The sequence below is a fragment of the Ranitomeya imitator genome, chromosome 6, assembly GCF_032444005.1.
Source record: "Ranitomeya imitator isolate aRanImi1 chromosome 6, aRanImi1.pri, whole genome shotgun sequence".
Lineage (NCBI taxonomy): Eukaryota > Metazoa > Chordata > Amphibia > Anura > Dendrobatidae > Ranitomeya > Ranitomeya imitator.
Window position 1 is genome coordinate 468,661,933 of NC_091287.1, and position 72,089 is coordinate 468,734,021.

General features: G+C 42.3%; 1 long non-coding RNA gene across 2 annotated transcripts; it reads left to right on the forward strand.

The window, feature by feature from the left end:
• The first annotated feature begins 28,403 nt into the window (after positions 1–28,403).
• Positions 28,404–51,596, forward strand: LOC138642908 (uncharacterized). Of its 2 annotated transcripts, XR_011314113.1 has the most exons (4): positions 28,404–28,549; positions 46,071–46,207; positions 47,369–47,433; positions 51,359–51,596. It is a non-coding gene; the product is annotated as an uncharacterized lncRNA (long non-coding RNA). The 2 variants fall into 2 exon arrangements; XR_011314112.1 differs by lacking the exon at positions 47,369–47,433.
• The last annotated feature ends 20,493 nt before the right edge of the window (positions 51,597–72,089 follow it).

Sequence of the window (72,089 nt, forward strand, 5' to 3'; positions counted from 1 at the left end):
CAGGGATTTCTTCTGAATCACATAATTTGGAGATTTAGATAGAAACTCTGATGTAAGTGCTCAATGTAGAGCGCAGGATAAATGTGAACTAAAATGTTATGTAAAATGTTCCCAATATAAACTTCAGCTCAATCCACAAAAAAGCAAATCCTCCCTTAGGCCCATCATCTGTCAATGGAAATAAAGGGGCCTTCCATGTTACAGGAAGCACAAAGGCTCTGGAAAAGCAAAATGTTCCCTGACCCCCCAAAGAAATCCAGCAAATGCTGCACTCCCAAATTCAAATTAAACGCTTGGGGCTAAAGCAACCTTCTACTGGTAAAAATGTCAATTTTCTACTTACACAGCCCAATGTTCTGTGTATCTGTGAATTCTGTGAATCGCCTGAGTTTTAAAAATGCTCACTACACACAGAGCAATTTCTCAAGAAATGTAATTTCCAAAATGCCCAAAGTACATTTTTTCTTCCAAAAGTAAATTTGTGCTTCTTCTTTTCCAAGCCTTGCAATGTGCCTATAAAGTTGTTTTCTACCACATATTGGGTATCGTCGTACACAGAAGAAATTGCACAACAAATTACATGGTCTAATTTCACCTGTTAACCTTGCAAAAATGTCAAATTTTGGGTTTAAGCACATTTTTTGTGAGAAAAAGTTGTTAGGAGTTGAGTTTCCTCTGCTGCACAGGGGGAATCTCGATCCGTGTCTGCTGCGGTCTCCCATTCTGCTTCGGCCGCAGTGGGCTCTGCTCAGCGGAGGCGCCGATCCCAGCATCTTGCTGGGACTGATTCTGTGCATGGGGTTACTGCTGCCTTTTCTGGCTCTCCTGTTGTACCCTGCACTGATCTGCGGCGAGCGGGCTTCTCTGGGACTAAGTCCTTATTTGCACACACTGAGCATGCCCAGGGCAAGATCTCCCGTTGGAGATCGAGGGTCACATGCTCAGGCACTGCAGCACATCCCATTGGTCCTCTTGGCAGGTCCTGAAAGGGCAAAACTTCTGTAGCTGCTTCCTGTGCTGCAACTATATAAACTGCGCATGACCGCACGGCCATGCGCTAGTATTGTCTTGATAATGTGTGTGTGTAGATGGATGTATGTCGATGGATGAAAGCTCCTAAGTATCCCTCCCTAGTGTTGTTGACTGCTCGCAGATGATGGTAGCTAACTAGCGCCCGACTAGCCATCTGCACGTAACACACATCACAGCGTCCAGTTGCTGTGTCCGCCAGTACGGCGCCGTGCGCTTCCTCTGCGCTTTCCTTGCCCAAGCCTGGGAGGTTAGTGGCGTCCGTCAGTGCGGCACCGCACGCACTCTCGTGCCTTTGTATTATATTTATTAGTTTCCTTACACACCCAGTTGCGGTGTTGTGCCAGCAAGTGTCTAATCGGACTTCAATCCTGAGTAGGGGTTGAGTTCGCTGACTTCTTGCTCGCGCTCTATGTGCGGTACTGCGGTCCTGTGACGCAACAGGATCGCTTCCTTCACGCAGGGTGAAGTTAACCCATGTGTGTATACTTAGTACCGCCATATAGTCCGTCTTACTAGCAGCAGGGTCTTTACCTGCACAGTGGACCTCGGACTGCGAACGCACCTAGTTTCATATCATCTATACTTGGTGCATTCCGCCGGTCCTTAACAAAAGTTAAATTTTAATTTTTTCCTTCCAAATTTCTTTAATTACTTTGAAACACCTGAATGGTTAATAAACTTCTTGAATGCGTTTTTGAGTTCTTTGAGGGGTGCAATTTTTCAAACGGTGTCAATTTTGGATATTTTCTATTACATACATCTTCTAAGCCACTTCAAATCGAATCTGATCCCTAAAAAAATGGTTTTGGAAATTTCTGATAAAATTTTAATTCTTCTAATTTCCTGACAAAAAACAAATTATGTTTAAAAATTGATGCTGATGTAAAGTTGACTATTAACTATGAACTATTTTGCCTAATATAGCTATCTGGTTTAAAGGGCATAATAAATAAAAGTTTAACCCTTTTCTGCCAGCTGACGGAATAGTACGTCAGCTGGCAGATCCCCTGCTTTGAGGTGGGCTCCGGCAGTGAGTCCACCTCAAAGCCGCGACATGTCAGCTGTTTTGTACAGCTGACATGTGCACGCAATGACCATTAACTAGTTAAATGCCGCTGTCAAGCGCTGACAGTGGCATTTAACTAGCGCTCCCGGCCGCGCGGCCGGCGGTGCTCGCACCGCTGACCCCCGTCACATGATCGGGGGTCAGCGGTGCATTGCCATAACAAACAGAGGTCTCCTTGAGACCTCTATGGTTGTTGATGGCCAATTGCTTTGAGTGCCACCCTGTGGTCGGCGTTCAAAGTACACCTGCATTTCTGCTACATAGAGGTGATCTGTACTTCACCTCTATGTAGCAGAGGCGATCGTGTAGTGCATGCTTCTAGCCTCCTATGGAGGCTACTGAAGCATGCCAAAATTTTAAAAAAAGTGTTTAAAAATATAAAAAAATAAAAAACATATAAAAGTTCAAATCACCCCCCTTTTTCCCCAAACAAAATAAAACAATTAAAAAAAATCAAACATACACATATTTGGTATCGCCACGTTCAGAATCGCCCGATCTATCAATAAAAACAAAGGATTAACCTGACCGCTAAATAGCGTAGCGATAAAAAACATCAAAACGCCAAAATTACGTTTTTTTTTGTTCGCCGCAACATTGCATTAAAATGCAATAACGGACGATCAAAAGAACTTATCTACACCAAAATGGTATCACTAAAAACGTCAGCTCGGCACGCAAAAAATAAGCCCTCAGCTGACCCCAGATCACGAAAATTGGAGACGCTACGGGTATCGGAAAATTGTGCAATTTTTTTTTTTAGCAAACTTTGGAATTTTTTTTCACCACTTAGATAAAAAATAACCTAGACATGTTAGGTGTCTATGAACTCGTAATGACCTGGAGAATCATAATGGCAGATTAGTTTTAGCATTTGGTGAACCTACCAAAAAAGCCAAGCAAAAAACAAGTGTGAGATTGCACTTTTTTTGCAATTTCATCACACTTGGAATTTTTTTCCTGTTTTCTGTTACATGGCATGGTAAAACCAATGGTATCGTTCAAAAGTACATCTCGTCCCACAAAAAATAAGCCCTAACATGGCCATATTGATGGAAAAATATAAAAGTTATGGCTCTGGGAAGGAGGGGAGCGAAAAACAAAAATGAAAAAACGGAAAAAGCTTTGTGGGTGAAGGGGTTAAAAAGTTGCCCTAGGCTAATTCTGATATTTTCAAAAATAAATGCAAAAAAATTGACCTAAATTTACAACTAAAATAAAGTACAATGTGTCATGAAAAAATAGTCTCAGAACAACAGATGAGGTCTTATCTCATTATATAATTTTTATATTGCTTTTTTTTCTTGCTGATATTGGAGGGAAAATGTAGAACATAATAAAAGAAGAATAAAATACAATTTGAGCCTATTTTTCACTTTTTTTATGGGACCACAAAGGAGCAATAAAAACTTTTTAAATAGATTTCTGCTTTCCTAAAATTTACCTATATACAGTTAGGTCGAGAAATATTTGGACTGTGGCCAAATCTTCATGATATGGCCTCTGCATGCCACTATTTTTAATTTACAATTAAATTACTGAGATCCAATTGAAGTTTAGACTTTCAGGTTTAATTAAAGGGGTTGAACAAAAATATCCTGTGAAACATTTAGGAATTGCAAAACATTTTCTGCAAAGCTTCCTCATTTCAGAGGCTCAAAAGTAATAGGAAAAATTAATAGGGATGAGCGAACCTGAACGGTAAAGAGTCCGTTACTGAACCTCGAATACAGACTTCTTACGTACTTCAGGTTTACTATTCAAGTTTGCCAGTCTAATAAAGCTAGTTGAAAAGCTGCAGGGATACTTCAGGCATGGCTGTGATAGACTAATGCAGTACATGATCCGGTCAGTGTGAAGTCTGGGTTACGAGTGATGCCACCATTATGCTCTCATTAGTGTAGGGATAGGATGCAGTTGAAGTGAGGGACAGCATCAGACTGTGCACTCAGCAAAAAAGCAGCTGTGTGTACTCTGCACCCTTATCTGAGGGTGTACTGTGCTAAAGGCTGCTATGTGTGTACTCTGTAACCTATATCTGTGAGAGTTCTGTGCCTTTAAGCCACTGTGTGTGTTCTTTAATCCTTGCCTGTGGGAGTACTGTGCCTTTAAACCACTGTGCGCACTCTGCTACCCCTTGCCTGTGGGAGTACTGTTCTTTTAAGCCTCCGTGTGTTCTCTGTCCCCTCCATCTGTGGGAGTACTGTGAATTTAATTTGCTGTATGTCCTCTGCCCCCTCCCCCACCTGTGGGAGAACTGTGCCTTTAAGCCACTGTGTGCACTCTGCTCTCTTGCCTGTAGGGAGTGCTGTGCCTTTAAGCCGCTGTGTGTTTTCTAGTAGTCTGGAAAATAAATAATTGGCATTAGCCGTCTCATTGCCATTTGTATGCCAAATTTTTTTTTTCGTAAACCGGTGTGTGTTTCTTAGAGATCTGGGAAATAAATAATTGGCATCCGCCGTCTTGCTGCCTTTTCTAGGCCAAATAAATAATTTTCCTAAACCAGTGTGCACTTTCTAGTAGTGTTGCAATTGCAGTAAATAATTGGCATCAGCCATTTCATTGCCATTTACAGGACAATAAAATAATTTTCCTAAACCGGTATGTGTTTTTTAGTAGTCTGGGAGATAAATAATTGGTATAAGCCTTCTTGTTGCCATTTATAAGCCAAAATAAAAAATAAAAAAATGGACTGCTGTGTTCTATTAGTGTTGCAAACAAATAATTAATAATTTTAATCAGCCATCTCGTTGCCATTTATAGACCAAATAAATATTTTTTCTGTACAGGTGACTTTTCTAGTAGTGTGGCACATAAATAATTGTCATGGCCATCTTGTTGCCATTAGGCCAAATAAATAATTTTTATTAACCCCTTTACCCCCAAGGGTGGTTTGCACGTTAATGACAGGCCAATTTTTACAATTCTGACCACTGTCCCTTTATGAGGTTATAACTCTGGAACGCTTCAACGGATCCCAGTGATTCTGACATTGTTTTCTCGTGACATATTGTACTTCATGATAGTGGTAAAAATTCTTTAATATTACCTGCGTTTATTTGTGAAAAAAACGGAAATTTGGCGAAAATTATGAAAATTTCACAATTTTCCAACTTTGAATTTTTATGCAATTAAATCACAGAGATATGTCACACAAAATACTTAATAAGTAACATTTCCCACATGTCTACTTTACATCAGCACAATTTTGGAACCAAAATTTTTTTTTGTTAGGGAGTTATAAGGGTTAAAATTGACCAGCAATTTCTCATTTTTACAACACCATTTTTTTTTAGGGACCACATGTCATTTGAAGTCATTTTGAGGGGTCTATATGATAGAAAATACCCAAGTGTGACACCATTCTAAAAACTGCACTCCTCATAGTGCTCAAAACCATATTCAAGAAGTTTATTAACCCTTCTGGTGCTTCACAGGAATTTTTGGAATGTTTAAATAAAAATGAACATTTAACTTTTTTTCACAAAAAATTTACTTCAGCTCCAATTTGTTTTATTTTACCAAGGATAAGAGAAAAAATTGGACCCCAAAAGTTGTTGTACAATTTGTCCTGAGTATGCTGATACCCAATATGTGGGGGTAAACCACTGTTTGGGCGCATGGGAGAGCTCGGAAGGGAAGGAGCGCCGTTTGACTTTTCAATGCAAAATTGACAGGAATTGAGATGGGACGCCATGTTGCGTTTAGAGAGCCACTGATGTGCCTAAACATTGAAACCCCCCACAAGTGACACCATTTTGGAAAGTAGACCCCCTAAGGAACTTATCTAGATGTGTTTTGAGCATGTTGACCCACCAAGGGCTTCACAGAAGTTTATAATGCAGAGCCGTAAACATAAAACAAAAATTTGTTCCCACAAAAATTATTTTTTTAGCCCCCAGTTTTGTATTTTCCCGAGAATAACAGGAGAAATTGGACCCCAAAATTTGTTGCCCAATTTGTCCTGAGTGCGATTATACACAATATGTGTGGGGAACCACTGTTTGGGCGCATGGGAGGGCTCAGAAGGGAAGGAGCGCCATTTGGAATGCAGACTTAGATGGAATGGTCTGCAGGTGTCACATTGCGTTTGCAGAGCCCCTAATGTACCTAAACAGTAGAAACCCCCCACAAGTGACATCATTTTGGAAAGAAGACCCCCTAAGGAACTTATCTAGATGTGTGTTGAGTGCTTTGACCTACCAAGGGCTTCACAAAAGTTTATAATGCAGAGCCGTAAAAATAAAACAAATTTTTTCCCACAAAAATTATTTTTTAGCCCCCAGTTTTGTATTTTTCCGAGGGTAACAGGAGAAATTGGACCCCAAAATTTGTTGTCCAATTTGTCCTGAGTGCGCTGATACCCCATAAGCGGGGGGAATCACTGTTTGGGCACATGGGAGGGCTCGGAAGGGAAGGAGCTCCATTTGGAATGCAGACTTAGATGGAATGGTCTGCAGGTGTCACATTGCGTTTGCAGAGCCCCTAATGTACCTAAACAGTAGAAACCCCCCAGAAGTGACCCCATATTGGAAACTAGACCCACCAGTGAACTCATCTAGATGTGTTGTGAGAACTTTGAACTCCCAAGTGTTTCACTACAGTTTATAACGCAGAGCCGTGAAAATAAAAAATCTTTTTTTCCCACAAAAATTATTTTTTAGCCCCCAGTTTTGTATTTTCCCAAAGGTAACAGGAGAAATTGGACGCCAAAAGTTGTTGTCCTATTTGTCCTGAGTACGCTGATACCCCATATGTTGGGGTAAACCCCTGTTTGGGCACACGGGAGAGCTCGGAAGGGAAGTAACACTGTTTTACTTTTTCAACGCAGAATTGGCTGGAATTGAGATCGGACGCCATGTCGTGTTTGGAGAGCCCCTGATGTGCCTAGAACAGTGGAAACCCCCCAATTATAAGTGAAACCCTAATCCAAACACACCCCTAACCCTAATTCCAAGAGTAACCCTAACTACACCTCTAACCCTGACACACCCCTAACCCTAATCCCAACCCTATTCCCAACTGTAAATGTAATCTAAACCCTAACCCTAACTTTAGCCCCAACCCTAACTGTAGCCCCTAACCCTAGCCCTAGCCCTAACCCTAGCCCTAGCCCTAACCCTAGCCCTAACCCTAGCCCTAACCCTAGCCCTAATGGGAAAATGGAAATAAATACATTTTTTTAATTTTTCCCTAACTAAGGGGGTGGTGAAGGGGGGTTTGATTTACTTTTATAGCGAGTTTTTTAGTGGATTTTTATGATTGGCAGCCGTCACACACTGAAAGACGCTTTTTATTATTATTATTATTATTATTATTTATTGTTATAGCGCCATTTATTCCATGGCGCTTTACATGTGAGGAGGGGTTTTTATTGCAAAAAATATTTTTTGCGTTACCACATTTTGAGAGCTATAATTTTTCCATATTTTGGTCCACAGAGTCATGTGAGGTCTTGTTTTTTGCGGGACGAGTTGACATTTTTATTGGTAACATTTGACTTGTAGTATTGCTACTTCCAATAGGTGGCACTAGAGTTCTAGTTCTCTTCCTCTCTGAAGAGACAATTTGCATAATTACTAATATGATTAGCATTGATAACTCCATTAGGAGCATTACAATACCACTTACAAGTGCTTCTCATTAAATTAGAAAATCATCAAAAAGTTAATTTATTTAAGTTCTTCAATGCAAAAAAATTAAACTCATATATTATAGTCATTACAAACAGAGTGATATATTTCAAGTGTTTATTTCTGGTAATGTTGATGAATATGGCTTTCAGCCAATGAAAACTCAAAAGTCATTATCTCAGTAAATTAGAAAAATTGGCAAAACACACCTGCAAAGGGTCCTAAGTGTTTAAAAAGGTCCCTTGGTCTGTTTCAATAGACTCCACAATCACGGGGAAGACTGCTAACTTAACAGATGTCCAGAAGGCAGTAATTAACCCCTTCACGACATGCGCCGTACTAGTACAGCGCATGCCGTGAATCCCCCTTTGATGTGGGCTCCGGCGGTGAGCCCACATCAAAGTCGCGACATGTCAGCTGTTTTGTACAGCTGACATGTGCGCGCAATAGCGGCGGGTGAAATCGCTATTCACCCGCCGCTATTAACCTGTTAAATGCCGCTGTCAAACAGAGACAGTGGCATTTAACTACCGCATCCGGCCGGGCGGCCGGATATGACGTCATCGCCGACCCCCGTCACATGATCGGGGGTCGGCAATGCATCAGGAAGGTAACCATAGAGGTCCTTGAGACCTCTATGGTTACTGATGCAGGCCTGCTGTGAGCGCCCCCCTGTGGTCGGCGCTCACAGCACACCTGCATTTCAGCTACATAGCAGCGATCTGATAATCGCTGCTATGTAGCAGAGCCGATCAGGCTATGCCAGCTTCTAGCCTTCCATGGAGGCTATTGAAGCATGGCACAAGTAAAAAAAAAATGTTTTTAAAAATATGAAAAAAATATAAAAAATATAAAAGTTTAAATCACCCCCCTTTCGCCCCATCCTAAATAAAACAATAAAAAAAATCAAACATACACATATTTGGTATCGCCGTGTTCAGAATCGCCCGATCTATCAATTAAAAAAAAGCATTAACCTGATCGCTAAACGGCGTAGCGAGAAAAAAATCCAAAACGCCAGAATTACGTTTTTTTTTATCGCCGCGACATTGCATTAAAATGCAATAACGGGCGATCAAAAGAACGTATCTGCGCAAAAATGGAGACGCTACGGGTATCTGAAAATGGCACTTTTTTTTTTTTTTTTAGCAAAGTTTGGAATTTTTTTTCACCACTTAGATAAAAAATAACCTAGTCATGTTAGGTGTCTATGAACTCGTAATGACCTAGAGAATCATAATGGCAGGTTAGTTTTAGCATTTAATTCAAAAGTACAACTTGTCCCGCAAAAAATAAGCCCTCACATGACCATATTGACGGAAAAATAAAAAAGTTATGGCTCAGGGAAGGAAGGAAGTGAAAAACGAAAACGCAAAAATGAAAAAGGGCCGCGACTTGAAGGGGTTAACACACTCCACAAGTAGGGTAAGCCACAAAAAGTCATTGCTAAAGAAGATAGCTGTTCACAGAGTGCTGTATCCAAGCATATTAATGAAAAGTTGAGTAGAAGGAAAAGTGTGGTGGAAAAAGGTGCACAAGCAACCGCGATAACTGCAGCCTTGAGAGCATTGTTAGGAAAGTGCAATGACTGCCGAGTTGCCGGCATTGTTACCAGTGCAGATTACTGAGTGACCACCCTGCTGGACAACATACTGTCATAACTTCCGTCATTGGTGCGGAAGCACCAAATGTGTAAATATAAGTCCACGCATGTAGATAAACTGCTGTTGGCTTTCACAACTGACAGCATAGGCTCAGAGGAAGATCAAGGCAAATGCGGAGGAGGAAGTTGCCAATGCAGCTGGGCTACCATCAGCACCTCTGAGTGCAGGGTTAGCATGGCCGAAATGTGACAATATTTTATGAGCACACCTTACCTTAGCTCCTGAATCAGCCCTCAGTCTGTACTCTTACCCCATCCAGGGAAAAGGACAGTAATAGTTTACCATAATACACCAACCAGACTAAAAAGGTAATACGAACAGGGATAAAGGAAAATACCAATCATACAAATATACACACATAAACAACAGAGGTAAACACCAGGGAGTGGAGGATGGGGTTAAACCAAAGTAGTAGAAGAAAGGGAGTTATCACACACTCAAAACCTAGCACCATTCACAGATAAATCCACCAAACGCCTTCTCCAATAACAACCACCAACAACCTCAAGCCATGTAGCATAAGCAATTCTGACAATGAACGCTAGCCAGGGCCCAGTTTATATAGGAGATGGCAGTGGCTATCAGTGCACAGCTGAAAGCCTTACAGGAAAGCTTCCAGGAGTTCTCAAAAGAGCCGTTTCACCCCTGTGCTGCTAAAAGAAATTTACACCATTTAATATAAAGGTGAAGTGCTTCTAATCAGTGAAGGAGTAGGAGAAATCAGACGCTGTGGTCTTCTGGCTCCTCTCTGTCGCAGTAAACCCGTGAATTACACACTGAACGGGAAACCACTGGGTAAATCTGACAGGGAGAAGGACTTGGGGATCCTAGTTAATGATAAACTTACCTGGAGCAGCCAGTGCCAGGCAGCAGCTGCCAAGGCAAACAGGATCATGGGGTGCATTAAAAGAGGTCTGGATACACATGATGAGAGCATTATACTGCCTCTGTACAAATCCCTAGTTAGACCGCACATGGAGTACTGTGTCCAGTTTTGGGCACCGGTGCTCAGGAAGGATATAATGGAACTAGAGAGAGTACAAAGGAGGGCAACAAAATTAATAAAGGGGATGGGAGAACTACAATACCCAGATAGATTAGCGAAATTAGGATTATTTAGTCTAGAAAAAAGACGACTGAGGGGCGATCTAATAACCATGTATAAGTATATAAGGGGACAATACAAATATCTCGCTGAGGATCTGTTTATACCAAGGAAGGTGACGGGCACAAGGGGGCATTCTTTGCGTCTGGAGGAGAGAAGGTTTTTCCACCAACATAGAAGAGGATTCTTTACTGTTAGGGCAGTGAGAATCTGGAATTGCTTGCCTGAGGAGGTGGTGATGGCGAACTCAGTCGAGGGGTTCAAGAGAGGCCTGGATGTCTTCCTGGAGCAGAACAATATTGTATCATACAATTATTAGGTTCTGTAGAAGGACGTAGATCTGGGTATTTATTATGATGGAATATAGGCTGAACTGGATGGACAAATGTCTTTTTTCGGCCTTACTAACTATGTTACTATGTTACTATGTTACTATGACACCATCTCCATAATTTCTTCTTCCCATCATTCTGATATAAAGTAGATTAATCTTACTTTTATGGGTCCAAAGAATGCTTTTCTAAAACTGGGCTGGCTGCTTTAGATTTTTTTTGCAAAGTCTAATTTAGCCTTTTAATTTTTAATGCTGATTAATGATTTGCACGATCTGCATTTTCTCTTATGAAGTTTTCTCTTTATGGTCGATTTAGATACTGAAACACCTACTTACTGGAGAGTGCTCTTCACTTATGTGGATATTGTGAAAGAGTTTTCTTCACCATGGAAAGGATTCTGCGATCATCCACCACTTTTGTCTTCTATGGACATCCAGGTCTTTTTGAATTTCCGAGGTCATCAGTGGGCTCTTTTTTTTGCAGAATGTACCAAACTATTTGCTTGGCCACTCCTAACATTTCTGCTATCTCTCTGATGGATTTCTACTTTTTCTTCAGCCTAACGATGGTCTGTTTCGAATCCATTGAGAGCTCTTTTGACCGCATGTTGTGAGTCCACAGCAACAGCTTACAAATGAAATGCCACGCCTGAAATCAGCTGCAGACCTTTTACCTGCTTAATTGATTATGGATTAACACCAGAATCTTTCATTAAAGAGATTTTGGGATAATGTTTCCAATTACTTTTGGCCTCCTTAAGAAGAGGCAGCTACATATTAAAGAGTTGTAATTCTTAAACAATTACTCCAATTAGAATGTGAATACCCTTGGCCTCAAGGGAAAGCTGAGAGTCTCATCTTATTGATTATTTTATAATTATATCTTGAATATGATATGGTAACAGCTAAATGTCAAAACTTGTGTGACTCTCTAAATATTTCTGGACCTAACTGCATATTGGAAATATGTTTTCATGTTACAATGAAGGCGCAAGAAACAGTGATTTGGACTGACAATGCGATTTTCTTTTTTAAAACATTTATTTATTTTTTCTTACTTTTGTTTAATACCTTTTTTCATGTTTTTTTACAACGTGTGCCCTACATAGAGTGATAAAATTGATCCTTTCAACACTTAAAAAAAGTTATATTGCTAATTTCATCTTTATCTGGGGCTGGTATATTATCTCCATCTACAGAGAAAAATCAGCCTCCTGCTTGAAAAGCAGACCTGATCTGACAGAGCTGATCTTCTATACTGTATTCACAGCACATGTTCATATTGTGTCTATAGCATTCAGGAAGACAGAGATGGTACAGAAACATCTCTACCTTCTCCATGGGGTGTCCGGCTGTGTCTGGCAGCCTTCTCCCCGCTCCAGCATCGGCCTGATCTCATGAAGTAGTAAAAAAATCCATCACCAAGAGGTTGCACTCCAATAAGCTTTATTCCAAAATCTTCATATAAAAGCATAGACGACCGACAATAGAAAAAATGGCAGAAATAGCAGGGGTCCCAGAGACCGGTTTAAGCCTTTCAGGGCCAAATATGCCCCTTAGTCATAACCTAGTGTTATACCAGTGAGTCAGGGTTTTATATTGACCAAGTTATAAAAAAAAACCACCCTCTATCACATTGTTCAGTTTTGTCACACCCACAACATTAAAAATCTTTTACCAGTACAAAAATACAAACTGAAAACCAACAATATCATGCTGTCATGCTGTCATTAAACACAGTCAAAAGGTCAGTGAACAATATAATAAAAAAATATTATATCTGTGTGCTTATTTAAACTGGTGAAATGGGCGGTCTCCATTATCAGGATCCAATGGGTTTCTCGGCTAAGATGTTTTTGTTGTCAAGCTCCGCCCCTTCTGGGCTTACTGACCCTTTCCATTCCCAAAAATTGGAAACTGCTCAAATCAAGCAGAGATGCAAGGAAGAGAAGATAGAGACTAGCCATCATGGTGGAGAAGGGAAGTGATGGCAGTAGGGAACTTTGGCACACTTTTTCTACCACTGCCTTTCCCATGACACTTGCGGTACATTCAGCTTGGCCAAAACAAGAGTACTGGTTGTTCACCCTTCTAGACCCACACTAAAAGGAAAACCTTGCATCTCTGCTTCCTGAGGTGTAGAGGTATTTTAAAATGGTGCTATACCAGAAGGCCATTGTGGAAAATATGTTGAAAATTTTTTTATTGGAAAATGTTAGCGGTAGGGGTCTGTGTGGTAGTTTTGATTTTTTTATTGTTTTATTTTGGATGGGGTGAAAGGGGGGTGATTTACACTTTTAGATATTTTTTATTTTTTTCATATTTTTAAAAACATTTTTTTTTACTTTTGCCATGCTTCAATAGCCTCCATGGGAGGCTAGAAGCTGGCATAGCCTGATCGCCTCTGCTACATAGCAGCGATCATTAGATCGCTGCTATGTAGCTGAAATCCAGGCTTACTATGAGCGCCGACCACAGGGGGCGCTCACAGCAGGCTGGCATCAGTAACCATAGAGGTCTTAAGGACCTCTATGGTTATGATCCTGATGCATTGCCGACCCCCGATCATGTGACGGGGATCAGCGATGAGGTCTTTTCCGGCCGCGCGGCCGGAAGTGCCGGTTAAATGCCGCTGTCAGCGTTTGACAGCGGCATTTAACAGGTTGATAGCGGTGAGTGAATCGCGATTTCACCCGCCACTATTGCGCGCACATGTCAGCTGTAGAAAACAGCTGACATGTCGCGACTTTGATGTGGGCTCACCGCCGGATCCCACATCAAAGCAGGGGACCCGACATGCCCCATACTAGTACGGGGCATGTCGGGAAGGAGTTAATCTTCAATATTTGAATGAGACCCATCAGTTGTTGCCTTGAAGGGTCTGTGGATGACTGGATGACCCTCCTTATTATTTTTTTTTCTGGCTTTACATGGTGTGCAAAACCTTTATGAATGTAGAAGTGCCAAATCTACACTATCTTAATTATTTTTAAAGATGTACGCCAGTTGGTGCGTTGAAGCGTGTATGGATGACCCTGCTTGTAAGTGTTGGCATGCTTTGCACTATGCATAGAGTCTTTATGAGTGTAGAAGTGTCACAACTACACTTTCATATTATTTGAATGAGGTACTACAGTTGGTGACTTGAAGAGTGTTGTCAGGACTGTGTTGTCGGGTGTCCCAGGACCGGGGGCTACTTCCCTGTCCCTAATGTGTTATGGACCTGGTGGTTAGGAGCACCCGGCACGACCTAATAGTTAAACTGACACAGGACAAGCTCTGGGATGTGGGAGCTCTGCTGGCCGCAACCCCTAATCCTATGACAACAACTAGAAATAGCCGTGGAGCGTTCCTGACTCTCCCTAGACGCCTCTTCACAGCCTAAGAGCTAGCTAGCCCTAGATAAAGAAAATAAAGCCTACCTTGCCTCAGAGAATTCCCCAAAGGTAAAGGAAGCCCCCCACATATATTGACTCTGAGTTAAGATGAAGTCACAAACACAGAAATGAAACAGATTTTAGCAAAGGGAGGCCAGACTTACTAAACAGACAGAGAATCGGAAAGGTATCTTTGCGGTCAGCACAAAAACTACAAAAGACCACGCAGAGTGTGCAAAAAGACATCCGCACCGACTAACGGTGCGGAGATGCCACTCTGCATCCCAGAGCTTCCAGCTAGCAAAGCAAAATCATGATATCCAGTTGGACAAGAAAACAATGAACAAATAATAACTATCAGGGACTTAGCTTCTGCTGGAGCAGACAGGTCACCAGAAAGATCCAAGAGTGAACTGAACCAATGCAGGAACATTGACAGCTGGCATGGAGTAACGATCTGAGTGGAGTTAAATAGAGCAGCCAACCAAAGGATAAACCACGTCACCTGTGTAAGGAACCTCAGAAGCAGCAGCTCCACTCACAGCCACCAGAGGGAGTCCATAGACAGAACTCGCCGAAGTACCATTCACGACCACAGGAGGGAGTTCGACAACAGAATTCACAACACTAATGCTAGGGGGGCCCTAGCTCACTCAGTCCCCCAGCTTACTTCTGATGGTGAAGATGCTGGGGACATGTACCTTGCCTTAGCTCCTGAATCAGCCCTCAGTCTACACCATTCCTCCGCCCAGGGAAAAGGGGAGTAGTAGTGTACTGTAATACACCAACCAGCCTAACAAGTTAATATGAACAGGGATAAAGGAAAAAAACAATCATACAAAAATACACGCATAAACAGCAGAGGTAAACACTAGGGAGTGAAGGATGGAGTTAAAGCAAAGTACGAGAAGAAAGGGAATTATCATACACTCAAAACCTAGCAATAGTCACAGATAAATCCAAAAAACGCCTTCTCCAATAGCAAACACCACCAGCCATGCAGCAAAAGCTTGCTCTGCAATGAGCGCTAGCCAGGACCTAGTTTATATAGGAGATGGGAGTGGCTATCAGTGCAATGCTGAGAGCTTTAAGGCAGGGAAGCTTCCAGGAGCTCTTAACTGAGCAGATTAACCCCTGCACTTCTAAAAGAAACTTACACCATTTAATATGAGTTCAAAGTGCTTCTAATCAGTGCAGGAGTAGAAGAAATCACTGTGGTCTTCCGGCTCCTCTCTGTATCTGTAAACCCATGACAGGTATATGCATGAACCTGCTTGTACATTTTGGCAGGCTTTGCACTGTGTGCAGAGCTTTTATGAATGTAGAAGTACCACAACCACCACACTTTGTTCACAATATTTAAATGAGTGACTACATTTTTTGCTTTCAAGGGTACATGGATGATTCTGCTTGTAATTTTTGGCATTCTTTTCACTTGGTGCAGACCCTTTATGAGTCTAGAAGTAGCATTACATGACAATTTGAACAGAATATGTATGATTACATTTTGGAGGGGACTTGTACAGACAATAAAAGACATTACAGAATAACCAAAATCATATAAATCAACCGAGAGGAGTGAGGGCCCTGCTCTTAAGCTTACAATCTATAACAAAATAGGGGAGACAAGAAAGGTGTATGGTAAAATTTGCTTGCATTGTACGGTCCAGCTATCAATATAGCAAATAGGGTGTTCACCTAATGCTGCATGAACTGGTAACCAACCAGTATGTGTACAGACAAAGAGAACTATTAAGTGAATTTTGGGTGCGTGAACAGAGAATATGAGGGTCTTGGTTTTGAAGAGAAATTTGTATGTGCAAAACAGGGATAGTTAGATAAGTATGTTGATGCGATGGGCCAGTCTTCATATCTAATACAGGGTGTATCTAAGTCCCTCTGAGTCCCTCATTTTTGGCAAATGAAAATTACAATGAAATTACCAATGTTTAATAAAAAAAAATAATTTTGGTTCACTTAAATTACTATTTTTAAAATTCTTTTTAAGTGTTGCCTTATATACAAGTCAGTATACAGGAAAAAAAAGTTTCTTGACATTCTTTTTTTTCTGTAAACTTCAAGTTATCTTATATTTTGAATGTTTTATAGTCAGTCCTTAAAGTGGAGTAAAAGTCTGACAACATTGTACTCAGCAGTGACCTGGGAGTCAGGGATGCTTTCAGGGGTCTTCCCCATCCTGTCTCCTTCCATTCAGCACTTTTTCCAACCATTTCCACCTTTTCACTGCCCCCAGACCTTCTTTTAGGGTCTGCCAGAAAAATGCTTGGATTTTCCATTGATTCCCATTATACTCTTTATTCTAAACGAGCACCCGAAAATTAAGAATGCCGTGATAAATAGAGATGCTGTGATTACTTTTCACATCCACGGCTCGCCTCTGCAGACTTCCCTCTTCTCCGCTTTTGTGCAACACATCTCAACAGGATACCCTTAAAAATAGCAGTGTGATTATAATGCTCCTTAATGAAAATATCTAGCCTACGCTGTGTCCCTGAATAGCTGCCTCTCACTATGTTCCCGCACAAAATATGACTCCCACTCTAACTCTCTTATGGTACATGGACTCCACACTTTTCTCTCCTTTCCATAATGCCCTCACATACATTTCTACCACCAGATTGTCCCCTCACATTATTCTTCTCCAATTCTGCCCTTTCACAGTTTTTTCCTTCCATACTGTTTCCGTGTACTTTTATCCCCCCATACTGTCCCCTCTCAATTTTCTTCTCCCCCATACCTTTCTTCCCCATACTGTTTATTCATAATTAACCCCATATTGTCCACTTTCAACTTTCTACCTCCATACCTTTTCCTTATACTGTTTTCCTTTCATGCTGTCCCCTAACACGTCACCCCATAACTATTCCCTTACACATTTCATCCCCCATGTCCCCTCATACATTTATCACCCCTACTTACACCCACACTTTTCACCACCCTACTGTCACCCTACACATTTTTACCTATATATTGTCCCCTCTCACTGCCTCATAACACTCCTGTTTCTTTAGCTCCACTGAAGCGCTTAGTCACCTTGTCACCTTGTCACTGTCCACCTCCTCTGGAGCACAGGAGTGACTCAGCAGCATAATTAGCTGACCTTATTACGAGGCTGATGTTGCCCTGACATGGAAGAGTCAGCCATCAGATCTTCAATTTTACTGATGCCTGGAAGATGTGAGTTCAATTGAATTCAAGGTGCTGGCGTCGTACATGTTCACTAAGCTGGCTGTATGTTTGACAACCGCTTCAGTGAATAACTGAAGCCCACTTCTGTGGGGCTGCAAGATGCCACTGCCTGGGAGAAACCTTGGACAGCTGCATTAGGTCACCCGACAGTGCCCACTGCTGACTGAGCCTGGTGAAAATGTCCCACTTGCCTCTCTTAGATATGCTGCTAGTACCTACATATCTACAATTCTCCCATATTACAGTACACACTGTACCCACAATTCTACAACTTTTCTGTATTACAGTATACACTGCACCAAACATATCTACATATCCCCTGTATTACAGAATACACTATACTCACATACAGTTGTACTCAAAAGTTTACATATCCCGGCAGAAGTTTCGCTCCCTTGGCCTTTTTTTCAGAGAATATGAATGATAATAGCACCAAAACTTTTTCTCCATTCATAGTTAGTGAAGCCATTTATTGTCAAACTACTGTGTTTTCTCTTTTTAAAATCATAATGACAACCCAAACCATCCAAGTCACCCTGATCAAGAGTTCACATACCCCATTTCCAAATACCGTGTATTGCCCCCTCAAATATCAATGACAGCTTGAAGTCTTTTGTGGTAGTTGTGGATGAGGTTCTTTAATTTCTAAGATGGTAAAGCTGCCCAGTGCCCACTCTTCCTGACAAAAAAGCCTCCAGTTCCTGTAAATTCCTGGGCTGTCTAGCATGAACTGCTTGAGATCTCCCCAGAGTGGTTCAATGATATTGAGGTCAGGAGACTGAGATGGCCACTCCAGAACATTCACTTTGTTTTGTTGCAGCCAATGACAGGTCGACTTGCCCTTTTGTTTTGGATCATCGTCTTGTTGGAACATGCAAGTACAGTGGGGCAAAAAAGTATTTAGTCAGTCAGCAATAGTGCAAGTTCCACCACTTAAAAAGATGAGAGGCGTCTGTAATTTACATCATAGGTAGACCTCAACTATGGGAGACAAAATGAGAAAAAAAAATCCAGAAAATCACATTGTCTGTTTTTTTAACATTTTATTTGCATATTATGGTGGAAAATAAGTATTTGGTCAGAAACAAAATTTCATCTCAATACTTTGTAATATATCCTTTGTTGGCAATGACAGAGGTCAAACGTTTTCTGTAAGTCTTCACAAGGTTGCCACACACTGGTGTTGGTATGTTGGCCCATTCCTCCATGCAGATCTCCTCTAGAGCAGTGATGTTTTTGGCTTTTCGCTTGGCAACACGGACTTTCAACTCCCTCCAAAGGTTTTCTATAGGGTTGAGATCTGGATATTGGCTAGGCCACTCCAGGACCTTGAAATGCTTCTTACGAAGCCACTCCTTTGTTGCCCTGGCGGTGTGCTTTGGATCATTGTCGTGTTGAAAGACCCAGCCACGTTTCATTTTCAATGCCCTTGCTGATGGAAGGAGGTTTGCACTCAAAATCTCACGATACATGGCCCCATTCATTCTTTCATGTACCCGGATCAGTCGTCCTGGCCCCTTTGCAGAGAAACAGCCCCAAAGCATGATGTTTCCACCACCATGCTTTACAGTAGGTATGGTGTTTGATGGATGCAACTCAGTATTCTTTTTCCTCCAAACACGACAAGTTGTGTTTCTACCAAACAGTTCCAGTTTGGTTTCATCAGACCATAGGACATTCTCCCAAAACTCCTCTGGATCATCCAAATGCTCTCTAGCAAACTTCAGACGGGCCCGGACATGTACTGGCTTAAGCAGTGGGACACGTCTGGCACTGCAGGATCTGAGTCCATGGTGGCGTAGTGTGTTACTTATGGTAGGCCTTGTTACATTGGTCCCAGCTCTCTGCAGTTCATTCACTAGGTCCCCCCGCGTGGTTCTGGGATTTTTGCTCACCGTTCTTGTGATCATTCTGACCCCACGGGGTGGGATTTTGCGTGGAGCCCCAGATCGAGGGAGATTATCAGTGGTCTTGTATGTCTTCCATTTTCTAATTATTGCTCCCACTGTTGATTTCTTCACTCCAAGCTGGTTGGCTATTGCAGATTCAGTCTTCCCAGCCTGGTGCAGGGCTACAATTTTGTTTCTGGTGTCCTTTGACAGCTCTTTGGTCTTCACCATAGTGGAGTTTGGAGTCAGACTGTTTGAAGGTGTGCACAGGTGTCTTTTTATACTGATAACAAGTTTAAACAGGTGCCATTACTACAGGTAATGAGTGGAGGAAAGAGGAGACTCTTAAAGAAGAAGTTACAGGTCTGTGAGAGCCAGAAATCTTGATTGTTTGTTTCTGACCAAATACTTATTTTCCACCATAATATGCAAATAAAATGTTAAAAAAACAGACAATGTGATTTTCTGGATTTTTTTTCTCAGTTTGTCTCCCATAGTTGAGGTCTACCTATGATGTAAATTACAGACGCCTCTCATCTTTTTGAGTGGTGGAACTTGCACTATTGCTGACTGACTAAATACGTTTTTGCCCCACTGTATGTCCCAGGCGCAGCTTCCAGGTTGATGATTGCAAATTTGCCTCCAGTATTTGCTGATAATGTGCTGCATTCATCTTTCTTTCAACTTTGACCAAGTTTCCTGTGCCTTTGTAGCTTACACATCACTGAAACATCAGTGATCCACCTCTGTGCTTTACAGTAGGAATGGTGTTCCTTCATCATAGACCTTGTTGACCTCTCTCTAAATACAACGTTGATGGTTGTAGGCTAAAAAGTTAAATTTTGGTCTCATTACTAGGGTTGAGCGAAACGGGTCGGCCAGATTTAGAAGTCGCCGACTTTTGGCAAAGTCGGGTTTCATGAAACCCGACCCGACCCCTGTGTGGGGTCGGCCATGAGGTCGGCGATCTTCTGATCTGGAATCGGAATTCCGATACCGAGTTCCGATATGTTTAAGATATCGGGAATCGGTATCGGAATTTTAAGTGTAAAATAAAGAATAAAAATAAAAAAATATTGATATACTCACCCTCGGACGCGCCCTGGTTCTCACCGGCAGCCTTCCTTCCTAAGAATGAGCGCCTGAAGGGCCTTCGATGACGTCGCGGCTTGTGATTGGTCGCGTGAGCGGTCACATGGGCGGTCACGCGACCAATCACAAGCTGCGACGTCATCTAAGGTCCTTCAGGCGCTAATTCTTAGGAAGGAAGCGTCCGAGGGCGCGTCCGAGGGTGAGTATATTCCTAATAGGTATATACTCACCCTCGGACGCGCCTTGGTTCTAACCCGCAGCCTTCCTTCCTAAGAATCAGCGCCTGAAGGACCTTAGATGATGTCGCGGCTTGTGATTGGTCGTGTGACGCCCATGTGACCGCTCACGCGACCAATCACAAGCCGCGACGTCATCGAAGGTCCTTCAGGCGCTCATTCTTAGGAAGGAAGGATGCCGGTGAGAACCAGGGCGCGTCCGAGGGTAAGTATATCAATATTTTTTATTTTGATTCTTTATTTTACACTTAAATATGGATCCCAGGGCCTGAAGGAGAGTTTCCTCTCCTTCAGACCCTGGGAACCATTAGAAACCCAATGCACTGCATTGGGTTTCGTGTTTCGGCCGACCCCGACCCCGACTTTTCTATAGGATCGGCCGATTTCACTCGACCCGACTTTTGAAAAAGTCGGGTTTCGTGAAACCCGACCCGATCCTATAACAAGAAAAGTCGCTCAACCCTACTCATTACTTCAAATTACCTTGTTCCAGAAGTTTTGAGGCTTGTTTCTGTGCTGTTTTGCGTATTGTAGGTGAGATACCACTTTGTGGCATTTGTGCAGTAATGGCTTTCTTCTGGCGACTCGACCATGCAGCCCATTTTTCTTCAAGTGCCCCCTTATTGTGCATCTTGAAAAAGCCACACTGCTAATTTTCAGAGAGTCCAGTACTTCAGCTGATGTTATTTGTGGGTTTTTCTTTGCATCCCAAACAATTTTGCTGGCAGTTGTGAATTAAATTTTTGTTGGTCTACCTGACCATGGTTTTGTCTTTACAGAGCCCCTGACTTTCCATTTGTTAATCACAGTTTGAACACTGCTGACTGACATTATCAATTCCTTGGATACCTTTATGTATCTCCTGTTTTATACAGTTCAACTATCTTTTCCCGTAGATCCATTGACAATAATTTTGCTTTCCCCATGACTCACAATCTAGAAATGTTAGTGGCTGGATGTAAGATGCCAGAGTCTGTCTGGATCCCAGAAACTCACTTAGCTTTTATGCACACACACTGATTACAAGCAAACAGGTCAGAGTTGAGGATGTTACCTTTAGTAGCCATTCAAACCCATTTGTGTCAACTTCTGTGCATGTTATCAGGCCAAAATAACCAGGGTATGTGAACTTTTGATCAAGGTAATTTGAATGTTTTGGGTTGTAATTAAGATTTAAAATGAGAAAACACAGTAGTTTGACAATAATTGTCTTCACTCAACCTCTAGCCATGGGTGGAGATAAAGGTTTGGTGTTTTCATTAAAATTATCTGGAAGATCTCACCCCGTGGGGTCAAAATGATCACAAGAACAGTGAGCAAAAATTCCAGAATCACATGGGGGGACTTAGTGAATGACCTGCATTGAGCTTGGACCACCGTGACAAAGGCTACCATCAGTAATACCTTATGCCGCCAGGGACTCAGATCTGGCAGTGCCAGATGTGTCCCCCTGCTTAAACCAGTACATGTCCAGGCCCATCTGAAGTTTGCTAGAGAGCATTTGGATTATCTAGAAGAGTATTGGGAGAATGCCATATGGTCTGATGATACCAAAGTAAAACTGTTTGGTAGAAATAAAACTTGTCGTGTTTGGAGGAAACAGAATGCTGAGTTGCATCAAGAGAAAACCATACCTACTGTGAAGCATGGGGGTGGCAACATCATGGTTTGGGGCTGTTTCTCTGCAAAGGGACCAGGATGACTGATACTTGAACATGAAACAATGAATGGGGCACTGTATCATGAGATTTTGAGTGCAAACCTCCTGCCATCAGCAAGGGCATTAAAGATGAAATGTAGATGTTTTTTCAGCATGATAATGGTCCCAAGCACACTAACAGGGCAATGAAGGAGTGGCTTGGTAAGAAGCATATGAAGGTCCTGGAGTCGCCTATCCAGTCTCCAGATCTCAACCTCATAGACAACCTTTGGAGGGAGTTGAAAGTCCATGTTGCCCAGCGACAGGCCCAAAACACCACTGCTCTAGAGGAGATCTGCATGGAGGAATGGGCCAACATACCACCAACAGTGTGTGCCAACCTTGTGAAAACTTACAGAAAATGTTTGACCTCTTTCATTGCCATCAAAGGATATATAACAAAATATTGAGATGAACTTTTGTTAATGACCAAATACTTATTTTCCATCATAATTTGCTAAATAAATCTTGCCAAATCAGACAAGGTGATTTTCTGGATTTGTTTTCTCATTTTGACTCTCATAGTTGTGGTCTACCTACAACCCCTGGCAAAAATTATGCAATCACCGGCCTTGGAGGATGTTCATTCAGTTGTTTAATTTTGTAGAAAAAAAGCAGATCCCAGATATGGCACAAATGTAAAGTCATTTCAAATGGCAACTTTCTGGCTTTAAGAAACACTATAAGAAATCAAGAACAAAAAATGTGGTAGTCAGTAATGGTTACTTTTTTTAACCAAGCATAGGGGAAAAATTATGTAATCAATTAATTCTGAGGAAAAAATTATGGAATCACCCTGTAAATTTTCATTCCCAAAACTATCACCTGCATCAAATTAGATCTGCTCGTTAGTCTGCATCTAAAAAGGAGTGATCACACCTTGGAGAGCTGTTGCACCAAGTGGACTGGCAAGAATCATGGCTCCAACACGAGAGATGTCAACTAAAACAAAGGAGAGGATTATCAAACTCTTAAAAGAGGGTAAATCATCATGCAATGTTACAAAAGATGTTGGTTGTTCACAGTCAGCTGTGTCTAAAATCTGGACCAAAAACAAACAGCATGGGAAGGTTGTTAAAGGCAAACATACTGGTAGACTAAGGAAGACATCAAAGCGCCAAGACCGGAAACTTCCAGCAATAGGTCTCCAAAACAGGAAATGCACAACAAAACAAATGAGGAACGAGTGGGTGGAAACTGGAGTCAACGTCTGTGACCGAACTGTAAGAAACCACCTAAAGGAAACTGGATTTACATACAGAAAAGCTAAACGAAAGCCATCATTAACACCTAAATAGAAAAAAACAAGGTTACAATGGGCTAAGAAAACGCAATCGTGGACTGTGGATGACTGGATGAAAGTCATATTCAGTGATGAATTACGAATCTGCATTGGTCAAGGTGATGATGCTGGAACCTTTGTTTGGTACTGTTCCAATGAGATTTATAAAGATGACTGCCTGAAGAGAACATGCAAATTTCCACAGTCATTGATGATATGGGGCTGCATGTCAGGTAAAGGCACTGGTGAGATGGCTGTCATTACATCTTCAATAAATGCACAAGTTTATTTTGATATTTTGGACACTTTTGTTAACCCATCAATTGAAAGGATGTTTGGGGATGATGAAATCATTTTTCAAGATGATAGTGCATCCTGCCTTAGAGCAATAGTGAAAACATTCTTTGAAAAAAGACACATAAGGTCAATGTCATGGCCTGCAAATAGTCCGGATCTCAATCCAATTGAAAATCTTTGGTGGAAGTTGAAGAAAACGGTCCATGACAAGGCTCCAACCTGCAAAGCAGATCGGGCAACAGCAATCAGAGAAAGTTGGAGCCAGATTGATGAAGAGTACTGAGTGACACTCATTAAGGGTGGTTTCACATTTGCGTTTTTTTTTTGCGTTTTTGCGGTAAAAAAACGCAAAAAAAGCATGCGTTTTTTCCCCCTATACTTAACATTAAAAACGCATGCGTTTTTTTGCATGCGTTTTGACGCGTTTTTGCAACGCATGCGTTTTTTCACCATGCGTTTTGTTGCAGAAATGCAACATGTAGTAATTTTAGCGGCGTTTAGCGGCGTCTTTATGCCGCGAAAAAACGCATGCGTTTTTTCGCGGTAAAAAAACCTATTGATGTCTATGTAAATGCATGCGTTTTTAAGCACATGCGTTTGCATGCGTTTTTCTAGAAAAACACAAGAATACACACTTATAAGCCATCCCCCAACCCTAACCCTAACCCTAAAACACAAACTCTAACACAAACTCTAACACAAACTCTAACACAAACTGTAACACAAACTGTAACACAAACTCTAACACAAACTCTAACACAAACCCTAACCCTAACCCTAGCCCTAACCCTAGCCCTAACCCTAACCCTAGGGATCCTAACCCTAACCCTAGCCCTAACCCTAACCCTAGCCCTAACCCTAACCCTAGGGATCCTAACCCTAACACAAACCCTAACCCTAACCCTAAAGCACAAACTGTAACACAAACTGTAACACAAACTGTAACACAAACTCTAACACAAACTCTAACACAAACTCTAACACAAACTCAAACCTTAACCCTAGGGATCCTAACCCTAACACAAACCCTAACCCTAACCCTAGGGATCCTAACCCTAACACAAACCCTAACCCTAACCCTAGCCCTAACCCTAACCCTAGACCTAATCCTAACACAAACCTTAACCCTAACCCTAACCCTAGGGATCCTAACCCTAACCCTAGCCCTAACCCTAACCCTAGCCCTAACACTAACCCTAAGGATCCTAACCCTAACACAAACCCTAACCCTAGGGATCCTAACACAAACCCTAACCCTAACACAAACCCTAACCCTAACCCTAACCCTAGGGATCCTAACCCTAACCCTAACCCTAACACAAACCCTAACCCTAGCCCTAACCCTAGCCCTAACCCTAACCCTAACCCTAGGGATCCTAACCCTAACCCTAACACAAACCCTAACCCTAAAACAAACTGTAACACAAACTCTAACACAAACTGTAACACAAACTGTAACACAAACTGTAACACAAACCCTAACCCAAACTGTAACCCTAACCCTAGCCCTAACCCTAGCCCTAACCCTAACCCTTAGGGTTAGGATCCCTTAGGGTTAGGGTTACGGTTAGAGTTAGGGTTTGTGTTAGGGTTAGGATCCCTAGGGTTAGAGTTTGTGTTTTAGGGTTAGGGCTATAGTTTGTGTTAGGGTTAGGGTTTGTGTTAGGGTTAGGGTTAGAATCCCTAGGGTTAGGGTTAGGGTTTGTGTTAGGGTTAGGATCCCTTGGGTTAGGGTTAGGGTTTGTGTTAGGGTTAGGGTTTGTGTTAGGGTTAGGGTTTGTGTTAGGGTTAGCGTTAGGATCCCTAGGGTTAGGGTTAGGGTTTGTGTTAGGGTTAGGGTTAGGGTTTGTGTTAGGGTTAGGATCCCAAGGGTTAGGGTTAGGGTTTGTGTTAGGGTTAGGGTTTGTGTTAGGGTTAGGATCCCTAGGGTTAGGGTTTGTGTTAGGGTTAGGGTTTGTGTTAGGGTTAGGGTTTGTGTTAGGGTTAGGGTTAGGATCCCTAGGGTTAGGGTTAGGGTTTGTGTTAGGGTTAGGGTTTGTGTTAGGGTTAGGGTTAGGGTTTGTGTTAGGGTTAGGGTTTGTGTTAGGGTTAGGATCCCTAGGGTTAGGGTTTGTGTTAGGGTTAGGGTTTGTGTTAGGGTTAGGGTTAGGGTTTGTGTTAGGGTTAAGATCCCTAGGGTTAGGGTTTGTGTTAGGGTTAGGGTTTGTGTTAGGGTTAGGGTTAGGGTTTGTGTTAGGATTAGGATCCCTAGGGTTAGGGTTTGTGTTAGGGTTAGGGTTTGTGTTAGGGTTAGGGTTTGTGTTAGGGTTAGGATCCCTAGGGTTAGGGTTTGTGTTAGGGTTAGGGTTTGTGTTAGGGTTAGGGTTAGAGTTTGTATTAGGTTAGGGTTAGTATCCCTAGGGTTACTAGGGATCCTAACCCTAACCCTAAGTATTTATGTTTATAGTGGGTTTTCTAGTTGATTTTGATGATTGGCAGCTGTCACACACTTCTCATTATGCGTTTCAAAAACGCAAACGCAGGAAAAACGCGTTTAAACGCGTCTAAACGCGTTTAAACGCAAAAAACGCATGCGTTTAAACGCGTTTTTTCACCATGCGTTTTTTGCGTTTTTTACCGCAAAAATGCACCCAAACAAACGCAAATGTGAAACCAGCCTTAGTCCATGCCTCAGAGACTGCAAGCTGTTATAAAAGCCAGAGGTGGTGCAACAAAATACTAGTGATGTTTTGGAGTGGTTTTTTGTATGTTTGTTTTTCATGATTCCATAATATTTTAGCGATTCCATAATTTTTCCCCTATGCTTGGTTAAAAAAGTAACCATTACTGACTACCACATTTTTTGTTCTTGATTTCTTTTAGTGTTTCTTAAATCCAGAAAGTTGCCATTTTGAAATGACTTTAGTTTTGTGCCATGTCTGTGATCTGCTTTTTTTCTACAAAATTAAAAAACTGAATGAACATCCTCCAAGGCCGGTGATTCCATAATTTTTGCCAGGGGTTGTTACTCATATCTACTATTCCCCTGTATTACAGTCTACACTGCACCCTCATATCTACTATTCCCCTGTATTACAGTCTACACTGCACTCTCATATCTACTATTCCCCTGTATTACAGTCTACACTGCACCCTCATATCTACTATTCCCCTGTATTACAGTCTACACTGCACTCTCATATCTACTATTCCCCTGTATTACAGTCTACACTGCACCCTCATATCTACTATTCCCCTGTATTACAGTCTACACTGCACTCTCATATCTACTATTCCCCTCTATTACAGTCTACACTGCACCCTCATATCTACTATTCCCCTGTATTACAGTCTATACTGCACCCTCATATCTACTATTCCCCTGTATTACAGTCTACACTGCACTCTCATATCTACTATTCCCCTGTATTACAGTCTACACTGCACTCTCATATCTACTATTCCCCTGTATTACAGTCTACACTGCACCCTCATATCTACTATTCCCCTGTATTACAGTCTACACTGCACTCTCATATCTACTATGTTCCTGTACTTCAGTATACACTGCACCCACATATCTACAATTCTCCTATATTACAGTATACACTGCACCCACATATCTACAATTCTGCAGTTTTCTTAGCTATAACATACCGTAAAATTGCATCCACATTTATCTACAGTTCTCTTTCCCTATAACATACAATGCACCTCTGTATCTACTCTGGATTCTAAATTGCAGTTACTGTACCTATAAAACTACAAGTCATTCATATCTTTTCTATCTGTACATTTCTACAGCTCGGAGATACAATGCGCCTATTGTGTGCATCCACCGATTTCTAATATTACATTATACACAGCAGCCATATATTTGATTGTTTTCTCATATTACTGAACACACAGCACATACACATCCAACAAGTCTCTTTGGTTATTTAACTATTTAAATAGATATTCGGTATTTTAATAAGATATTAAGGCATGTACTTTAACATTATATATTTTCAGTTCTGAGATATTATAGCATAAAATTGCATCCACACATATCTACCGTTCTCTGAAATTGCTAAATAAACAGCGCCCCTGTGTTCTCATGTATAGATTGTACCTTTACGTAGCTACAGTTCTCTTGGATTACAGAAAACAGCGCAACTATATGTGCACAAGTGTCTGATGTTACGATATGTTATATGTACTATTCCCATACATTATTTACAGGCAGTATCTTCACCCACATATATCTACAGTATCACAGCATTCTGTACATTGCACCCTGATATATATTTGAATTTATTACAGTAAATTAATTAGCCACACAGATCTGCATTCTCACATATTATACACTGTTCCCGTGCATATGAACTGGCACTTTGATTGCACAATGTGGCCATTATCATTTTGAAATCTCATTTCCCAGCAGCAGAAATTGCTTCCAACAAAGAGTAGGAGGAAAAGTTTCATTATGAAAATGTGGGAAAATCCCAGCTTTACAATGAATATAAAGTCAACGAGGAAGCTGATGGAACTGTCACTTTGACACGACTGTACGAGGAGAAAGAGCTGGGCTGAAGGCTGCATGTTTCACCGGGGACCACACGCTTCACCTGGCATAACTAGCTGTACGCCCAAACATCACCAACTGGATCTGGTAAGGAGACTATGGGGTCTGCGTGGTTGACATCTAGACATGGACTTAAAAAATATTACAATTTGAGAGTCCTTAGTGGTTAATACCTTTCAATGGCTAACAGGAAAAATGGTAACAAATGGCCTTAGTAGTCTCGAAAGCTTAGCTTTGTTATCATCTTTTAAGTTAGCCATTAAACGGTATCAACCCCGGAGGACTCTCAAATTTAATTATTTTTCTATCTACTGGCTAACACGGTACAAAGATATATTAGAGGTGGACATAGTAGAGTATGTAAGGTGAGAAGTATGACAGATCATTGCACTGCGTGTGTTAACTACACATGGACTAGACAGCGCTAACCGGAGATCTGTTCCATCCTCTGATTGGCTTTTTTCTGCAGCATGTAAATGGATTTCTGCAAACCCCATTCATATGTTTAGAACGTTGAAAAATATTTCTGCAACAAATCTGCAACATGTGAATGTAACAAATAGCACTGCTGTCTGCGCGTGCAAAGGACGATGGTACAACGACTTGTCGAACACTTACCTGGGCACCACTAGTGCCATGTTGTGATGACAGTATCTGTGCACTACAGGCGGCATGTGACAAAGGCTATGTCATGATGACAGGAGCTGCTGACTCATGTCAGGACTGAAGCCCAAGCCCCAGCATACAGCACAGGGCTACTTACCATTTAACATGGTCTGGAAGGTCGGTGTATGAGCTGGTGAGGTGTAGTCATGTTGAGTTGTCTAGGAGAAGTGGCTTCATCCTAGCGGAGTCCATGTTAGAGTCTGTGACTCCGGTCTCTGACACTGTGTTCAGCTGTGGCTGTGTGAACACGCCATGGACGAATAGCATTATTACAAAGTATCCATGTCCCTCCTATGGGCTTTCCTAGTCCTTCTGAACTTCCCTGTTTCCACTTTCAGTTTCAAGCACTGGAATGAAAGGTGTATCACTAGAAGGCGTGGGTATGATTACCCTGCATTGTGCATTTAACCCTCCTCTTACACTGAGAATTTGCAATCTGAGGTTGTAGTCCTAAGTGCAATGTCCTCTTCTAGGCGACTCTTCTCATAGGGTATGATTGTAAATTCCCATTGTGCCTACTCGTAAGGAATTCCTTTGGATTCATAGGCGAGAAATCTGAGGATCTATCACCTGCCATGATTTCCCTATTGAGTACGCACCTGGATAAATGCTGACCTAGTCACTTACGTGCAATTTCCACTCTTCCCAAACCCGACTATCCATTATTTTTCCTTCTAAAGTTAATTCAGAACCAGGTTGAATGAAAGGTACAAGTAGCAGTTTTCTATTTATTCGACAACCATAACTTAAGTGTGACACTGTGTGAGTAGTAAAAAATGGCCAAGCACATGCCTTTTCTGTGCAGGGTCCTCCTCCCCCTCCTTTGCAGGCACACATTTTCAGGACAGTGAGAGGCCAGTCCTCCAGCCCTGTGCTGGGATGAGCAGGAGGGGGAGAAGGGTGGCTGAAGTGGAATGGAGGAGGGTAGGACAAATGGTAGTATGTAATGACTGGAAGAGTGTGTCTGGAACAGAGATGCAAAAGATCCCGAAAAGGAGTTCACTAAAAATACACCCCTCTCCAATGAAACAAAAGCATATAATGTAGTTGCACCTGCTGTCCCGCAAAAACATCTCTTGCATTAGTTTATTTTTCACACAAAAATTGTGTCAGTTGCAAACCAAAGGCAGAGAGATGTCAGTCACTCCTCACATGTAGTCATGTCAGAGGAAAAAGGGGGTTCTGGTACCGTCTTAGCAAGTTGAAGAGAGAATGCTCTCGGCGGGAAAAACAAGATAATCTAGTGGTTATAATAGCTTTTAATGGGTAACATAATTTATTTTATTTTTGTGAGCCATTAAAAGGTATCATAATTACAAGATTAACTTTTTTTTCCCACTGAGAGTATGTCATGTCAGAGATAATGAACGCCAGTTCTGCTCACATATCTGTCGTGGCTTCTGTTTAGTTGTGAGCCAAGTCTGTAATTCGACAGACACAAAAGGCAATTGACAGACTGCATTGACCTACAATGGGCTTCTGTCCTTGTGACTGTCCTTTTCAAGGGCTTGCTCATATTATTATTATTATTATTTATTATAGCACCATTTATTCTATGGAGCTTTAAATGTGGAAAGGGTATACAAAATAAAAAACAAGTACAGTAATCTTAAACAATACAAGTCACGGCTGGTACAGGAGGAGAGAGGACCCTGCCCACAAGGGCTCACAGTCAACAAGGGATGGGTGAGGATACAACAAGTGAGGGTAGAGCTGTTCCTACAGTGGGTTTGTTTTCACTGCAGGCTGTAGGCTTGTCGGTAGAGGTAGGTCTTCAGGTTCGTATCGGATGAGTGCTATCTGATGTATTATCGGATAGCACTCAGGCCAGTGTTATAGTATGGGGATGTGTCATGAAAAAAAAATAGCAGCGTGCTGTGAGTGGCCCCAGAATTCGGATCGTGCGCACACATACAAGTGTAGTCCGAGTGCAGCCCGACATTTGCGGACTCAGAAAATGGAGAAGATGGTGAAATTAAGATCATTGTCTTCTCCACAACTGTGACCCAATTATCTCATGCAAGAGAATCAGATCACACTTAGGCTACTTTTACACTAGTGTCGTACGACACACGTCGCAATGCGACATTGCGACGTACCGACGCATACTGTGAATGCGCCGCACAACGGGGCAGCGGATGCAGTTTTTCAACGCATCCGCTGCCCCATTTTGAGCTACGGGGAGAAGGGGGCAGAGTTCCAGCCGCGCATGCGCGGTCAGAAATGGCAGACACAACGCACCAAAAAACGTTACATGCAACGTTTTTTTGTGCCGACGGTCCGCCACAACACGGTTGCGACGTGTGGCAATGCGTCGCTAATACAAGCCTATGGGGAAAAAACACATCCTGCAGACAACTTTGCAGGATGCGTTTTTTCGGAAAAATGACGCATTGCGACGTGCGTCGTACGACGCTAGTGTGAAAGTAGCCTAAGCTGACACTCAGATCAAACTCGGATCAGATCTTGAGCCGAGTGTCATTAGCATAATTGAGCCAGTTTTGTCACATGTGAGAATCATCACTTGTGTAACTGAGGCTTAAAAAAAACGAGTTCTGCGCAATTCTTGTTGACATGTGAGACAATTGGTGAAGGAGAGCTGAATGTGAATATGAAAAAAGAATTGGTGACCTTAATGATTTCAGTGTGTAAAACACATCTAACCAGACTAGATGCCTTTAGGAAGTTCTGGTTCTAGTTAGGGAGATTAGCTGCATGTGGCGTCTTGTTGGCAAAGCTACCAGGGCACAGAGTGTGCCAATTAAGTTTCTCCCAGAACAAAATCAAAACTATCTGTCTAGTGTCACCAAGAAGAGATAACAACCTTATAAATCAATGTACAGGGTTGGATATAGGACATAAGGTGGCTGCTTTTTGTAAGTGGCACTTGTGAGATAGTTTTCCTTTGTTCTATGTGAGACAAGATACCAATCACTAAGAGAGAAATAACAAAGTCAGCAGTAAATGAAATAGTGTTTATTTCTAACCCCCTTATATGCTTTAGATAGCTGTCAGCAGAGCAATGGTTAATCTGGACCAGTGGGTATCTCTCCCAACTCTCCCATGTAGAGCAGCGCTTGGTTGGCCGAGAGCTCCCAGGTCCTCTATGAAAGCACCATTGCCAAACTCCTCTGGCTGTGGCTTATCTCCAAAGAAGAAAAGGATTGGCAGTCTGAAATCGGACATGGCAGAACCATAACTCCTCCGACAATCATTTGTCAGGGGCACCCATGTAATTAGACAGTCGGCCAAAGCAATTTAGTTTATAATATATAGAGGCCTTTACATTCGAAGAACCTAATTCTAATGCCGACAAATACTGAGGTAAAATACTACTGATGAAATACTCAACATGTGCATGTGGTCTTAAATGGAGAGGGGTTTTTTTTGCACAAAAACCAAGCGTTTATAGTATGTGGGAATTCACATTCCATAAAAGTTTTCAGATTATGCCCATGAGAAATTTTTACTAGAGGATCTGTGGCAGAAATCAGATGCTGACGTGTAACATTATGCTGAATATGTTCCATGGATACACCCTCGGATTAGCCCCATCATTAATGTGGATTAATTTGTGTCTTCTGCTTAAATAATCTATGAGAATCATGAACATCAGCCTAATTCTTGGAAATGTGAGTGGTGTGGATTGTGACAATGCTAATTTTACCATGGCTTTACAGTGTGAGGGAAAATAGACAGCGGCTGAAGGTCAGGCTAGAACTGGTAGAACAGGTGCAGAACCTAAATCTACAGGTCCTTCTCAAAAAATTAGCATATAGTGTTAAATTTCATTATTTACCATAATGTAATGATTACAATTAAACTTTCATATATTATAGATTCATTATCCACCAACTGAAATTTGTCAGGTCTTTTATTGTTTTAATACTGATGATTTTGGCATACAACTCCTGATAACCCAAAAAACCTGTCTCAATAAATTAGCATATTTCACCCATCCAATCAAATAAAAGTGTTTTTTAATAACAAACAAAAAAACCATCAAATAATAATGTTCAGTTATGCACTCAATACTTCGTCGGGAATCCTTTGGCAGAAATGACTGCTTCAATGCGGCGTGGCATGGAGGCAATCAGACTGTGACACTGCTGAGATGTTATGGAGGCCCAGGATGCTTCAATAGCGGCCTTAAGCTCATCCAGAGTGTTGGGTCTTGCGTCTCTCAACTTTCTCTTCACAATATCCCACAGATTCTCTATGGGGTTCAGGTCAGGAGAGTTGGCAGGCCAATTGAGCACAGTAATACCATGGTCAGTAAACCATTTACCAGTGGTTTTGGCACTGTGAGCAGGTGCCAGGTCGTGCTGAAAAATGAAATCTTCATCTCCATAAAGCATTTCAGCCGATGGAAGCATGAAGCGCTCCAAAATCTCCTGATAGCTAGCTGCATTGACCCTGCCCTTGATGAAACACAGTGGACCAACACCAGCAGCTGACATGGCACCCCACACCATCACTGACTGTGGGTACTTGACACTGGACTTCAGGCATTTTGGCATTTCCTTCTCCCCAGTCTTCCTCCAGACTCTGGCACCTTGATTTCCGAATGACATGCAAAATTTGCTTTCATCAGAAAAAAGTACTTGGGACCACTTAGCAACAGTCCAGTGCTGCTTCTCTGTAGCCCAGGTCAGGCGCCTCTGCCGCTGTTTATGGTTCAAAAGTGGCTTTACCTGGGGAATGCGGCACCTGTAGCCCATTTCCTGCACACGCTTGTGCACGGTGGCTCTGGATGTTTCCACACCAGACTCAGTCCACTGCTTCCTCAGGTTCCCCAAGGTCTGGAATCGGTCCTTCTCCACAATCTTCCTCAGGGTCCGGTCTCCTCTTCTCGTTGTACAGCGTTTTCTGCCACATTGTTTCCTTCCAACAGACTTACCATTGAGGTGCCTTGATACAGCACTCTGGGAACAGCCTATTTGTTGAGAAATTTCTTTCTGGGTCTTACCCTCTTGCTTGAGGGTGTCAATGATGGCCTTCTTGACATCTGTCAGGTCGCTAGTCTTAAGGTACCGTCACACATAGCGACGCTGCAGCGATACCGACAACGATCCGGATCGCTGCAGCGTCGCTGTTTGGTCGCTGGAGAGCTGTCACACAGACAGCTCTCCAGCGACCAACGATGCCGGTAACCAGGGTAAACATCGGGTAACTAAGCGCAGGGCCGCGCTTAGTAACCCGATGTTTACCCTGGTTACCATCCTAAAAAGTAAAAAAACAAACGCTACATACTTACCTTCTGCTGTCTGTCCTCGGCGCTCTGCTTCTCTGGTCTGGCTGTGAGCGCCGGGCAGCCAGAAAGCAGAGCGGTGACGTCACCGCTCTGCTTTCCGGCTGACCGACGCTCACAGCCAGAGCAGGAGGAGAGCAGAGCACAGCGCTGGAGGACAGACGGCTGTAGGTAAGTATGTAGTGTTTGTTTTTTTACTTTTAGGATGGTAACCAGGGTAAACATCGGGTTACTAAGCGCGGCCCTGCGCTTAGTTACCCGATGTTTACCCTGGTTACCAGCAAAGACATCGCTGAATCGGTGTCACACACGCCGATTCAGCGATGTCTACGGGGAGTCCAGCGACGAAATAAAGTTCTGGACTTTCTTCCCCGACCAGCGATCTCCAAGCAGGGGCCTGATCGCTGCTGCCTGTCACACTGGACGATATCGCTAGCGAGGACGCTGCAACGTCACGGATCGCTAGCGATATCGTCTAGTGTGACAGTACCTTTACCCATGATGGGGGTTTTGAGTAATGAACCAGGCAGGGAGTTTATAAAAGCCTCAGGTATCTTTTGCATGTGTTTAGAGTTAATTAGTTGATTCAGAAGATTAGGGTAATAGGTAGTTTAGAGAACCTTTTCTTGATATGCTAATTTATTGAGACAGGTTTTTTGGGTTATCAGGAGTTGTATGCCAAAATCATCAGTATTAAAACAATAAAAGACCTGACAAATTTCAGTTGGTGGATAATGAATCTATAATATATGAAAGTTTAATTGTAATCATTACATTATGGTAAATAATGAAATTTAACACTATATGCTAATTTTTTGAGAAGGACCTGTATATTTTCATATAATACTTTATGGCATCACAGACATGAACATTTTTATATGTTGGGGTCAAATTGTAGGTATGCCAATGATACCTGTAATATACGTAGCATTCACATGTGATAACATGAATCACACAGCACGGTGGCTCAGTGGTTAGCACTGCAGCGCTGGAGTCCTGGGTTCTAATCCCACCTTGGACAACATCTGCAAGGAGTTTGTATGTTCTCCCCGTGTTTGCGTGGGTTTCCTCCCACACTCCAAAGACATACTGATAGGGAATTTAGATTGCGAACCCCATCGGGGACAGTGATGATAATGTGTGCAAAAAACTGTAAATTGCTGCGGAATATGTTAGCGCTATATAAAAATTAAGATTATTATTATCATGAATCCATTTGAAACTTTAGGAAACACTTTTAACCTGCAGCTCAGAAATGACCAATTTACTGTCCATTAGCAGCAGGCAGTGGCCATACCATAGCCTGCATTTTTCTATGCTACTAGTGAAGGAACTGCCACGCATCAATCAACATCAGTTTTTTACCGTACAAGAAAAACGGAAGAAGTTTATTCATTGATTGCATGTTTTTTCCATGATGATAAAAAAAAATTCTCCATGTTCTCCTATTAGTCAGTGAAAAACGGACCACACACTGATGGCATCTTATTGCTGTACATTTTTTTTTCACGAACCCACAGACTTGCATTGCTGAGTTTGGTCTGATGCTCAGATCAATATTGTACATCTCTCCACAATTTTGTACAGATCACTTGGTCTGCAAAATATCCCGGACATGTGAATAACCCCATAGACTGTTATGGGTAAGAGTGCTGTTCGTAAAAAAAATAGATAGCACTAGTATGTGAGCAACTGACATGTGAATGAGCCCTAAAGGTACCTTCACACTCAGCGACACTGCAGCGATACCGACAACGATGTCGATCGCTGCAGCGTTGCTGTTTGGTCGCTGGAGAGCTGTCACACAGACAGCTCTCCAGCGACCAACGATGCCGGTAACCAGGGTAAACATCGGGTAACTAAGCGCAGGGCCGCGCTTAGTAACCCGATGTTTACCCTGGTTACCAGCGTAAAAGTGAAAAAAAACAAACACTACATACTTACATTCCACTGTCTGTCCCCGGCGCTCTGCTTCCTGCACTGACTGTGAGCACAGCGGCCGGAAAGCAGAGCGGTGACGTCACTGCTGTGCTTTCCAGCTGGCCGGCGCTCACAGCCAGTGCAGAGAAGCACAGCGCCGAGGACAGACAGCGGAAGGTAAGTATGTAGTGTTTGGTTTTTTTAATTTTTACGCTGGTAACCAGGGTAAACATCGGGTTACTAAGTGCGGCCCTGCGCTTAGTAACCCGATGTTTACCCTGGTTACCAGTGAAGACATCGCTGAATCGGCGTCACACACGCCGATTCAGCGATGTCTGCAGGGAGTCCAGCGACAAAATAAAGTTCTGGACTTTCTGCAGCGACCAGCGACAGCACAGCAGGATCCAGATCACTGCTGCCTGTCAAACTGAACGATATCGCTAGCCAGGACGCTGCAACGTCACGGATCGCTAGCGATATCGTTCAGTGTGACGGTACCTTAACACTGAGACCGAGGAGGAGGGTATCCATGTGACGAGACTTCAGCTGACAGTTCAGACTCACAGTTTAATGTCTATTGAAGAACCACATGACTGTCTAACCATAATCCCAAACAACTGCCTGTGTAATATATTACTTACAGTATATAAATATATAATCCATACAGTATACAAATGTATAATCCAAATAGTATACAAAATACAGCATGTAAAAATATAATCCATACATTGTATGAATATAAGGTATATTATATACAGTATGTAAATATATAATACATATAGTATGTAAATATATAATCCATACAGTATATAAATATGTATTACATACAGTATACAAATATATAATACATGCAGAATAGATATATATAATACATGTAGTATATTAATATATAATACGTATAGCATATATATATATATATATATATATATACAATTGTGGCCAAAAGTATTGAAACCCCTGCAATTCTGTCAGATAATACTCATTTCCTTCCTGAAAATGATTGCAAACACAAATTCTTTGTTATTATTATCTTCATTTAATTTGTCTTAAATGAAAAAACACAAAAAGAATTGTCCTAAAGCCAAATTGGATATAATTCCACACCAAGCATAAAAAGGGGGTGGACAAAAGTATTGGCACTGTTCGAAAAATCATGTGATGCTTCTCTAATTTGTGTAATTAACAGCACCTGTAACTTACCTGTGGCACCTAACAGGTGTTGGCAATAACTAAATCACTCTTGCAGCCAGTTGACATGGATTAAAGTTGACTCAACCTCTGTCCTGTGTCCTTGTGTGTACCACATTGAGCATGGAGAAAAGAAAGAAGATCAAACAACTGTCTGAGGACTTGAGAAACCAAATTGTGAGGAAGCATGAGCAATCTCAAGGCTACAAGTCCATCTCCAAAGACCTGAATGTTCCTGTGTCTACCGTGCGCAGTGTCATCAAGAAGTTTAAAGCCCATGGCACTGTGGCTTACCTCCCTAGATGTGGACGGAAAATAAAAATTGACAAGAGATTTCAACGCAAGATTGTGCCGATGTTGGATAAAGAACCTCAACTAACATCCAAACAAGTTCAAGCTGCACTGCAGTCCGAGGGTACAACAGTGTCAACCCATACTATCCGTCGGCATCTGAATGAAAAGGGACTGTATGGTAGGAGACCCAGGAAGACCACTTCTTACCCCGAGACATAAAAAAGCCAGGCTGGAGTTTGCCAAAACTTACCTGAAAAAGCCTAAAACGTTTTGGAAAAATGTTCTCTGGTCAGATGAGACAAAAGTAGAGCTTTTTATGCAAAGGCATCAACATAGAGTTTACAGGAGAAAAAAAGGGGCATTCAAAGAAAAGTACACGGTCCCTACAGTCAAACATGGTGGAGGTTCCCTGATGTTTTGGGGTTGCTTTGCTGCCTCTGGCTTGACCGTGTGCATAGCATTATGAAGTCTGAAGACTACCAACAAATTTTGCAGCATAATGTAGGGCCCAGTGTGAGAAAGCTGGGTCTCTCTCAGAGGTCACGGGTCTTCCAGCAGGACAATGACCCAAAACACACTTCAAAAAGCACTAGAAAATGGTTTGAGAGAAAGCACTGGAGACTTCTAAGGTGGCCAGCAATGAGTCCAGACCTGAATCCCATAGAACACCTGTGGAGAGATCTAAAAATGGCAGTTTGGAGAAGGCACCCTTCAGATATCAGGGACCTGGAGCAGTTTGCCAAAGAAGAATGGTCTAAAATTCCAGCAGAGCATTGTAAGAAACTCATTGATGGTTACTGGAAGCGGTTGGTCGCAGTTATTTTGGCTAAAGGTTGTGAGAACAAGTATTAGGCTGAGGGTGCCAATACTTTTGTCTGGCCCATTTCTGGAGTTTTGTATGAAATGATCAATGTTTTGCTTTTTGCTTCATTCTCTTTTGTGTTTTTTCATTTAACACAAATTAAATGAAGATAATAATACCAAAGAATTTGTGATTGCAATCATTTTCAGGAAGAAACTTGAGTATTATCTATCTATATAGATAATTATCAATTATCTATCTATCTATCTATCTATCTATCTATCTATCTATCTATCTATCTATCTATCTATCTATATTACCAATAGAATGTAGATATATAATACATACAGCATATAAATATATAATACAGTATACACAATACTGTGCAATAAATAAATAAAATCACTAAGTTATGAGTATGACATTTAGATTATGACAAAAGAAACATAAAATTAAAACTGTGGTGAAATGTAATTTTTGGGGTGAACATTTTTATTCTTATTTTTTTCTCGCTGCTCTACTTCATCGTCCTGTTCTGTTTTTTTTAATCCATCATGTGGTACAAGAGCTTTTATATTTCGTGATAATTTTTATGGTCTTTTCCAAGATGGTATTGCTCACAGGGTAATTTTGTAGAGGAGCCTAAAGACACACTATAGAGAATCCTGTGAGCCACATCCCCTTGGAAAAGATTCAAATATGGGCAGCACGGTGGCTCAGTGGTTAGTATTGCCGCACTGGAGTCCTGGGTTCAAATCCCACCAAGGACAACATCTGAAAGGAGTTTGTATGTTCTCCCCGTGTTTGTGTGGGTTTCCTCTGGGCTCTCTGGTTTCCTCCCACATTCCAAAGACATACTGATAAGGAATCTAGATTGTGAGCCCCATTGGGGACAGTGATGATATAATGTGTGCAAACTGTGAAGCTCTGCGGAATATGTTAGCGCTATATAAAAATAAAGATCATTATTATTAATAAAGATTATTATTAAAAATTAGCACTAAATAAAAATGCCCCTATCTCTGGAAAAAAATGTTGCAGCTAGGGTAACAGTAGGAATAAAATAAGAACTGGCCAACTTTGAGCTGGTGACAGGTTATATTTAATGAATCGGGGCCATTGTTCTGCAAAAATTAGTTATCCAACAGCTACGTCTTTCTATCCATTTATTAGTAACTAGATGGAGGCCTGATGCTATCGCATCGGGAGGGCAGTAATGTCACGATGGGGGCAGGCATGCGGCGCTGTTGTTGCCTAATAGCATCCTGTGATAATCTAATGACTTTTGCATCAGGGGACTCATGTGTTTGACACCTACGTTTATATGCATTGTTTTTGTCCCAGCGATGCTGTTGCTCTTCAAGAGTCTCATTTGCCCTTTGTTGTCTTTGACGCTGTGTCTTTGCTTCTTTCCTTTCATTGTCATTGGTGTACTTTTTAGGAGGAGCCATGTTGGCATTAATATTTGCTTTTTAAAGGGTTTTTTCCACAAACAAAAGTTCATTTTAAAAATTGTTTGTGTCTGACTGTGTACCGAACATACCACATCTCCTGGGCAGGGGAGGAAGCAAAAGACAATACTGACATTACAGCAGGAGATCGCAGAGGATACATTTTGTGTGGTAGAATATTTTTTAAAAACAGTCAGTGAAATATTTTTAAAATGAACTTTTGTTTGTGGGAAAAACCCTTTAATGTGACCGGCTTCCTCTGCCTGTAGACATGCCGCGCATCTGCCGCCGGGATCGCCAAATGATTCACTGCACCTGTGCGTAATTTGCACAGGTGCAGTAAATCAGACCACCGCCATCTTTGTGCAGACAGATAGCGGCGGTCACATTAAAACTGCTCATGCGCTCCTCCTGTACAAAAATGGCAGCAGTCAGTGAATCATTCGACTGATCTCGGTGGCGGCGTGTTTGCGATGGTGTTCTACTGGTGGTAACGCGCAAGAGGATGTGAGTGTGTGTGTAAGGGTGTGTGAGTGTGTGTGAGTGTGTGTGTGTGGTGCGACTGTGTTCCACTAGTGGTACCATGCAATAGGTTGGTACCAGTAGCAGTTTCCATATTGAAACACCCATCACTTGGGTGTCCCAATATGGCAGTCAGTGAACTTCCTCTGCTTGGAATTCTGGGATACGGTGACATCAGGACAGAACAGGAAATGAAAACATAACAAAGCAATTATATAAATAGATTGTACTTTGTGTAATTAATACCTATAAATTGCACATTAAAATATTAGATACATGCAGATTTTTTATTATTATGGTCAATGGCAGATGTTGGCCAATGTATGGACATATGCAGTTTGTACCTAGACATAGCTGTTCTAGAGTAGAACTAACCCAAAGAAGAACATATATATAGTAAGTTAAGGATTTTCAGGCATTTAGTCTTTCACCTCAATCATTTCACACCATTCTTGATCAGGGGGTGTACTGTGGTCAGATGCTCCCAATTTATTATGAGGAGCAAGTCTCTTGCCCCCACCACACTCCAATCCCACTTCAGCTCCACTCATTTTGGCAAAGCTGATTGAAACTAAGTTGACAAAAGGTCTGTGACTTTTCAGAGCAATTTACACCAGAATTATTTGATGAATTGCTTTGATTAATCAAGGCCAAAGTCCCTCCCAGACAAACTTGCTGGCCAGGGACTTGACAGTGATCCAATTAAGTGACAGCGATCAAATAAATGTGACCTCATACATATCCATTCAGGATTTGTTTTGCAGAATGAGTATTTCATTGGCTGATTTTCCTATTGAATCAAGATTAAAATCACAGAAAATGAAACGCACCGACTGCATACAAATCTAAAATAAAAAAAAATGGAATACCTGTCTATATGAAAGGAACATATTGTTTAAAGACACATAAAGCAGTACAGAGCAATTACGTAATAACTGTGGTTGTATCTGTGCTATTATAATACATTTTGAAAGGCAATGTATCATTAGAAAATGGCCGACTACTTGAATCACGTTTTTATGCTAATATATTCCTTTAATATATAGCAGGATAAAACCAGGTAGCTGATTGTCAAAGCTCACCTCCTCCCCCTCCCTTAACCGTTACCATGCCTAGGAAGCGCTACTGCAGAACGGAATGAGTCAGAGCCAGTGTACTGCTTATAGATAATTTTGACACATATCGGATTAGAATGCAGAAAATAAATTACAGATTTTTAGGTGTTAAAGATGTGCAAAGATAGAGATAGACTAGACTGTGATAAATATAATTAGTGCTTTGCATGTGTAGCTTAGTGTACAAGTAACATAGTAACATAGTAACATAGTTAGTAAGGCCGAAAAAAGACATTTGTCCATCCAGTTCAGCCTATATTCCATCATAATAAATACCCAGATCTACGTCCTTCTACAGAACCTAATAATTGTATGATACAATATTGTTCTGCTCCAGGAAGACATCCAGGCCTCTCTTGAACCCCTCGAGAGGAAAAAATGATGTGGGCTCCCTCCTATTTTTTGATAACCAGCAAAGGTAAAGCAGACAGCTGTGAACTGATAATATCAGGCTGAATTGGACCATGGTTAGTGGGTCCTTTCCAACCTAAAATTACCAGCCTGCAGCCGCTCCAGAAGTGGTGCATGACATGAGATGCTCCAATTCTGGTGCTTCACCTTGGTTCTTCTCGAAGTCCTGATGCATTGGGAATCAGGGTAATGGAGCTTAAGGTTGATGTCAGCTGTGATCTGTGCAAAGCCCTGGTGTTAGTAATGGAGAGGTTTCCATCAGACACCCCCAATACTAACCCAGTAATAAAAAATAAAAAAAAACACACAAAATTTTTTACTTTATATCAATAAGCTATCCCCAACCCTTTCCATGTTCACCAGTTATTGAAAACCTAAATAAATAAATAAAAATCCTACACATGTCCGTTATGTGTAGATGAGGTTTTTAAATAATAATAAACAATACAATTCATGACTGGTACAGGAGGAGAGAGGACCCTGCCCGTGAGGGCTCACATTCTACAAGGGAAGGGTGAGGATACAGTAGGTGAGGGTGGAGTTGGTCGTGCAGCGGTTTGGTGATTACTGCAGGTTGTACTCTTGTCGGAAGAGGTGGGTCTTCAGGTTCCTTTTGAAGGTTTCCATGGTAGGTGAGAGTCTGACATATTGTGGTGAAGAGTTCCAGAGTAGAGGTGATACGTGAGACAAATCTTGTGTGCGATTGTGGGAAGAGGAGATAAGAGGGGAGTAGAGAAGGAGATCTTGTGAGGATCAAAGGTTGTGTGCACGTAAGTATCTGAAGACAAGGTCACAGATGTATGGAGGAGACAGGTTGTGGATGGGTTTGTATGCCATGGTTAGGGTTTTCAATTGGAGTCTCTGGGTAATGGGGAGCCAGTGAAGGGATTGACAGTGGGGAGAGGCCGGGGAATAGTGGGGGGACAGGTGGATTAGTCGAGCAGCAGAGTTTAGAATAGATTGGAGGAGTGCGAGAGTGTTAGAGGGGAGGCCACAGAGCAGGAGGTTGCAGTAGTCAAGGCGGGAGATGACGAGGATATGCACTAGTGTTTTTGCAGATTCTTGGTTGAGGAATGTATGGATTCAGGAAATATTTTTGAGTTGAAGTTTGAAGGAGAGATCAGAGTCAAGGATTACCCTGAGACAGCGAGCTTGTGGGACTGGGGAGAGTGGGCAGCCATTTACTATAATGGATAGGTCTGTTGGGGGAGTCGAGTGAGATGTGGGAAAGATGAATTCTGTTTTGTCCAGTTTAAATTTTAGAAAAAATTGTATAGATTAACCCCTTCCCATCTCACTGCAAAATTGTATGTCATGGAAGACGTCTAATTGATGCACAATGACCTATATTTTTTAATGCAAATCGCCTCTTCTGAGAAAAAGAGGACTTAAACTCTATAGCGCCACCTGTTGGAAGTAACGATCCTACAAGTCACAATCAACCCTTTAACAAGTCGTACAATATTACATTATCCCTTAGACCCCAGTCCAGAGCCTCTCACCTAGCCAAATCAGTTCTCATGCTTCGCACTGACGAGAGCCAACAGCCCGAAACACTTTGTCTGCGAATTGAGATACTGATTTGGCTTTTATCCTAAGTCATATTGCATGACTCGTTAAAGGATTGATTGTGACTTTTAAGTTTAAGTTCTCTTTTTCTCAGAATAGGCAATTTGCATATTTAATTTCCCAGAGGAGCATTGCACGGCGAATAAGCCTCCTTACCTTGACAAGCCAGCTGGTATGTCACTCTCCATAAGGGGAAACGTTACCCCTTAGACCCTATATTTTTGTACTAATAGTTATTTGGGCACTGCCGATACCTTCCCAATTAGCTTCTTTAGTTCTCTGATCAATCATAATTGTAGCACTGTACAAATATGGAAGTCACCTTGCCTTTGTAGAATAGCATCCAAATTGATTATGCCAGTATCAAGTTTACAAAGAAGCTGAAATAAGAATTTTGTCCAAAATATTACACTATCTCCTAACTAAATCAGCAGGATGACTTTACTTACAGAGTATTGAGATTCATATTGTGGTTGTATGAAGTGTATTGTCTATGAGCATTAAAAATGTAAAAAATAATGTTAAGTTTTTAACTGTTTTTCTGCGTGCACCTATATTTTTTTTACAGACCTTACATTTTTTTCTTTTTTGTGGAGTGGTGGGGAGGGGCATATTGGTACATTATAAAATTCAAATGAATAAATACACCAGATACTGTAAATGTCATTGTGATACAGCCACAAAAAAGGTACAATAGAAAGAAAAAATAAGATATAAAATTTGGACTCCTGAGTCAGAAAAAGTATAAAACGTTGCGTGTTCTAGAAAATAATAATGACTCAGAGTTTCTGCACCTATTACGTAAATTATATTACTACGTTTTGTTCTTTTTATTGTGTTTTAATATGCATTTAACTGATGCTGCGTTTTTTGTCTTTTTTCAGATGTCATGTTTTAAATAAATCTGATTTGTTTTTTATACTTACTAGTATTTGGAATTGACAAAACTTAACTGCAGTTGAAATGCAATAAAAACACTTTTGGATTTTTTAGTTATGGATTTTCCACATCTAATGCAATTCTATGAGCAAAATCCATACAGAAAACACAGTGTACTCGCAAGTGAAATTATCATGCTGTACGTATGTGAAACACGTACCGCAGGTCAGTTTACACTAAGTATAAGAAAAAGCGCAGTGACATGAGATTTCTATAAATCCCATCCACTTTGCTTTAGCTGTAAGACGCTGCATTTTTTGCTCAACGAAAATAACGCAATGCCGAAAACTTACCAAAAACTCATCATAAGAACTCAACCTAAATCTTCCACTTTTTATCTACACAAGACATGGAATTAAGAGGATTTTTTTTTGCTGTGTTCATTGAAACAAACTTTGCCCTCCAGCAGATTCCAGATTATTTGGCGCAGCTGCTAGAGGAAAATATAATTCCACAATAAAGACTGTAACTAATCTGACTTAATACATTTATGATCGATAAACCCGTTTAGGACTGTGACAATTTAGACATTGACACATAATAATTATTTTAGCTCAGCTCTCACCATTTTTTTTGCCTGTATTGTATTTTTATCAAATTATTTTGTTACCACTGAGGCTGCTTTTTTCCTTCGGCATTTTTTATGTTCTGGATACATTTGCACCAAAATGCTAAATAGCAAGTCTGCTCTGCACTTTTACAATGCCTTTCTCCATTTTTTTTTGTTTTTATTTTAGTTTTCAGTGCAAATTTGACACAGTATATATATTTTTTAATACATTTGTAATCATAAAGGCTGGGACTCTGCACTTAGTGCAATTTTGCGTTTTGTACATGAAATGTTTTTTTCAGGTTCCGTGCAAAAGCCAATAGGGAAAAAAACATACCAACAGTTCAACAGCTTCATCAAATGCACGTGGGTATGGGTTGTCATGAAAATACATCCTCTTTGATTGAACTGTTTATCAGAGAATATTTGTGCAGAAAAAAAAACTGCGACTGAAACTGAAAAAACAGAATTTTTACTGGGAGCAATAATTTTTAAGAAAATATGTTATTTAAAAGAGCTGATGTCCTGCACACACATACTGTAGGTTAGGAATTTTTTCAGCACTACCTGAGTAAGGTTTTATACGCAGTAAAAACTCTCCAAAAGACCACCACCTCTTTGAGGGGATCGCTCCAGATTCGTATTTTCAGTTTCCTCATTTCCTAAGGACTATGCCTCGAGAACTAATAGCTCTCAATTAGCCCATGTTTCTCTGTGATTCTGCCATTTGAGAGGATGCCCTGTACGTAAAGTGTGTGTTAATATGGAGGACATATCACTCTGCTCATTTGTGGAGCACAAGTGCTTTTATCGTATCATTTATTCAAGGATTTACTTATGTATAAGGATTGTGCGTGATATAAAGCTACTTACAAGACATATCAAGTGTAACTGCTCATTCTTTCTTCTGTATTTGCTTTTTTTTTATAGATACAATGGGGCTCTTGTAATTTTTGTGTCAGAAAATGAAGTGAAAAGGAAAGAAAATCTACAAGCAAAATTCTAATTACAACAGATTGAATATTTTACATTTTAAAAACAAGTGTGACTATGCAATTACATATAAGGTAAAGCAACATAGATTGCCAGTGATTTGAATAAACTAATGCCATGAATACTATAAGATCTGTTGGACAAGCTCCTGGTTCAGTCGTTCCAAAATTATTGATTTTTAATGGGGTTGTTTACTGAAGATAACCCCTTCCCAGACAATGCTGTAAAAATGACTCAATCATTTGCAGGATCCATCTGTATTATAGCCTGATTTTACCTCATAGATGCCAGTGTCAACTTCCACCCTGTCACCTCTATCTAAGGTTTGTTTTAGGGACTAAGGCCACATGCACACATTGAGTATTTGGTCAGTATTTTTTACCTCAGTATTTGTAAGCCAAAATCTGGAGTGAAACAATCAGAGGAAAAGTATAACAGAAACACGTCACCACTTCTGTATTTATCACCCACTCCTGGTTTTGGCTTACAAATACTGAGGTAAAAAAACTCACCAAATACTCAATGTGAGCAGGTGGCCTAACAGTGACCTCCAGGTCTGGCATGCACAGAAGTTTGATGGGATATGAGTGTCAGGTTTTTACTGGCATAGTACAAAGCAATACAGAAGTATAGCAGTGTTAGGCCGGGATCACACATGCGAGAAACACATCCGTGTCTCGCATGTGAAATCCAAGCTCTGGCGCCGGCACTCCAGAGCGGAGCATGCGGCTCCATGTGTTGCTATGCGGCCGCACGCTCCGCTCTGGAGTGCCGGCGCCACAGCTTGGATTTCACATGCGAGACATGGATGTGTTTCTCGCATGTGTGATCCCGGCCTTATTGTGTTAATTCGCCTACCCTGTTATGACTTTAAAAATATATGTAAAACACAAAAAAGTGTTCTGAAAAAAAAATCCAAGTTAAAAAAATAACAATTAAAAGCTACACATAATTGGCATTCACCACATCTGGAACAACCTGTGCAATAAAGGTCAGTCTATTTATCCTGCGTGGTAAATATGTAAATATAGTAAAACACATTTTTATTTATGCTGAAAAAAAGGAACAAAATTACTTCAAAATGACAGGTGAAAACTATGTGTTATCCCTCAATTCCTTAAACAGGTCTGGCAAAACTTGGAGGAAGTCTTTTCATGCTAATAAATTTGTGTTATGTTCTCTTAATTATAAATTCCAAGGCTATAATTTTGCACTATCCTTTTTTTAATTTGTAGATATACCCCACAATGGTGCCATTTAGGTATATTCACAATACATGGGAGAATGCAATGCAGTTCAGGTAAAATAAAACAAATAAAACAAATATCTATCTATCGCAGATCAGGTAAAATAGAAGAAAATAAAACAAATATATGGTATATATATGCATATACACATACATACGTGTATATATTTACACATATATGTAATTACATTTATATATACACCTTATATATCGTACATATATATAGATACATATACAGATCAGGTAAAATAAAAATGTATTTCTCTTCTGGGAAGTTTAAGTGGACAAAGTGACTATACTACAAATAATACGGTGTTGTATCATACGATATGAAGAGGTGTAAAAGCCGAGATAAAAGTACCCATTCGGACATGATTAGTAGTACACAGAGTTAAACCCCTAACAATCTATTATTGACGCCTATTCTATCCTATCCTAGGTCAGCCATTTTAAAAGCCTAGATTATACTTTTAACCCCTTAATGACCTGCGACACACCACAGCTTGCAGATGCTGGTTGTGTTACACAGCCGATAAACGCCTGTAACAGCAGCGACCGAAGCTTGATCCGATTACTGCTGTTGAACAATTTAAATACAGCTATCACTGGCAGCAGAATATAATATCAAATGACCGCAAGTTCAAGTGCTTTAGGGCGTCTAAACAATATAGTAATAAAAAATGAAAATAATATAAAAGTTTAAATCATCCACTTGTTTCCTGGTTAAAAAAAAAAGAAATATATATATATATATATATATATATATATATATACGAAAAAAGGAAAACAGCACACAAAAAAAAAAATAGAAAAAATGGGCTTTAATGCCTGGACGGCGTGGCAACGGAATCCTTTTTCAAGCTTGAAAAAGGATTGGAAATCCGAAACGTTGCCACGCCGTCCAGGCATTAAAGCCCATTTTTTCTATTATTTTTTTTTTGTGCTGTTTTCCTTTTTTCGTATATTGTTGGAACCATTGGAATATTGGTTTGGAGAGCTTTGCACTACGGGTTTGGTAATATGATGCTGTTCTAATTTTTTCTCTCTCTCTCTCTCTCTATATATATATATATATTATATTTGGTATTCTTGTGTCCATAAAAGTCTGATCTATGAAAATAAAAATTATTTAAACTGTACATTAAATGCCAAATGAAGAAAAAATTGAAACACAATTGAACCAAAATTGCTGTTTTTCAATTGCCACACTTCACCCCATAAAATGCAATACAAAACAACCAATACATATGTACAGCAAAATGGTATCAATAAAATCAACAGCTCAGCGTGTAAAAGACTCTCACATAGGACCACTTACAGAAAAATAAAAAAGTTACAAGTCTCAGAAAATGATAACATACAGCAAACAAAAATTTAAACCATTTAAATATATATATATATATACTGTATATACTAGATGGTGGCCCAATTCTAACGCATCGGGTATTCTAGAATATGCATGTCCACGTAGTATATTGCACAGCCCATGTAGTATATTGCCCAGCCACATAGTATATTGCCCAGCCACGTAGCATATTGCCCAGCCACGTAGTATATTGCCCAGTCACGTAGTATATTGCCCAGCCACGTAGTATATTGCCCAGCCACGCAGTATATTGCCCAGCCACGTAGTATATTGCCCAGTCACGTAGCATATTGCCCAGCCACGTAGTATATTGCCCAGTCACGTAGCATATTGCCCAGCCACGTAGTATATTGCCCAGCCACGTAGTATATTGCCCAGCCACGTAATATATTGCCCAGCCACGTAGTATATTGCCCAGCCACGCAGTATATTGCCCAGCCACATAGTATATTGCCCAGTGACGTAGTATACAGCACAGAGCCACGTAATATACAGCACAGACACATAGTATACTGCCCAGTCACGCAGTATATTGCCCAACCACATAGTATATTGCCCAGCCACGTAGTATATTGCCCAGCCAAGTAGTATATTGCCCAGCCACATAGTATATTGCCCAGCCACATAGTATATTGCCCAGCCACGTAGTATATTGCCCAGTCACATAGTATATTGCCCAGCCACGTAGTATATTGCCCAGCCACATAGTATATTGCCCAGCCACATAGTATATTGCCCAGCCACGTAGTATATTGCCCAGTCACATAGTATATTGCCCAGCCACGTAGTATATTGCCCAGCCACATAGTATATTGCCCAGCCACATAGTATATTGCCCAGCCACATAGTATATTGCCCAGCCACATAGTATATTGCCCAGCCACGTAGTATATTGCCCAGTCACGTAGTATACAGCACAGACATGTAGTATACTGCCCAGTCACGTAGTATATTGGCCAGTCACATAGTATGCACCATATCCCTGTTAAAAAAAAAGAACTAAAATAAAAAATAGTTACATACTCACCTTCGGGAGCCTCCGGATCGAAGTGGCTGGTTACCGATGCTCCTCGCGCGCTCCAGTCTGAAGAGTGCATTGCGGTCTTGCGAGATGATAACGTAGCGGTCTCGTGAGACCGCACGTCATCATCTCGCGAGACCGCAATGCATGGAGCGGTCACCGGGGCGTTGCGAGGAGCATCGGTAACCAGCCGCTTCGATCCGGGGGCCAACGGAGGGTAACTATGTAACTATTTTTTATTTTTTTTAACATTAGATATTTTTACTATTCATGCTGCATAGGTCCGCATGAATAGTAAAAAGTTGGTCACACAAAGTTAATAGCAGCGTTAACCGAGTGCGTTACACCGCGGTCATCAGTGCCATTAGCCCTGTGTAGGGGGCAACCACAACCAACATATAGATAGAAACCAGATAGGACACCAAGCAGGAAGTAGGTATAAAATGCTTTTATTATATACAATTGGCAAATATATGTATTTTTTAATAAATCATAATTTGTGCGCACAAGGACAACAAGATATAAACTGAAAATGAAGCAATATTTATATAAATATAAAAAAAAATATTAAAAAATATATAAAAAGGAAGATGGTAAAGACTGACCCAAAAATACATTCATATACAAAGTAGGTGCTACCCCTAAAGATATATATGACCACAAGATAATATTTAAAATGTATCCAAAAAATACCAATATATCCCGAATAAAAAAATGAAAGTGACAAAAAACTGAGACAATATATTAAATATAAAACTAAAAAAATAAGAAAATAAGAAAAAAAAATGGGATGCCAAAGGCAATATATATGATAAACCGCACAATCTAAAGTGCAACGTGCCAGTCTCACAATAAATATATGAAAAAGTGCACAGTGAAAAAAACCTATGATAAAGTATCAGTCATACAGGGTTGTAAGAAATAAGGTGCTAAATGGAGTGTGCAAAATTGCAAAAAAAATAATAAATAAAAAAATGCACAAGATGGCGGTATATGTAGCCTGAGGTAGACAATACGATATAAACGTGTGAAATAAAGTGCTAAATGAAATAGTGCAAAAGTTTGCAAACAAGGTGCACAAAATGACAGTATATATAACCTGGAAAAGGGAAAGACTATGTGTTGGTGTCAGCAACAAATATTGCTGAGACACCACAAATGGTTGTGGAAAAAGTGCAACAAGGAAATAGCTGTACAATATATGGTTAATGGGGGGAGTGCACTATACCTTTAATTCAAATAACCAGGGTCAGCCAAGTCCTCGTGGAAAAGCACCCCAAGGGTTGGTTATTTGAATTCCAGACTGTTCCCGTCGCTGATTGGTCGTGGCTGTTTTGCCGCTACCAATCAGCGACTTGGATTTCCATGACAGACAGAGGCCGCGACCAATGAATATCCGTGACAGAAGGACAGACAGACGGAAGTGACCCTTAGATAATTATATATATACATATATATACATCTCTGATATCACCATAATTTTACTGATCTCCAAAATTATATTTCCTGGTGATTTTCACTGCATGAACAGGGTAAAAACAGAAACCCTAAAGAACATGATAGAATAATTGTGTTTTTTTTTCCTCCAACAGTTCACCCTACTCTGAATTTTTTCCTGCTTTTCAGTACAATATATGCCGCATAAAACAAGCCTTCATACGTCTATGCCAAAAGAAACATAAGTAAGTTATGGCTCTTGAAACGTGTAATGTTTAGACATATTTTTCAGGTATAACAACATTCCCCATATGTTTTCTGGTGCAAATAAAGGAGCTGTTTGATGTCTTGCGAATAAACATAAAATGGATTTTTCTTATAACTAAATAAAAATATTTGTTGAACTTAATTCTCCAGCAATTTATTTATGATATTTTTTTGCATTCTTATTCACTTTTAAAGAATATGGCACCTTTGAGGACAATTGTTTTTTTTTTTCTTTAAATTAAAAGGATGGATTTAGAGCTCACGTACATGGCTGTATTTTTAGTCGGAGTGCGATCTAATAAAACATCAGGACACACTTCAACCAATGTAATTATATGGGGCAGCGCAGATGTCCTATTTTTTCTTCAGACCGAGCCTGTCTGAGGAAAAAAATCATTGCATGCTCGAGATTAGGCCGGAGTCACACTACCGTTGAATACGGACAAGTGCTATGTGATAAAAAAAAAAAAAAATCGCACAGCACTCGGACCACTATTCATCTATGGGGCAGCTCACATCACCGTATTTTTTCTCTGCCGTTTTCAGTGTGCGAGTGAAATCTATGGTCAGGCTATGGTCACACTATCAGTATTTGGTCAGTATTTCACATCAGTATTTGTTAGCCAAATCCAGGAGTGGGTCAAAAATTATAGACTTGGAGATGTGTTTCTATTATAGCTTTCCCCTCTGTTAAACTCCTGGTTTTGGCTTATAAATAGAGATGAGCGGTGTTCGAGTCGAACTGTTCGCCAATCTCAAATTCGAGCTGTTTTGGGCGGTGTTCAAGTCGTTCGACGAACCCGAACAATTTGCTTAAAATTCGGCTGTTCGAGTTTCTGTTCGATAACTGTTCATTCAGCAAAAGCCTCGCTTGATTTGCACATTAAAACTGTTTATCATTGTTAATAGAATGTTTCAGTGTATAGTGGGCGGGGGGGCGGAAGATAGATCTGTGCTGAAATAACGCCGATCTCCATTTTTTTTTCTTTCCCACATTTACAGTGGGGCGGTGCAGTCTCTCAGCCTATCAGCAGTGTGCGCAAACACAGCAATGTGCATGTGATGCCCACAAGCAAGGGCATGTGTCATTGGCTGTGTATGTCACATGTCCTTGCCCTATAAGAACCAGCCATTTGCCCCGTCGCCACCATTTCCTCACTGCTGCAGCTTAGTGTTAGACGGCACCGCTGCTGCTGTGGCTGCTATACAGACAAAGAGTGTTTCTTTGGAGCAAATTGTCAGAGAGATAGGTTTAGGGAGTCGGAAGGAGCCGGGACTAGTTGTAATATCAGCCCTTTTCAGGGTAGGTTACAGCAGTTCATAGCACTGTTTGCCAGGCAGGTCTGTGCCAGTGCTGTGCAAGTGTTTGTCACAGCATTTGGTATAATCTAGCTCAGCCAATCCTTTTGGGCTAGTAGCATTGTCTGATAGTCATCTGAGTAGCCTGCCTGTGAAACTAACTACACCGCCTGTGAATCTCTATTTTCACTGCATCTAATCCAGTTAATAGTTTAGGGCCTAGGAGCAGTGTCTGAACGTCAGCAGAGTAGCACGCCTGTGAAATAAACTATAACGCCTGTGTATCTCTATTTCCACTGCATCTAATCCAGTTAATAGTTTTGGGCCTAGGAGCAGAGTCTGCATGTCAGCAGAGTAGCTCACCTGTGAAACAAACTATACCGCCTGTGTATCTCTATTTTCACTGCATCTAATCCATTTATTAGTTTAGGGCCTAGGAGCAGTGTCAGCACGTCAGCAGAGTAGACCGCCTGTGAAACTAACTATACCGCCTTTGTATCTCTATTTTCACTGCATCTAATCCAGTTAATAGTTTAGGGCCTAGGAGCAGTGTCTGCATGTCAGCAGAGTAGCACGCCTATGAAACAAACTATACCGCCTGTGTATCTCTATTTTCACTGCATCTAATCCAGTTATTAGTTTAGGGCCTAGGAGCAGTGTCTGCACATCAGCAGAGTAGCTCACCTGTGAAACAAACTATACCGCCTGTGTATCTCTATTTTCACTGCATCTAATCCAGTTATTAGTTTAGGGCCTAGGAGCAGTGTCTGCACGTCAGCAGAGTAGCCCGCCTGTGAAAAAAACTATACCGCCTGTGTATCTCTATTTTCACTGCATCTAATCCAGTTAATAGTTTTGGGCCTAGGAGCAGTGTCTGCACGTTAGCAGAGCAGCCCGCCTGTGAAACAAACTATACCGCCTGTGTATCTCAATTTTCACTGCATCTAATCCAGTTATTAGTTTAGGGCCTAGGAGTAGTGTCTGCACGTCAGCAGAGTAGCCCGCCTGTGAAACAAACTATACCGCCTGCGTATCGCTATTTTCAATGCATCTAATCCAGTTAATAATTTAGGGCCTAGGAGCAGTGTCTGCACGTCAGCAGAGTAGCCCGCCTGTGAAACAAACTATACCGCCTGTGTATCTCTATTTTCACTGCATCTAATCCAGTTATTAGTTTAGGGCCTAGGAGCAGTGTCTGCACGTCAGCAGAGTAGCTCACCTGTGAAACAAACTATACCGCCTGTGTATCTCTATTTTCATCGCATCTTATCCAGTCATTAGTTTTGGGCCTAGTACCACAGTTTGGCCACTCAGTTCTGTTCGGTTTTCATCCATCGGTTGTTGTGCCAACAACTACAGATACAGAGTTGCCAAAATGAGTGGCAAAAGGCCTGCTGCTGGTGGAAAGGGGAATAGGCGTGTTGGAAAGGGAAAAAAAGGTTGTGTCTGTGGGGTAGGTGGTTAAGCAACAGTAACATCTGCAGAAGAAAGACCATCTTCCAGCCAAAGTAAGATGTCTACTTCTTTTCGGGGACAATCTGATATGATCCCTTTCTTACAACCATCGCTACAAGCATCGCCAAAAATTCCAGATGAGGCACAAAAACAGCAGGTGCTTGAACGGATATCAAGTGCTCATTCAAGTGGGCTCTCGTCCATGTCAACTTCAACATCACAACTACTCCAGTCCTCAGAGTTGTCACCCCAATCGCACTTGCTTCCTCACAGCTCCCAATTTCCAGGCGCCCGTCTGAGCATGGGGTAACACACATGGTTGAGTCTGTAGAGCTGTTTACGCATACTGTAGCCGGGGAATCAGAGGTCTGCTCTAGAGCTTCTGTGAATCCAGACAAGGAAATGATCTGCAGTGATGCCCAGAATCTTTGTGAGTCGGATCCAAGCCCAGATGAAGAAGGTTCTGAGCATAATGTAGACCCTCGTTCCCAAACTGTAACTCCTGTTGGTGGAGACAATGAGGAAGATGATGATGAGACTGAAATAATTGATTGGAGCGAAAACTTGACTTTTCGGTCGGGGCAGGAAGAGGTTGACTATGAGGATGACGGGTGTGAGAACACACAGGATGATGATGACAAGGTTGTAGACCCTACTTACTTTCAACCCCCAGTCCGCCAGTCCATGAGGTCAGCAGAGGAGGTGGAGGAGGATGCTAGTGACGAGTCTGACGATGAGGTAACGGTGCGCCTTTCTGGACAGAGACGGAGTACTAGAAGCATGTCAACAACTGCATCCTCAACCCCAACTGTGCCTCAGACTAGAGGTCGTGGTGGCTCTTCAGGTCGCATGGGCTGTGAGCCTTGCATAGCCTGGGCATTTTTTGACATCGCAAAGGATGACCCAACTAATGTTGTCTGTAAGATTTGTCAACAAAATCTCAGTAGAGGCCAAAAAATCACTAGCTTGAGTACTTCATGCATGAACCTTCACATGGATATGAGGCATAAGTTGCAGTGGGAAGCTCACTGTGCTACAATGCGGCCTAGTGGGCCAGGTCAACCACCGTCTGCCCCATCAAGTGCATCCGCATCCTCTTCATCCTCTGTGACTGTGGGGACAGCAGTCGCACATGGTTTTGGATGCAGACCTTCCACCTCTTTACCCGCAACAGCCAGTGTGATTGGCAGGTCGTCAGGACATTTGCTAGTGGAAACACATGCTGGTGTTGAGCGCTCTCCGACATCGACACCACATTTTGATCAAGGCAACATAACATCTCCGCCTGCACCATCCTCACAGACCAGCAGTTTACTGGGGACACCCTACTCAACTCCTTCTAAGCACGGCAGCCAGCCCTCTTTCCCTCAGATGTGGACAAGTAAAAGACCATTTCCTCCTAGCCATGACAAAGCTAAGAGGTTGAATTTCTCCATCAGCAAGCTGTTGGCTACAGAAATGCTGCCTTTCCGCCTGGTGGACACAGAGGATTTTCGAGACCTTATATCCGTCGCAGTGCCCCAGTACCAGATGCCCAGTCGCCACTACTTCTCAAAGAAAGCTGTGCCTGAGCTGCACCAGCATGTCGCACACAACATCACCGCTTCCTTGAGAAACTCTGTGTGTGACAGGGTGCATTTCACCACAGACACTTGGATGAGTAGACATGGACAGGGGCATTACATGTTGGTGACTGGGCACTGGGCATCTACAGCGACATCAGGAGAAGGGGCTGCTGTCCGAGTCTTGCCGTTGCCACAAGTTGCTCGTCGATCCTCTGTATCTAGAAGTTCTTCCATTGCTTCTGCCTCCTCAACTTCCTCTCGGATCTGCAAGGACTTTTCTATCCCTGTGTCATCTTGGGAAGACTAAAACCTTGATGATTTTTGAAAATCACCTCACCAACCGTTTTAAAAAACTCTGGCGAAATTGATTCCACTTAAGTGGTGTCTGTGGACGAATTTTTGGAGAAAATGGACACTCTTATTTAGTCCCCTTGCTGAGTTTTACATGATGTTGCCATCGTCAATTCCAGGTGGGTGGGGTCGCCTGTAAAGTTGTTTCCTCATACTATGGCCTGGGATTCAGAGGTCTGCTCCAAAGCTTCAGTGTCTACTAGTCAGCAGAGTAGCCCAGCCACCCACCACCTGTTTACCTAAGTACTATTTTGTAACGGCATCTAGCCCAGGAAATCCATTTGGGCCTAGTAGAATTTAGTGATACTCAGCAGCGTACCCCACCCATGAAGTAAGCTACACCGCCTGTTTACCTAACTACTATTTTGCAATGGCATCTAGCCCAGGAAATCTGTTTGGCCCCAGTAGAATTTAGTGATACTCAGCAGCGTACCCCACCCATGAAGCAAACTACACAGCCTGTTTACCTAACTACTATTTGTAACGGCATCTAGCCCAGGAAATCCGTTTGGGCCTAGTAGAATTTAGTGATACTCAGCAGCGTACCCCACCCATGAAGAAAGCTACACCGCCTGTTGATCTAATTACTAATTTTTAACTGCATCTAGCCCAGGAAATCGTTTTGTACCTAATAGCATTTTGTGCTACTCAGCAGAGTACCCCACCCATGAAGCAAGCTACAGCACCTATTTACCTAAGTACTATTTTGTAACGGCATCTAGCCCAGGAAATCCTTGTGGGCCTAGTAGAATTTAGTGATACTCAGCAGCGTACCCCACCCATGAAGCAAGCTGCACCGCCTGTTGATCTAATTACTAATTTTTAACTGCATCTAGCCCAGGAAATCCTTTTGGGCCTAGTAGAGTTTAGTGCTACTCAGCAGCATACCCCACCCATGAAGCAAGCTACAACGCGTGTTTACCTAACTACTATTTTCTAACGGCATCTAGCCCAGGAAATCCATTTGGGCCTAAAAGAATTTAGTGACGCTCAGCAGCGTACCCCACCCATGAAGCAAGATACACCGCCTGTTTACCTAACTACTATTTTGTAACGACATCTAGCCCAGGAAATCTGTTTGGGCCTAGTAGAGTTAGTGATACTCAGCAGCGCACCCCACCCATGAAGCAAGCTACACTACCTGTTTACCTAACTACTATTTTGTAACTGCATCTAGCCCAGGAAATCGTTTTGTACCTAATAGCATTTTGTGCTACTCAGCAGAGTACCCCACCCATGAAGCAAGCTACACCGCCTGTTTACCTAACTACTATTTTGTAACGGCATCTAGCCCAGGAAATCCGTTTGGGCCTAGTAGAATTTAGTGATACTCAGCAGCGTACCACACCCATGAAGCAAGCTACACTGCCTGTTGATCTAATTACTAATTTTTAACTGCATCTAGCCCAGGAAATCGTTTTGTACCTAATAGCATTTTGTGCTACTCAGCAGAGTACCCCACCCATGAAGCAAGCTACAGCACCTATTTACCTAAGTACTATTTTGTAACGGCATCTAGCCCAGGAAATCCTTGTGGGCCTAGTAGAATTTAGTGATACTCAGCAGCGTACCCCACCCATGAAGCAAGCTGCACCGCCTGTTGATCTAATTACTAATTTTTAACTGCATCTAGCCCAGGAAATCCTTTTGGGCCTAGTAGAGTTTAGTGCTACTCAGCAGCATACCCCACCCATGAAGCAAGCTACAACGCGTGTTTACCTAACTACTATTTTCTAACGGCATCTAGCCCAGGAAATCCATTTGGGCCTAAAAGAATTTAGTGACGCTCAGCAGCGTACCCCACCCATGAAGCAAGATACACCGCCTGTTTACCTAACTACTATTTTGTAACGACATCTAGCCCAGGAAATCTGTTTGGGCCTAGTAGAGTTAGTGATACTCAGCAGCGCACCCCACCCATGAAGCAAGCTACACTACCTGTTTACCTAACTACTATTTTGTAACTGCATCTAGCCCAGGAAATCGTTTTGTACCTAATAGCATTTTGTGCTACTCAGCAGAGTACCCCACCCATGAAGCAAGCTACACCGCCTGTTTACCTAACTACTATTTTGTAACGGCATCTAGCCCAGGAAATCCGTTTGGGCCTAGTAGAATTTAGTGATACTCAGCAGCGTACCACACCCATGAAGCAAGCTACACTGCCTGTTGATCTAATTACTAATTTTTAACTGCATCTAGCCCAGGAAATCGTTTTTGTACCTAATAGCATTTTGTGCTACTCAGCAGAGCACCCCACCCATGAAGCAAGCTACACCGCTTGTTTACCTAAGTACTATTTTGTAACGGCATCTAGCCCAGGAAATCCGTTTGGGCCTAGTAGAATTTAGTGATACTCAGCAGCGTACCTCACCCATGAAGCAAGCTACACCGCCTGTTTACCTAACTACTATTTGTAACGGCATCTAGCCCAGAAAATCCGTTTGGGCCTAGTAGAATTTAGCGATACTCAGCAGCGTACCCCACCCATGAAGCAAGCCACAACGCCTGTTTACCTAACTGCTATTTTGTAACGGCATCTAGCCCAGGAAATCCGTTTGGGCCTAGTAGAATTTAGTGATACTCAGCAGCGTACCCCACCCATGAAGAAAGCTACACCGCCTGTTGATCTAATTACTAATTTTTAACTGCATCTAGCCCAGGAAATCATTTTGTACCTAATAGCATTTTGTGCTACTCAGCAGAGTACCCCACCCATGAAGCAAGCTACAGCACCTGTTTACCTAAGTACTATTTTGTAACGGCATCTAGCCCAGGAAATCCTTGTGGGCCTAGTAGAATTTAGTGATACTCAGCAGCGTACCCCACCCATGAAGCAAGCTACACCGCCTGTTGATCTAATTACTAATTTTTAACTGCATCTAGCCCAGGAAATCCTTTTGGGCCTAGTAGAGTTTAGTGCTACTCAGCAGCATACCCCACCCATGAAGCAAGCTACAACGCCTGTTTACCTAACTACTATTTTCTAACGGCATCTAGCCCAGGAAATCCATTTGGGCCTAAAAGAATTTAGTGACGCTCAGCAGCGTACCCCACCCATGAAGCAAGATACACCCCCTGTTTACCTAACTACTATTTTGTAACGACATCTAGCCCAGGAAATCTGTTTGGGCCTAGTAGAGTTAGTGATACTCAGCAGCGCACCCCACCCATGAAGCAAGCTACACTACCTGTTTACCTAACTACTATTTTGTAACTGCATCTAGCCCAGGAAATCGTTTTGTACCTAATAGCATTTTGTGCTACTCAGCAGAGTACCCCACCCATGAAGCAAGCTACACCGCTTGTTTACCTAAGTACTATTTTGTAACGGCATCTAGCCCAGGAAATCCTTTTGGGCCTAGTAGAGTTTAGTGCTACTCAGCAGCATATCCCACCCATGAAGCAAGCTACACCGCCTGTTTACCTAACTACTATTTTGTAACGGCATCTAGCCCAGGAAATCCGTTTGGGCCTAGTAGAATTTAGTGATACTCAGCAGCGTACCACACCCATGAAGCAAGCTACACTGCCTGTTGATCTAATTACTAATTTTTAACTGCATCTAGCCCAGGAAATCGTTTTTGTACCTAATAGCATTTTGTGCTACTCAGCAGAGCACCCCACCCATGAAGCAAGCTACACCGCTTGTTTATCTAAGTACTATTTTGTAACGGCATCTAGCCCAGGAAATCCGTTTGGGCCTAGTAGAATTTAGTGATACTCAGCAGCGTACCTCACCCATGAAGCAAGCTACACCACCTGTTTACCTAACTACTATTTGTAACGGCATCTAGCCCAGAAAATCCGTTTGGGCCTAGTAGAATTTAGTGATACTCAGCAGCGTACCCCACCCATGAAGCAAGCCACACCGCCTGTTTACCTAACTGCTATTTTGTAACGGCATCTAGCCCAGGAAATCCTTTTGGGCCTAGTAGAATTTAGTGATACTCAGCAGTGTACCCCACCCATGAAGCAGGCTACACCGCCTGTTTACCTAACTACTATTTTGTAACGGCATCTAGCCCAGGAAATCCTTTTGGGTCTAGTAGAATTTAGTGATACTCAGCAGCGTACCCCACCCATGAAGCAAGCTATACTGCCTGTTGATCCAATTACTAATTTTTAACTGCATCTAGCCCAGGAGATCCTTTTGGGCCTTGTAGAATTTAGTGCTACTCAGCAACATACCCCACCCATGAAGCAAGCTACACCGCCTGTTTACCTGCCCCTTGGATATGACAAATGGTGGATTAGTCTGAATGTATTGGGTTCATTTTTTGGCACAACTCCCAACCGGGGTACCACTACGTCTTCTATGGAAAGTGTTCTGAATGGACCCGCCGCCATTCTACCTAAAGATATTTCTTTTTTTCTTTTTTTTGTCATGACGTCTGGGTGTTGGTAAAATGAGTTTAGATTTTTACTCCAGCCTTTCTTGATTTTAGTAGGGCATGACATGCCTATATCTGTGTCTCCTCCTCCTTTTACACCTCCACCTCTTTTCTTTTCGCATGACTATATGTAGTTGTGACTTTTCCATGTTTGTTGTGTCTTCTGAGGAGTTTGTCAGCTTTTGGACACCTTTTAAGGTGTTTTCTATGTGTTTTCTATGTGTTTGTATGTGTTTGTGTTTGCCTGCCATTGGTTTCAATGGGGTTCGACGGTGTTCGTTGAACATTCGACGAACAGTTCGGCGAACACCTCCCTGTTCGACGAACCGAACTGAACCCGAACACTAGGGAGGTGGCTCAACACTACTTATAAATACTGATGTAAAATACTGACCACATACTGATAGTGTGACCGTAGACTTACCGACACTCGGCTGAGTCTCAGCTCACTTACACCCATATAAGCCTATGGGTGCAAGTGAGACAGCGCACATCACTCGGATATCATCCGAGTGCTGTGCGATATACGGTGACCCCGGAAATGGAGGAGATGGAGAAATTACTTTCTCCGCCTCCTCCACAGCTGTACTCCGATCCTCTCTGTGCAAGAGGCTCGGAGCACAGACGCATGACACTCAGCTCCCACTAGCAGCAGAGCAGGAGCTGAGTGTCATCTGACGCTGGCCTTAAACCGATATTCGGATCACATTCAGACATGAAAGTCTAACAAAATGGAAAAGATTGAGAATTTTTTTTTGCCATCTTCTCCTCATCCGAGAGAATCAGACCATTCTAAGATCACACTCTGATCAAGTCAATTGCATAATCGGCCCAATTCTCTCGGATAAGAGCATACACTGTCGTCTACACCTAGCCTTAGGGCTCAAACTCACCTGCGAGAAACTCAAATGTGTCTCACATGTTAATACCCGGCACTGCACCCAGCACTCAGATCAGAGCGTGCGGCCGCATAGGAATACATGCAGCTGCACGCTCTGCTCCTGAGTGCCGGCAGCAGCGCCGGGTATTGACGTGCGAGATTCATCTGAGTTTCTCGCAGGCGAGTATGAGCCCATGAGCTGAGAGGAGCTCAGATGAAGGCTGGAATCACCTAAAAAAAAACAGTTTATTTTTCATCCATACTGTCATCTGTTTGTGATTTATGTCTGTTTTTACATCGGTAGAGAATCAATTTTCATACATCAACAATAAAAAGATTATAACCACACAAAAGGAAAAAAGAGAGCACAAAGAGTCCAAAAATAAAATAGTATCAAATTTATTCAAAAAAGCATATATAATACAAAAGAAAAAATTAGTACCAATCAAATTGGAGACAAAGGTAGATAGTGATTCCCACAGGTGTAAAGCACAGGGTCCACCTAAAATATAGTGGAAGTGAGAGCAGAAAATAGCATCAGATAAGATAAAGTGCATGTGCAACCCAAACATGGGTGTTCCTATATAAATATGCATCTGAATGGAGACAGAAACACACATGGTCTAGTGCTCACATAGTATGAAGTACAGTGCCTTGCGAAAGTATTCGGCTCTCTGGAACTTTTCAACCTTTTCCCACATATCATGCTTCAAACATAAAGATACCAAATGTAAATTTTTGGTGAAGAATCAAAAACTAGTGGAACACAATTGTGAAGTTGAACGAAATGTAATGGTTATTTTACATTTTTGTGGAAAATCAAAAACTGAAAAGTGGGGCATGCAATATTGTTCAGCCCCTGTAACTTAATACTTTGTTGCAACACCTTTTGCTGCAATTACAGCTGCAAGTCGCTTGGGGTATGTCTCTATCAGTTTTGTACATCGTGAGACTGAAATTCTTGCCCATTCTTCCTTGGCAAACAGCTTGAGCTCAGTGAGGTTTGATGGAGATCGTTTGTGTACAGCAGTTTTCAACTCTTTCCACAGATTCTCAATTGGACTGAGATCTGGACTTTGATTTGGCCATTCAAACACCTGGATACTTTTATTTGTGAACCATTCCATTGTAGATTTTGCTTTATGTTTGGGATCATTGTCTTGTTGGTAGACAAATCTCCGTCCCAGTCACAGGTCTTTTGCAGACTCCAACAGGTTTTCTTCAAGAATGGTACTGTAATTGGCTCCATCCATCTGCGCCAAACATATCGGTTGGCATCATTTCCAAAAAGTTCGTTTTGGTTTCATCTGACCAGAGCACCTTCTTCCACATGTTTGGTATGTCTCCCAGAGGGCTTGTAGCAGACTTTAAACTACACTTTTTATGGATATCTTTGAGAAATGGCTTTCTTCTTGCCACTCTTCCATAAAGGCCAGATTCATGCAGTGTACAACTGATTGTGGTCCTATGGACAGACTGTCCCACCTCAACTGTAGATCTCTGCAGTTCATCCAGAGTGATCATGGGCTTCTTGGCTGCATCTCTGATCAGTCTTCTCCTTGTTTGAGATGAAAGTTTAGAGGGATGGTCGGGTCTTGGTAGATTTGCAGTGGTATGATACTCCTTCCATTTCAATATGATCGCTTGCACATTGCTCCTTGGGATGTTTAAAGTTTTGGAAATCATTTTGTATCCAAATCTGGCTTTAAACTTTTCCACAACAGTATCACGGACCTTCCTGTTGTGTTCCTTGGTCTTAATGATGCGCTCTGTGCTTCAAACAGAACCCTGAGACTGTCACAGAGCAGGTGCATTTATACGGAGACTTGATTACACTCAGGTGGATTATAGTTATCATCAATAGGCATTTTGGACAACATTGGATCATTCAGAGATCCACAATGAACTTCTGGAGTGAGTTTGCTACACTGAAACTAAAGGGGCCGAATAATATTGCACGCCCCACTTTTCAGTTTTGATTTTCCACAAAAATGTAAAATAACCAATACATTTTCTTCAACTTCACAATTGTGTACCACTTGTTGTGTTCTTAACCTAAAATTTACATTTGGTATCTGTATGTTTGAAGCATAATATGTGGGAAAAGTTTGAAAAGTTCAACGGAGCCGAATACTTTCGCAAGGCATTGTAAGTACCACAAAATGACAATACAAAGTGTAGCAGCTCCCCCGAGGAAGCCCACGCGAAACACACATTGGGTTGATACACTGGGTCCCTGAGTGGAGAATATGGGTAAGGGCAGTTGTTGCTTCCTTAGGCTGCCGTCACACTAGCAGTATTTGGTCAGTATTTTACATCAGTATTTGTAAGCCAAAACCAGGAGTGGGTGATAAATACAGAAGTGGTGCATATGTTTATATTATACTTTTCCTCTAATTGTTCCACTCCTAGTTTTGGCTTACAAATACTGATGTAAAATACTGACCAAATACTGCTAGTGTGACGGCAGCCTTAAAGTGATATACACTCTTTTACTAATTGCTTACAGTACATATGACTCTCTGGTGCTGACTCTATCACTCATTGGGTCTATTTGCTCAATATTGTTACATATTTTGTCCTTTTGTGGTACTTACTTTATACTATGTGAGCACTAGACCGTGCTAGTGGTAGCCACTCTTTTTATGCAGTTATTGAGTTTAGTGGGCAACTCTGATGCAAAAAATGGATTAGAGTGGTGCACAGAGACAATCAATCCACATAGAAAAAAACAGTTATGTAGCTATAATCAATCAGTCCGTGTGTCACTCATGCACGCATACACATTTATCTTAATTAGCCCAAAGATAGATATTAAAGTTACAAACTCTCCATCAGGCCGTTATAGTGAGCTCACTGATAGATTCTTAGGTAACTGATTCTGCAGCCAGCAATAGACAGTGCAACTATAGAAGGCAAATGGTACAAAAAATGAAATAAAACTTCAGTACAAAAATTATGGTTCACACGAAATACATGCATTTAAATAGAAAAAAAAATGCCCTAAAAATCTAATTATCCCAGAATGATTTTCATCAATGTGCTAGATCAGATTTTCATCAGTGTTTGGTCAGTATTAGAGTTGAGTGAATTTTTAAAATTCAGTTCCGATTACAATCCGTTGCGAATATTTTATTTGCAATATTTGTCAAACACAGCCGAATGTCATTGGAGTCAATGGGAGTAGAACTGACTAGAGATGAGCGAGTATTTCAATATTCGGTTCGGCTCACGGTTGCCAAATTTGCAAGACAGAATACAGCGTGAGGGCTCAGCTGTGATCGGAGGTATAAAGTTTACCTCTGGTCACTGGTGTCAGCTGATGGAACTATAGCTTCCATCAGCTGACTAGGGTTGAGCGACCTTGACCTTTTTAGAGTCGAGCCATGTTTCCCGAAACCCGACTATCTTAGAAGTCGAGTCGAGTGGAATCGGCCGATTATCGCGAAAAGTCGGGTATCGCCCGAAACACGAAACCCAATGCAAGTCAATGGGGGAGCATAGTCGGCAGTGAGTGGAGGCCAGGAAAACACCTACACTGCCCATTTTAATGGCAAAAACATCCATTCTTGTTAAAGAAGCTTGTCAATCGTAATTTACCTTATAATAATTGGAAGGCATTTGAAATTGGGGGTCATTTGGCTAAAGTTGTGGGGGGTAGGGCTGGTTCAAGTAATTAGTGGGCCCAGTAAATCTGGACCACGTCACGGCAGTGGAGCAGGGAGAGGTAAGTATTTCAACTTTGCAAGTGCTGTGATCCTGAGCAAGCAGGGGGGGCCCACTCGTTGGCATTGGCACTGGCACAGGGCCCCTCAAAGTACAGCGGTGTGTTTGCATGGCGGGGGCGCCTCCCACCGGCAGCAACACTTTTGCGTACTATGAGAGGCCCTGTGCCAGTGACGTCGCCAACTAGTATTCCTCCCCCCACCTGATGAAGGAACCTGCACTTTCATCTGCACCTTCCTCTTTGTCCCCGTGTAAGGTGGTATGGTATGCGGGAAGAGGAACCTGACTTTCAGCAGGGTCACAATCTTGCTGTGTAGCGTGCACGGGGAATTTTGCGTTATGGGTCAATGTACCAGCAGACTCATCTATCACTGGCTGGGCAATGGGCAGGATGAGGAGGAAACACAGATATAGGCCCAAAGAATGAAGTTGGCTAAATGCAGTTCAAAATTGGTAACACAGGACTAACCAGGGGGCATTGCAGTGGAGGACAACTGGAATGAGAGGCTGACACAGAGAGTAGGCCCAAATCAGTAAGTAGTCGAAATGCAGTTCAAAATTGGCAACCTTAGTAAACAGGCGGCACAGCTTTGTTCAGTGGAGGAGAACAGCAAGGAGTGGCAGACACCGATAGTAGGCCCCAACCCAACTAGTAGGCCAAATGCAGTCTAACATTAACAACTACTTAACGAGAGCCTGAAAATGGAATTTCAGGACAGGAAACCAGGAGAACAGCAAGGAGTGGCAGACACCGATAGTAGGCCCCAAACCAACTAGTACGCCAAATGCAGTTGTTCCGTTTAACCACAATTTAATGAGAGCCTGAAGATAGAAGTTCAGGAAAGGCAACCTGGAGAACACCTTGGAGTGTAACACACCATCTCTCTACACCCCATACCCAATTTGTAGGCCTAATGCAGCGTAGTTTCCAACAACTACTAAACGAGAGCCGGAAGATCGAAGCTCAGGAAAGGCAACCTGGAGAACACCTTGGAGTGGAACACACCATCTCTCTACACCCCATACCCAATTTGTAGGCCTAATGCAGTGTAGTTTCCAAGAACTACTAAACGAGAGCATGAAGATCGAAGCATTGGCGAGGAAACCTGGGGAACACCTTGGAGTGGAACACACCATCTCTCTACACCCCATACCCAATTTGTAGGCCTAATGCAGTGTAGTTTCCAAGAACTACTAAACGAGAGCCGGAAGATCGAAGCTCAGGAAAGGCAACCTGGAGAACACCTTGGAGTGGAACACACCATCTCTCTACACCCCATACCCAATTTGTAGGCCTAATGCAGTGTAGTTTCTAAGAACTACTAAACGAGAGCCGGAAGATCGAAGCTCAGGAAAGGCAACCTGGAGAACACCTTGGAGTGGAACACACCATCTCTCTACACCCCATACCCAATTTGTAGGCCTAATGCAGTTTAGTTTCCAACAACTACTAAACGAGAGCATGAAGACCGAAGCATTGGTGAGGAAACCTGGGGAACACCTTGGAGTGGAACACACCATCTCTCTACACCCCATACCCAATTTGTAGGCCTAATGCAGTGTAGTTTCCAAGAACTACTAAACGAGAGCCGGAAAATCGAAGCTCAGGAAAGGCAACCTGGAGAACACCTTGGAGTGGAACACACCATCTCTCTACACCCCATACCCAATTTGTAGGCCTAATGCAGTGTAGTTTCCAAGAACTACTAAACGAGAGCCAGAAGATCGAAGCTCAGGAAAGGCAACCTGGAGAACACCTTGGAGTGGAACACACCATCTCTCTACACCCCATACCCAATTTGTAGGCCTAATGCAGTGTAGTTTCCAAGAACTACTAAACGAGAGCCGGAAGATCGAAGCTCAGGAAAGGCAACCTGGAGAACACCTTGGAGTGGAACACACCATCTCTCTACACCCCATACCCAATTTGTAGGCCTAATGCAGTGTAGTTTCCAAGAACTACTAAACGAGAGCCGGAAGATCGGAGCTCAGGAAAGGTAACCTGGAGAACACCTTGGAGTGGAACACACCATCTCTCTACACCCCATACCCAATTTGTAGGCCTAATGCAGCGTAGTTTCCAACAACTACTAAATGAGAGCCGGAAGATCGAAGCTCAGGAAAGGCAACCTGGAGAACACCTTGGAGTGGAACACACCAACTCTCTACACCCCATACCCAATTTGTAGGCCTAATGTAATGCAGTGTAGTTTCCAAGAACTACTAAACGAGAGCCGGAAGATCGAAGCTCAGGAAAGGCAACCTGGAGAACACCTTGGAGTGGAACACACCATCTCTCTACACCCCATACTCAATTTGTAGGCCTAATGCAGTGTAGTTTCCAACATCTACTAAACGAGAGCATGAAGATCGAAGCATTGGCGAGGAAACCTGGGGAACACCTTGGAGTGGAACACACCATCTCTCTACACCCCATACCCAATTTGTAGGCCTAATGCAGCGTAGTTTCCAACAACTACTAAACGAGAGCCGGAAGATCAAAGCTCAGGAAAGGCAACCTGGAGAACACCTTGGAGTGGAACACACCATCTCTCTACACCCCATACCCAATTTGTAGGCCTAACGCAGTGTAGTTTCCAAGAACTACTAAACGAGAGCCGGAAGATCGGAGCTCAGGAAAGGTAACCTGGAGAACACCTTGGAGTGGAACACACCATCTCTCTACACCCCATACCCAATTTGTAGGCCTAGTGCAGCGTAGTTTCCAACAACTACTAAATGAGAGCCGGAAGATCAAAGCTCAGGAAAGGCAACCTGGAGAACACCTTGGAGTGGAACACACCATCTCTCTACACCCCATACCCAATTTGTAGGCCTAATGCAGTGTAGTTTCCAAGAACTACTAAACGAGAGCCGGAAGATCGAAGCTCAGGAAAGGCAACCTGGAGAACACCTTGGAGTGGAACACACCATCTCTCTACACCCCATACCCAATTTGTAGGCCTAATGCAGTGTAGTTTCCAACAACTACTAAACGAGAGCATGAAGATCGAAGCATTGGCGAGGAAACCTGGGGAACACCTTGGAGTGGAACACACCATCTCTCTACACCCCATACCCAATTTGTAGGCCTAATGCAGCGTAGTTTCCAACAACTACTAAACGAGAGCCGGAAGATCGAAGCTCAGGAAAGGCAACCTGGAGAACACCTTGGAGTGGAACACACCATCTCTCTACACCCCATACCCAATTTGTAGGCCTAATGCAGTGTAGTTTCCAAGAACTACTAAACGAGAGCCGGAAGATCGAAGCTCAGGAAAGGCAACCTGGAGAACACCTTGGAGTGGAACACACCATCTCTCTACACCTCATACCCAATTTGTAGGCCTAATGCAGTGTAGTTTCCAAGAACTACTAAACGAGAGCCGGAAGATCGGAGCTCAGGAAAGGTAACCTGGAGAACACCTTGGAGTGGAACACACCATCTCTCTACACCCCATACCCAATTTTTAGGCCTAGTGCAGCGTAGTTTCCAACAACTACTAAATGAGAGCCGGAAGATCGAAGCTCAGGAAAGGCAACCTGGAGAACACCTTGGAGTGGAACACACCATCTCTCTACACCCCATACCCAATTTGTAGGCCTAATGCAGTGTAGTTTCCAAGAACTACTAAACGAGAGCCGGAAGATCGAAGCTCAGGAAAGGCAACCTGGAGAACACCTTGGAGTGGAACACACCATCTCTCTACACCCCATACCCAATTTGTAGGCCTAATGCAGTGTAGTTTCCAACAACTACTAAACGAGAGCATGAAGATCGAAGCATTGGCGAGGAAACCTGGGGAACACCTTGGAGTGGAACACACCATCTCTCTACACCCCATACCAAATTTGTAGGCCTAATGCAGCGTAGTTTCCAACAACTACTAAACGAGAGCCGGAAGATCGAAGCTCAGGAAAGGCAACCTGGAGAACACCTTGGAGTGGAACACACCATCTCTCTACACCCCATACCCAATTTGTAGGCCTAATGCAGTGTAGTTTCCAAGAACTACTAAACGAGAGCCGGAAGATCGAAGCTCAGGAAAGGCAACCTGGAGAACACCTTGGAGTGGAACACACCATCTCTCTACACCTCATACCCAATTTGTAGGCCTAATGCAGTGTAGTTTCCAAGAACTACTAAACGAGAGCCGGAAGATCGGAGCTCAGGAAAGGTAACCTGGAGAACACCTTGGAGTGGAACACACCATCTCTCTACACCCCATACCCAATTTTTAGGCCTAATGCAGTGTAGTTTCCAACAACTACTAAACGAGAGCATTAAGATCGAAGCAATGGCGAGGAAACCTGGGGCACACCTTGAGGAGGCAGACACCGTTAGTAGGCCCTACCAAAGTTGTACCCCCAATGCAGTTTTAAAATTCCTAGAGGCTGAAAACAAGACTATTGACGCTCAGCTTTTTTCAAAGGAACACAGCTGAATTGAGTGGCGCAGACAGACACAGGTAGTAGGTCTTAACCCAAAAATGTGGCTCACTGCAGCTTAAAAAAGTTACAGGGGTACACAAGCAGCAGTGCTCTGGGCAGTGGAGGACAATTTCAATAGTGGACCGCAGACAGACTTTGTACGCCTACTATTAAAAAAAGGATGCTCTATGCAATTAAAAATAGGTTCCAGGGGTCCACGGGCAGCAGTGGTGTGGTCAGTGGACGAGTATTGGAAGGAGGGACCGCAGACAGGCATAGTAGGCCTAACATAACAAAATTAGTCTGTAGACACTGTAAAATTGGTTCCAGGGGTACACGGGCAGCAGTGGTGTGGTCAGTGGAGGCATATTGTAAGGAGGGACCGCAGACAGGCATCGAAGGCCTATAATAATAACACATGGCTGTAGGCAATTTTAAATTGGTTCCAGGGGTACACGGGCAGCAGTGGTGTGGTCAGTGGAGGCCTAGTGGAAGGAGTGACCGCAGACAGGCATCGAAGGCCTAAAATAAAAAAATTGGGCTGGCTGTAGGCAATTTTAAATTGGTTCCAGGGGTACACGGGCAGCAGTGGTGTGGTCAGTGGAGGCCTAGTGGAAGGAGTGACCGCAGACAGGCATCGAAGGCCTAAAATAATAACACATGGCTGTAGGCAATTTTAAATTGGTTCCAGGGGTACACGGGCAGCAGTGGCCTGGTCAGTGTAGTAGTAGTAGAAAGAATGGACCGCAGACAGGCATCGAAGGCCTAAAATAAAAAAATTGGGCTGGCTGTAGGCAATTTTAAATTGGTTCCAGGGGTACACGGGCAGCAGTGGTGTGGTCAGTGGAGGCATATTGTAAGGAGTGACCGCAGACAGGCATCGAAGGCCTAAAATAATAACACATGGCTGTAGGCAATTTTAAATTGGTTCCAGGGGTACACGGGCAGCAGTGGCCTGGTCAGTGTAGTAGTAGTAGAAAGAACGGACCGCAGACAGGCATCGAAGGCCTAAAATAAAAAAATTGGGCTGGCTGTAGGCAGTTTTAAATTGGTTTCAGGGGTACACGGGCAGCAGTGGTGTGGTCAGTGGAGGCATATTGTAAGGAGTGACCGCAGACAGGCATCGAAGGCCTAAAATAATAACACATGGCTGTAGGCAATTTTAAATTGGTTCCAGGGGTACACGGGCAGCAGTGGTGTGGTCAGTGGAGGCCTAGTGGAAGGAGTGACCGCAGACAGGCATCGAAGGCCTAAAATAAAAAAATTGGGCTGGCTGTAGGCAATTTTAAATTGGTTCCAGGGGTACACAGGCAGCAGTGGTGTGGTCAGTGGAGGCCTAGTGGAAGGAGTGACCGCAGACAGGCATCGAAGGCCTAAAATAATAACACATGGCTGTAGGCAATTTTAAATTGGTTCCAGGGGTACACGGGCAGCAGTGGCCTGGTCAGTGTAGTAGTAGTAGAAAGAACGGACCGCAGACAGGCATCGAAGGCCTAAAATAAAAAAATTGGGCTGGCTGTAGGCAATTTTAAATTGGTTCCAGGGGTACACGGGCAGCAGTGGTGTGGTCAGTGGAGGCATATTGTAAGGAGTGACCGCAGACAGGCATCGAAGGCCTAAAATAATAACACATGGCTGTAGGCAATTTTAAATTGGTTCCAGGGGTACACGGGCAGCAGTGGCCTGGTCAGTGTAGTAGTAGTAGAAAGAACGGACCGCAGACAGGCATCGAAGGCCTAAAATAAAAAAATTGGGCTGGCTGTAGGCAATTTTAAATTGGTTCCAGGGGTACACGGGCAGCAGTGGTGTGGTCAGTGGAGGCATATTGTAAGGAGTGACCGCAGACAGGCATCGAAGGCCTAAAATAATAACACATGGCTGTAGGCAATTTTAAATTGGTTCCAGGGGTACACGGGCAGCAGTGGCCTGGTCAGTGTAGTAGTAGTAGAAAGAATGGACCGCAGACAGGCATCGAAGGCCTAAAATAAAAAAATTGGGCTGGCTGTAGGCAATTTTAAATTGGTTCCAGGGGTACACGGGCAGCAGTGGTGTGGTCAGTGGAGGCATAGTGGAAGGAGTGACCGCAGACAGGCTTCGAAGGCCTAACATAACAAAAATGTCAATACAATGGTATTGTCAGTGGCAGGCATTGAAGGATGTCAGCGCATAGACTAAACATTGGTGGAGCTGTGAGATAATTTTGCAAGTGGTAGAGCACTGTTTGAGCTGGGGGGGGAACTGTCTTGTGGCCGGCGGTACAGGCCCAGGGCCCCTCATATTATAACGGTGTGTCTGACGTTGGGTGCGCACCACCACCGCCAGAGACACTTTATTGTACTAGGAGGGACCCAGTGGCAGTGCCGTCGACCAAAAGCGGGCACACCCACCTCTTCAGACAAACAGCACTCTCATGGGTGCTGTCGCCAAGTGTCGATACCACGGCCCCGTGTGGGGAGTTTGGCCATTTAGTGAGGTGTAAACATGTCGTATGCTGGACAATCAGGTGCAGAAAATTATG